This window comes from Cornus florida, unplaced genomic scaffold (genome assembly GCF_030987335.1).
Source record: "Cornus florida cultivar Cherokee Brave unplaced genomic scaffold, ASM3098733v1 CherokeeBrave_3.0.0_Hap2_Chr11, whole genome shotgun sequence".
NCBI lineage: Eukaryota > Viridiplantae > Streptophyta > Magnoliopsida > Cornales > Cornaceae > Cornus > Cornus florida.
The window spans coordinates 70,442,103-70,514,191 of NW_026775581.1; the positions used below are offsets into that span (position 1 = coordinate 70,442,103).

The following is a 72,089-nucleotide window of genomic DNA, read 5'->3' on the forward strand; positions in this document are numbered from 1 at the left end:
AATTATTGGACGTCTGTATGTCGTATAATACACAAAGTTGTATAATTACTTATTAGCATAATGTTGAATTAAATAGGAAAACTTTTGGTGGATAAAAATATTTAGGAAGGTTCCTTGTGAAAGATTGATAGAAATTTTCTTTTATTTTTGTACCAACAACTAATGATTCCGTGTAAAGTGAAAGACATAAAATAAATTTGTTGGGACGACCAAGTTCCATTTGAATGATCAATGAAACCAAACGAAACTAGGACAAGTTCATCCACCACAAGTTGAGGACTTTTTTAACATTACAACTGTCAATTTTAGACGTTTCAAAGGTTTGTGAGCAAAATATATCACTCATCTTCTAGAATTAGGCCCTCTCTTGTGCAGTCCGGTGCACTGGAGAGCACCCCGGCTACTAGAATTGGGCCTCTCCTGGGAGAGTAGAGGCTGCCTCACATGAGATGAGATGCCCTGAACCATCCAATATACAAGAGAGGATCCGAGTTCCATTTTGTAAAAGACTTGGATCACAAAGCTTTCTGTTACCACTTGAACCGGTAAGTTTTTGAGCAACTTCAATCAACTATGCTACATCAACTTTAAGTACGTCTTGCTCATTAACATCTCGGAAATATTCAGCCATAGTTAGGGCAGTCAAACCAACTTTTCATTAGTTCTCAGCTTTTACCATACCAAATACATACATACATAAATATATATATATTTACGGATTGATATATTAGATGATATGATAGGAAAGTGATATGACCATTGGTTACCACAGGTGATAATAGAAATGAATAAAGACAGATAATCCCCATTCCATAGAAATAAGGGAAGGATGATATACATATACATACATATATATACATACATATATATATATATATATATATATATTAGGAAAAGCACGTGCGATACACGTGTTGAATGTTTTGTAAATGATGTGATAGAGTTTTATAGAAAATAAAACAGCGAATTTGTGATAGATTTTATAAAAATTATTTTATTTTCTTTATTAAAAAAATTCATAATAAATAGATAAATAAGCAATATATGTTAGAATTTTATAGAAACTCTTTTAAAAATTCTTTTTATATCAATTAATAAATATTTTTTTATATTAATAATTCTTGTCTAATTAGATTTCAATAAATAAATAAATAGATAATTTGTGTTAGAGTTTTATAGAAACTCTTTTAAAATCTCTTTTTATATCAATTAATAAATAAATTTTTATATTAACAATACTTATCTAATTAGATTTTCTTTTATTAAAAAACTCAAAATAAATAGATAAATAAGTAATTTGTATTAGAGTTTTGATATAAAATCTTAAAATTTATCTTTGTATAATGTATTATAATTTTATTGAAAATAAAATAGGTAATTTGTGGTAAAGTTTTTCTAGCCTAATTAGATTTTCTTTTATTAAAAAACTTATAATAAATAAGTAATTTGTGTTAGAGTTTAATAGAAATTCTTTTAAAAACTCTTTTTATACCAATTAATAAATATTTTTAAATTTTAATAATTCTTGTCAAATTAGATTAGTTTTTTAAAATAAAAAAAAACTCATAATAAAAAGTAGTTTGTGATAGAGTTTTAGAAAATTTATTTTATTTTTTATATCAATTAAAAAATATTTTTTATATTAATAATTCTTGTCTAATTAGAATTTCTTTTACTTAAAAACTTATAATAAATAAATAAATAGGTAATTTGTGTTAGAGTTTAATATAAACTCTTTTAAAAATTCTTTTTATATCAATTAATAAATATTTTTATTTTAACAATTCTTGTCTAGTTAGAATTACTTTTATTAAAAAATTCATAATAAATAGATAAATTGGTAATTTGTGTTAGAGTTTTTTTATAGAAACTCTTTTGAACTTCTTTTTATATCAATTAATAAATAATTTTTTATATTAGTAATAGTTGTCTAATTAGATTTTTTTTTATTAAAAAACTCACAATAAATAGATAAATAGGTAATTTGTGTTAGAGTTTTACAAAAACTCTATATTACGTAAATTTTTATGTTTATATTTTTTTTTATAAATAAATAAATACTGAAACTCTTTACATATCTAATAATAGTATAGATAAAAACTCTTTTTAATAAATACAGAACTTCTGTATTTTATCCTGTAATTATAGATTTCTAGATTTCTCAATTTCTGTACCCCTTCCTCCATGCCTCTATTTATAGGTTTCTTGGATTAATAGGATTATGATATGTATCCTTTTCTGATAATGACAAAATCATAAGAGGGTTAGTTCTATTGTGATCATTATCCATAGAAAATAACTATTCTTTTTATATTGAACTAAAAATAAGAGTTTTATATAAAATGTGATTGATATTATTAGGTAATTTTGCAATTAATAAATATTTTTTATTTTAATAATTCTTGTCTAATTAGATTTATTTTTAATAAAAAAAAACTTATAATATATAGGTAATTTGTGTTAGAGTTTTATAGAAACTCTTTTAAAACCTCTTTTTATATCAATTAATAAATAATTTTTAATATTAATAATAGTGGTCTAATTAGATTTTTTTTATTAAAAAACTCATAATAAATAGATAAATAGATAATTTGTGTTAGAATTTTATAAAAACTATTTAAATATATCTTTGTCTAGTGTGATAGAGTTTTATTGAAAATAAAATAGGTAATTTATAATAGAGTTTATAAAAATTATTTTATTTTCTTTAAACATATCCTTGTCTAATTAGATTTAATTTTATTAAGAAACTCATAATAAAAGCTAATTTTTGGTAAAGTTTTAGAAAAATTATTTTGTTTTATGTATCAATTAATAAATATTTTTTATATTAATAATTATTGTCTAATTAGATTTTCTTTAATTAAAAAATTCATAATAATAAATAGATAAATAGGTTAGTTTAAATTTTATTACTTAGATTTTAGTTTTTTTTAAATATTTTTTTTATATAAACAAATAAATACTTCAATACTGAAAATCTTTGCACATCTAATAATAGTATAGATAAAAACTCTTTTTATATCAATTAATAAATATTTTTTTATATAAATAAATAAATATTAAAACTCTTTTGCAAAGTTTATTTTACTCTAGAATTTTGGATTTCTATGCCCCTTCCTCCTTTCTCCTTCCTCCATGCCTCTATTTATAGGCTTCTTGGATTAGTAGGATGATGACATGTGTCCTTTTCTGATAATTACATAATTATAACTGGGCCGGGCCGGTTATATTGTGATAATTATCCATAAAAAATAACTATTCTTTTTATATTGAACTAAAAATAAGAGTTTTATATAGAATGTGATTGATTTTATTAGGTAATTTTTAGAGTTTTATAGAAACTATTTTTATATTAATTAATAAATATTATTTTATATAAATAAATAAATACTAAAATACTAAAACACGTTGCATTATTTTCTTAGGTAATTTTTAATTAATAAATATTTTTTATTTTAATAATTCTTATGGCTCGGGCCCCCCCGGAAGGAGGCCTTCTTCGCCCTCCACCTAAGCTGCGCAGGAAAGGCCCAAAGCTAATCCCAGGGAACAGTAAAGCTTCATAGGGTCTTTCTGTCCAGGTGCAGGTAGTCCGCATCTTCACAGACATGTCTATTTCACCGAGCCTCTCTCTGAGACAGTGCCCAGATCGTTACGCCTTTCGTGCGAGTCGGAACTTACTCGACAAGGAATTTCGCTACCTTAGGACCGTTATAGTTACGGCCGCCATTCACCGGGGCTTCACTATATATGAATATGATGGAACCCCCTTTTCAATTATAAATATTAAAGGGCGCTTTCTCCTATGTTGTGTCAAATTCACATCGAAAAAAAAAAAGAAATATTTGTTCTCTCCTATGATTTTTTTGTAAAATCTCGTCTAATAACTAATAAGTTTAGTTTCTATTCCAACACGGAATGAAAAGGACAATATACAGGATGTGTAGAAAGAGTTGTGATACTTACTTTTATTAAAAAAAAACTCATAATAAATAGATAAATAAGTAGTTTGTGTCAGAGTTTTATAGAAACTCTTTTAAAACCTTTTTTTTATATCAATTAATAAATAATTTTTTATATTAATAATTCTAGTCTAATTAGATTTCCTTTATTAAAAAACTCATAATAAATAGATAAATAAGTAATTAGTGTTAGAGTTTTATATAAACTCTTTAAATATATCATTGTCTAGTGTGATAGAGATTTATTGAAAATAAAATAGGTAATTTGTGATACGATTTTATAGAAATTATTTTATTTTCTTTAAATATATCCTTGCCTAATTTGATTTAATTTTATTAAGAAACTCATACTAAAAGCTAATTTGTGGTTGAGTTTTAGAAAAAATATTTTGTTTTATATATCAATTAATAAATATTTTTTATAGTAGTAATTCTTGTCTAATTAGATTTTCTTTTATTAAAAAATTTATAATAATAAATAGATAAATAGGTTAATTTAAATTTTATTATGTAAATTTTAGTGTTTTAAATATTTTTTTATATAAATAAATAAATACTTAAATACTCAAACTCTTTGCACATCTAATAATAATATAGATAAAAACTCTTTTTTTTATATTAATAATACTAGTCTAATTAGATCTCCTTTATTAAAAAACTCATAATAAATAGATAAATAAGTAATTAGTGTTAGAGTTTTATATAAACTCTTTAAATATATCATTGTCTAGTGTGATAGAGATTTATTGAAAATAAAATAGGTAATTTGTGATACGATTTTATAGAAATTATTTTATTTTCTTTAAATATATCCTTGTCTAATTTGATTTAATTTTATTAAGAAACTCATACTAAAAGCTAATTTGTGGTTGAGTTTTAGAAAAAATATTTTGTTTTATATATCAATTAATAAATATTTTTATATTAATAATTCTTGTCTAATTAGATTTTATATTATGATAATTATCCATAAAAAATAACTATTCTTTTTATATTGAACTAAAAATTCAAGTTTTATATAGAATGTGATTGATTTTATCAGGTAATTTTTAGAGTATTATAGAAACTATTTTTACAAAAACTATTTTTATATCAATTAATAATTTTTTTATATATAAATAAATAAATACTGAAATACAAAAACACTTTGCATGATTTTATTAAGTAATTTTCAATTAATAAATATTTTTTTTTTAATAATTGTTGTCTAATTAGATTTACTTTTATTATAAAAAAAAAAAACTCATAATAAATAGATAAATAGGTAATTTGAACTTAAATACTGAAACTCTTTGCACATCTAATAATATTATTATATCAATTAATAAATATTTTTTTATATAAATAAATAAATACTGAAACTCTTTGACAGAATTTTTGTATTTTACTCTGGAATTCTAGATTTCTAGAATTCTCAATTTCTATACCACTTCCTCCTTCTTCCATGCCTCTATTTATAGGCTTCTTGGATTAATAGGATGATGACATGTGTCCTTTTCTGATAATTATATAATCATAACTAGGCCGGTCCGGTTATATTGTGATAATTATCCATAAAAAATAATTATTCTTTTTATACTGAACTAAAAATTAGAGTTTTATATTGAATGTGCTTGATTTTATTAATTAATTTTTAGAGTTTTATGGAAACTATTTTTATATCAATTAATAATTTTTTTATATAAATAAATAAATAAATACTGAAACACTTTGCATGATTTTATTAGGTAATTTTCAATTAATAAATATTTTTGATTTTAATAATTCTTGTCTAATTAAATTTAATTTTATTAAAAAAAACTAATAATAAATAGATAAATAGGTAATTTGTGTTAGAGTTTTATAGAAACTCTTTAAATATATCTTTGTCTGGTGTGATATAGTTTTATTGAAAATAAAATAGGTAATTTGTGATAGAAAATTATAAAAATTATTTTATTTCTTTAAATATATCATTGTCTAATTAAATTTAATTTTACTAAGAAATCATAATAAAAGGTAATTTATGGTAGAGTTTTAAAAAAATTATTTTTTTTATATCAATTAATAAATATTTTTATATTAATAATTCTTCTCTAATTAGATTTTCTTTTATTAAAAAATTTATAATAATAAATAGATAAATAGGTTAATTTATGGACCATTTGGTCAAGCACACAATTGATTATAGATTGAATTTTAATTTTATTAGGCAATTTTGAGTTTTATAGAATTTATATCGTGGGATATAATAATTAATGAGAGCTCTGTGAATTAAACTCTTTTTATATTTTGTTAATTTGAATTTTATTAGGTAATTTTGAGTTTTATAGAATTTATATCAATTAATAAATAAATACTGAAACTCTTTGTACAAAGGCCAAGAAAGTAGTACTACACTTGATATTAGCCAAAAGACCAAAAAAAGTTAGCCAAAAGGCCGACCAAAAAAAAATTAGTACTACACTTGATCTTAGCCAAAAGGTCGAGAAGGTGTGATTATTATTTCTTTAATTCTATAATTTTATAAGAGACTTTCGTGTAATCATTTTTACTTAAAACCAATGTGAAACTTTGTAATTTGAATTAATTTTTTTTTTTTCATATTTTATTATTTTGAATTAATTTTAATTTTATTAAGTAATTTTGAGTGTTATAAAATTTATATTAATTAATAAATAAATAATGAAATACTGAAACACTTTGCACATTTAAGTAACTTAGGTAAGATTCATCTTTCAACCGTGTCAAAATAATCAGGATTCACAAATATCTATCATTGCCATTAGAAGTGTATCTATCTTAAGATATCATCATAAATGTGCCAGCAACCATTCCATTTCAATAGCATCATAAAAGTTATTCTTTAGCAGGCAACAATTAATACACCATGGTGACCTTTGAGCATAAAACCATGAACCCACTAATACAAATATATTAAAATTATATATATATATATATATATATATATATATATATATCTGAATCACTCATCCTAAGTAACAGTTTGTGCTCCAACTTACCGCTTAATTCAGGATCCAAACTGGGGCATTTAAAGCAAACACATGATGAATTTCACTCAGGCAACCCCTATTCTCTTTTATCCATCCATCCATCTCTCAAACACACTTCGGTGATGAATTTCCCGTAGCTAATGCATTCTTTCTGAGTTCAATCAAGTAACATAAACCACCTCAGATTTAGGACATCAAAGGGATTGATGGACGATCTGTCTCCTCATCGGAGACACAATCTAAGAATTCACTTGACCAGGGGATTAAACTCATGCACCATTTAGATAAGAGATGCACCAGAAATGTTCTGGCATCATCGGGTACAGTGACGGTACCTCTCTCTTGTCCAATATGACCCTTTGGTCTTTAGATTGTGACAGTTATATTATTGGTTTCTTCTACCGTATATTATTCTGTTTTTATCATGCAGATTTTATGCTTTTTGCTTCTAAGCATTTCTTCACCAATAGAACCATCTCACCAGCAAACAAACTGCTATGTGGAATATCTTCTTTGATATCTCTCATTATTTTATCTGAAACTACCATATATCAATATAAATTTAGCACTAAACCGATGTAGTCTTACTTGTATATACAACTAACTTGTCTCTCCACGAACTCCAATCCTTGGTTCACTATACATATCATTAATAAGACTCGTAAGTTTTTAAAAAGATTGTTTTCTTTATAAAGCCCAGAATATTACATTACTAAATACACCATCATATGCCTTCTCTAAGTCTCTAAGAACCATGTATGGATAGATCATTTTGTTTACACTCTTCTTTTAATTGTCTGTCTTACTAGGTAGATGGCCGCCACAGTCGATCTACTTGACATAAATGCAAACTAATTATCTTTAGTTTCTTTTCTTAATTTTTGTTCAATTATCATTTTTCATGAGTTCATTGCATGATTCATAAATTTAATTCCTATATAATTTCCACAATTTTGTATATCTCCGTTATTTTTATAAATTGGTACTATGGTACTACTCCACTCACTGGGCATTGTTTCTTCTCCAAAAATTTTGTTAACTAACTTTGTTAACCATTCAATTATACTTCCTAGAATTTTCCATACCTCTAGAAGTGCGTTATTAGGTTCTACTGCTTTATTGTTAAGTACCCTTGTTAAGTGTCTTATTCATGCCACTCTTGATCGTATTAAATGCTCCTCTTTTTTAAAAACTATATTTGCTATCACTAGATCGTAAGCTTTTGCAAATTCTAAGAGTCTCCCCTTCTTCTGTACTTTCTCCAAAACCATATCCTCCATGAATATTTGTATACCCTATTCATTGACTCCTACATGACCACTAAAATCACCTCCTACAGATATACTTTCATGGCTAGGTATATTGTGCCCGTGCTTTATGTCATCTATGATCTGTTTGGTAGGAATGAAGGAAGATGGGTGGATGGAAGATAGGAATGAGGAAACATATTTCCCTTGTTTGGTAGAGAGGAGACAAAGAGAGAAGAGGATGGATGAGTCGTCCTTCTTCCTCTACAAATTTTCATCCCTCCAAATATGGAGGGAAGACACAAAAGGGAGAAAGACAAGGCTATTATAAATGCTTTTAAATTACAAAACTGTCCTTATAATTAGCGCTTTATCTTTTCTTCTCTCCTAACAAACAAAATAAGGTATTGTCTTATTATCTTCTCTTCTATCTAACCAAACAAAAAGAAGGAAGGGCACGATCTCTTCCCTAGAAATGTTTCATTTATCTCTTTTTCTCTCCCTTCCATCCAACCAAACGGAGCACTAGTGACTCCCCAAAATATTCGTTTTGTGCTTTCATCTAATACTAATTGTGAAGTGTAGCCACTTATGATGTTTAGCACCGTCTTGTAACTTCTACATCTTTATTTTTCATATGTAACTGTTTACCACTATATCCACCCCATTTCTATGATTATCTTTACCACCTGAGTAAAGAAGTTTGTATCCTCCTCCAATCTCTCTAAACTTTTCTCCTTTCTATTTAGTTTGTTGTAGACAAACTATATTGATTTTCCTCTTGTTTAATGTGCTCATAATAAGCTCTAGTGTATGTTCTATGTTACTAGTCTAATTTTCATATCTTATTATTTTCAGTTTATGTAAATTCACCATAAAGATTTTACATAATTTTGTAGCTGGATGTCTACCGGACACCATCTCAACTTTACAGTCAGAAAATCAAATACTTACTTTATGATTTATTTCTCCTTTGCTCTTGACCTAACAATTAGTATAACTAAGCCTACATACAAATAGATACCTACCAATACACCCGAACTAACTTATAAGAAAGCAACAATTAAACTACAAGTCAAATATTGTTTACTAATTTTTATAGTATGCAATGTACTTGGAAAAAGTAATATATGCTCTAACAATAGCTAAGAAACAGTTGTTAATAAAAATTCAGCAAGCAAATAAAGCTAAGAAAATACCAAAATTAATTATATTTATGACATTAAATTCAAATACTCACTACATATTAATGCAAAAAGGAAGTGTGCAAAAAACCATACTGTTATATCTCTTTGGTTTAAAACCAGATATTATGCAACCCAGGTTTAAAACCAGATATTATGCAACCCAATAAAAGACAAAAATAAAAGTCTTCAATAAGAACAAAAACTTTTGGTTGTCCAAAAAAGATGGGAAAAGAAGCACAGCATGAAAAACATCACTCCCTACTTCATTTCCTACCATGGATCCTACTGGCCTGCCTGTTCCTCTTCTTGACACCGGACTTGGTAACCTTAAGGCTCCTGTTCACCACGCTCAACCTTGCAAGGGCTGCCTTCTTCAGATCTGGCCTGTAATAATTATCTGCCACCTGCAATAAATAAAAATAGCAAAGTGATGTTGACTATAGTTTTTCTCCCCCATGACATATTTCAAGGAAAAATAAAATGAGTAAAGCGCATAAAAAATGACAATATCAGAGCACTATATTGAAAGACAAAAATCAAATAAGCAACTGAAGGATAAGTAAATTAAAATAAACAATAAAACAACACAAAGTACTCCTATGGGAAAGCAAAAATATCTGAAGGACAAAATATAAACGAATGGCATCGGAAAAATATTAAAACATACAAGGATAGCAAGTCACCTTTCTAGGAATAGATATGCAATAGAACGACAATCTAAACTAAGCTAAACTATATCATACTACTATAAATTTAAACTATTACCACCAAGCAATAGACAAGATGTATACTAAAGCACTGATATGAGAATTACTCAGAAGAAAGAGTTGACAAGTCACTTTCAATGAAGAACGCATGAAATGGAGTTCTTCCAATAAGTTAACTGCTTACTATTGCTGAAAAACTCTGATTTAGTGTCAAAAGACATGTGAAATTAAGCTGAAAGAATGCTGCAGTCAACTCTACTTTTTAACAAATCCTTACCAAGTGCCAGTTTCCAGCAAAATATCCATACATGTGGATTGGGCAGCACTTGTATATTATTGAAGATATTCAGTCAGCTGGACTGCATCAGTATGACGTTCCACCATAATGTGTCCAGAACAGGATTCAAAATCTATTGAATCTAATAACTTCTTTAAATGTGAGGTAACAGGATGAATAGGATAAAACCATAGCAGCAGCTACTCCCCTATCTTAATGGAAATTCTTTTCTTAAACTGAAGAATAACTTAATAGTCCATTAATGCTTCAATATTTCGGACACCTATATTTGTATGCACACCTAATCAACTTAATTTGGCATTGAAAAAGACATTTCTTTTTTGGTAAAGTACAAGTGTACAACTCATCTCAAATTTTTACATTAAGTTCGCAGGTCTAACAGTTGCAGCTAACAAGATTAATATAAGCCCCTTATTTCAGGCAAATCATTATAAACCTAATAACCTATGGCTCAGATGTTGCTATACTAATGAGTAATTACCATCATTGCTCAGGATGTACTCATAAGAGAGCAACAATGCATCCACAAAACAATCAAATCATGCAAATTCCTTCAGAAAGTAATATTCAGTAATTGAAATCTAAAGTCATGCAATTTAACATAAGCTTCTTATGAATTTAGTACCTGGTTGGAAACTGCCTTAGCCATGCGATTGAACTCCTTCTTCATGACACACTTGTGAAGCAAAGCCGCAGGTTTGCTTTGTTTCTTGGTCTTGGTAGTCGCAAGCACCACAGATTGATCTTTGCCTCCTGGTTGGATGGATACAGTTTTCTTGTTTGCTAATCCTACAAAATCAAAACATTAACATAAAAACCAAGGTTGTTAGAATCGGGATTCTACATAGGATCGGAATCGTAGAATCGGATCGAGAATTGTAAGATTCTACCAAACTAGTAGAAAAATAATTCAAACTAACTTCTTAAACAGTAATATCTTTAAAATATAGCAAGAATAAGACCAAAACAAACCAAAAAAAAAATGTATAGAAGTATCATTCCAAATATAGTTACAAACATCTTGGATAGACATATATATTAGAGAGAATGTAGCTCAAAAGGTAGAGCTCACATGACAACTATGCAACATCAATTCAATTTGAATCGTGAGAGACAATACTAACTTGCAATAGATGCTAGGTAGTAGGTCCAAGAGGAATTGACCATGGTTCGTTAAAAAGTACATCCAAAATAATAATAATAATAATAACAATAAACAAGTAACTAACATTTTTTATATAAAAATTGGGTTAAAGACACCCCTGTTTTTGTCTATAAAAAATATCTGCATTGTATTAAAGGAATGAATGAACAATTTTTCATTATACGAACATTAAACATGAAGTACTAGTAAACAGTCTAATACCAAGTAACAATTTATTAAGTCAAAACTAAAGAAAAGTAAAACCAAGAAGTCAAGAACCAAAAGTTAGAAACAGAACAAGAAGCCCAGAAAACTCATCCACCTATATTCACTGAAAAACCACAATCAATGATGAAAAAAAAAAAAAAAAAAAAAAACTGAATCTACCAACGATTCTACCTTCAATTCTACCAGAGATACAATTTATGTGCGATTCAGATCGATTTGGGGTGCTAGGATCGTAGAATCGTGTGATAACTATAAACACTACAAATCTTACTGCTCTATTTGGCTGCCAAGAAAACATAAAATTGGAAGGCAAATCAAAATAAACCTCCTATTACCACCAGCCAATTCTCCTCCCTCAAAAGGGAGGTGAGCAGTTTGAACCCCACATGGGGTAATGAGGTGTGCATATGTGTGTGTTGCTTACATACCAAAAAAGAAAAACAAAAAACCAAACTACTTTATTTTGTACATTTTCTTATAAACTAAAGAACAATATATTTTTTTTTTTTGTCCTTTTCCTCATTTTGGTTAAGGCTTATTTTCCATTTTATTACAAACTAGAGAACGATTTATTAATTTATTTTGGCTAAATAATGTTTTTTTCTTGCATTTTCTTACAAACTAAACAGCGATTGGCCCCTGATTGGCTGCCGAGAAAGCTGGAAAAAAAGATAAAAAAGCGTGAGAAACTCAACTCCATCCAGCCAAATAGTTTTAACAAGTTCAGAGTGGGTATTTAAGCTCAAATCCCTCAACAATAAATCAAAAATTAAGAGAAAACAACAATTATTTTTCCTAATTTTTCTAAGAACCAAGCATGTCAGAGATCTAAATTTATCACAAAAATAAAACAAGGAAAATAGTAAAATGTAATATCACTGAATATACCAGAGTGCTTGTAGGAGTTTAGATTGTAGAGATTGTTGCTCTCTCTGCTGAACTGCACACTCGCAGTTCCATTACCGAACTCCTTCACAAGAAACGAACTGTTCTTCTTCACTATCTCCCATATCAGCTGCCCTGGAACTGCCGCCATTTCACGCCTCTACACTGCATCCACAAAGCAATAGATATATATATATATATATACACATCAATATAAACATATACAAGAGAGAGTTTAAGAGAGAGTTTTAGAGGAATACCGAGAGATCCCAAGGGTTTACTTCTTCGGCCCCGTAAACGGAATTCAGATAGCTATAACCTTTAATTGCGATATATATACCGGTATTGAAAGTGAAACCCTAGATGCTGAGCGCAGCCTGGCTAAAACGAAAATGATTTATAATTAAAAGGGTAAATTACAGGACAACCCTTCTACACTATTTTTTTTTAATTTTTTTTATACATATAAACCTCTTTTATTTTTCATAAGAAAAATTGCAATGCCCTTTACCATCGTTAAAAAATTAAAGGATTCTAAATCTAAAATTACAAAAATGCCCTTTTTATCTATATATTAATTCGTTGTGAATTTCTATAGAAAATGGATTATTGGTTTGATTTATGTACAAACTAAACAATATATATACATATATACACATATATCCGAAGTCGAGCACACGGAGCTTTTCTTGAGATGAAGAAATCAGAGTTCACATGTTGGACGATGAATTTTAATTTTACTTAACTAAAATTCACATTCAAATATTAAATTTAGCTCTTCGGTAACTTTGTCCTACCATCGGAGCTCTCTCAGCCATCCCACAGATTCTTTTATTTTCTCGATTTTTGGTGACATTTAAGCAATTTCTTTAAAAACAATAGATGCACCGAGAATTTTTGAACCCGTAAAATATTCAGGTAAACAAAGGGGTTAAAAAACCTAAGGCATATTTGTTCATACAAAAGGGTAAAAACGTAAACTAATATTGTCTGTTTGTGACACTTGGTAATGCATTCCATCTCTTGTTAATGGTCAATGTGACCACTAGGGGGTATTTGGTAAAAATATTATGTTTACAGGACTTTGTCCTAATTCCTAAAGATTGATAAATGACCAAATATATATTCCAATGGATTCTCTTAATACACTATTTATAGCTTAATCCATGTTTCATGATTCCTTTAAAAAATCTTTAATACAAAATCTATTTCATGAGCTTCACTGACCATTAATAGAAGACATAAAACCCAATTCATATTTTAACTTGCAACATGCAAGAAATCAATTTCCAAGAAATCAATCAACATGAAAGCCCGAAATTGTATTTGAAAGTAAAAAATAATTAAAATAAAAAAACTAAGAGCTTCCACCCAACAGTACCATGGAAGATTGGGATGTTTAAGTTATTAAGCGTCCGAACAACTAAGTTCAGGAACTAAAACTTGACATCAGATCATCCAGATCCAATATCAGATCACCATCTTTACAACTCAACTAATGTTACACTATGTACACGGCAAGATCTGCCTACCTTGATCGTCTCCTCTCCCTACCACTTCCAACAGAACATGAAATGGCATGACATTGTTATACAATGGGGAATTCTTCTACCTTTAGGCAGAATGTACAGTGCTGAAAACTGAGCCCGATTATACCAAGAATGTCGAAACTAGGCCTGTCTAATCGAATCAAAATCCCTACCAGACCAGAAGGGGGAAATTTCCAGCTACAGCAACTATGTTTGGAGGGACAAATTTCATGAATTGCTTGATGTCACAACACGGTGGTAAGCTGGTCGTATCGAACGGTTCAGTGCTGCATTTATCCTACTGAACACTACTTTCAAGGGAACACAAGCAAGAGCAGGGCCCTTGAGCTTCTCTATCACCGGTTTCTTCTCTTCTTTGCTTTGTTTGTCAGAACCAGTTAGTGAAGATAGTTTCCGGATCTTCTTATTAGATAAGAGCCCGTTTTTCCTTGTCTTGGATGATTTACTCGGTGAAACACGTGGCTGCAATTTCTGATGCTTGGTAGGAGTCTTTCCACTTCCCAGCTTTGGCTTCAATTCAATGCCCATATCAACACCTTCCAAAGTAGACATATTTTCTTCCATATCGTCATCAAACTCACAGCTGCTACTGGTCAGGTAGCCTTCTGGACCGCTAATTAGAAGATCACAAAAGCCATCATCTAAAAGCTCAATTGTAATTGGATGACCTGTGATTGGTCGACCATTCAATTTGCTCATTAGAGAAATATATGGAACATGCTGAGGTCGATAGCTGGATTGCACCTCCAGATTAACTTCATACAAGGAGGAAACAGCACCATAATTTCTGACAGAAAAATCTGACGAATTATATTTTGGGTTAACTGTAAAACGGGACTGACGATAGGGCAGTGACCTCTGGGGGGTCGGCGACCAATCAGACAAAAGATTTATCTCAGCCATTGGCCCCCTCTGAGGTTCCTTGTGAGGCATATGCCTGCTCCAACCCTGGAACTCGTTAACCTGGGTCTCTGTAACAGGTCTGGGCTTTGCTCTATAAGCACAACTATCTGAAGCGAGGGACCCACCAACTGGAGTGCAATCAACCTCCCAACCAGAACCAATACCTGCCAAATAAGCATTGGATTCATCATCCAGATCAACAGATCTTCTTGAATCATGTTTTCTATTTTTCGTTGTATGTCTTGAGTTCCTCTTTCCTTTCAACTGCCACCTTGAAGTACTTTTATCTATCCCCTGGCTAGCATTGTTAACATCAGCAGCACCTGAACTGGTTGAACCAGACTCATTAAACTCCTCATTTCCCAAATATACAGTTTCAACTTGACTGCTTTGACTAGATTGCGCTCCAGCAGCAAACTGAGGCTTTTGAGATGAACTAACAAAGCCTGGTGAATAAATTAAATATCAGCATATGGTTAAAAATCAACAGAACCAATGGAAAGCCTCATATCAGATAGAAGGGCATGGAAGAAAAGGTTGATTATATAAATAATGCAACTGAAAGGTAGGCATGCAAACATGACAGACAACTAAGAATTAACATTATTGTTACATAAGAACAGCTAGACTAACAAGGACACTGAGCCTCTCTTATTCTTACCCTTGTTTCTCCCAAAAGTGCTTTCGTTTGTGCACCTTATACAGTTCCTACACTATAGTTCTGTTATATACTAAAAGTAGCAGTTGAATTCTATCTACTTTTAATCTTGATAGAAGTTCTTTATATTTTAACTTTGCAGTGTTTGTGCTTTGAGACTTGTCAATCATAGTGCAGAAATTACCACCTTTTGTCGATACTCCACATTTTCCCTTGGTTTTGGTTTTACTCTATTCTAGGATAATCTTTCCACATTGCTTTGACTTTGTCATAATTGCTGCAATTTGTATTATATTATGATAAGACAACATTTCCATTTGATGATGCGAGTAACGTGCAATTCTTTTTAAGATGATTCATCGTGTAATGGGGATGTCTGTCAATCATCATTCATGCATAATTATCAAAATGACATATGTAATGCTTTCTGTTTTTCTGCACAAGTACATCAATGCTGCCAATAAAAGTGATTGTGAGTACCATTGTAACAAAATAACAGTTAAATACAAGGGCTCCTACAGGGAAAGTGCTCAGTGGTCAGAACCCATCTTAAACAATTATTATAAAGTTATCACCAAAGCCTTTCAAATGGGTAAATCACAAAGGCACTCACTCAAGCACGTTTATAGTGTCACAAAATCACATACAGAAGCCTCATCGTAACAATTCCCGTGAAGTAAAACAAAATCACAAAGAGAAGCCTCATCATAACAATTCCTGTAAAGTAAGTGTATTCTTTTGGGAGCGCTCCCCTCTTGAGGGCCTTTTAATGAAATCTTACTTAAAAAAAATAAAAAATAAAAAATCCTGTAAAGTAAAATATAGAACCTCACGACAGCTATAGTCCAAGTGGCATCTCCTCCTCCTTCCAAATAGAAGGTTGAGGGTTTGAGTCCCCTATGGGATAAATGGGTGCGCATGTGTGACTAACTAATTAAAATAAAAAGGGAACTTCATATTCCTTATATCCTATGTAAATGAAGCTACGTTATTCAGGAAAAATAAATTAATTAATAAAGCTACGTTAGAAGCTGTTCTCTAATTCAAACCACCAAGGCCTGTGGTTATGGCCTAGTGGTGTTCTCCTCTCCTTCAAAGTGAAAGTTAGAGGATTCAAGTCTTGCCAAGAGCATTGTGGGAGTCCTTTGATAGGACCAAAAATATATATATATTCAGAAGATTAAAAGAAGACTATAATTCATATATATGTTTCAACCATGAGCCGCGATCACATTTTACAGGATGTGAGAATTTTGGCAACAAAAAAACTGAAAACTATTTAATAAAAAAATAAATAAAATAAGAAACAAGAAATATTGAAAACCTAGGAAGCATGGACACCGACACGGGACACAGGTACAATACGACACGGGACACGGGTACAATACAACACGGACACGTCGATACGGCAAATTTAAAAAAAAAATAGGACACGGACACGGCAATAAAATAATATTATATATAAAAAATTTAATTTTTACTCAAATTATAATTTATATTCATAAACATAACTAATTTAATTTAGGCCCACTCAAAAGCCCAACTTCTTTTGCAAAATATAGAAGTGAAGTAGCCCAAATTCTATTATATACTGAATATCTATATGTCAAAAAACAGTGGTGGTAAAAAAATAATAATAATTAATCTTAAAAGATAAGACTTTGATCCCTCTATCGCTCACTCTCTTTCTTATCATCTGTAGTCTGTGCCTCTTACTCTCTCTCTTTCAGATGGTGTCTCCCTTCTTCATTATCTCTTTCAGATGGCGTCTCCCTGTCTCTTTCAATTTCTTTCTCTTTCAGACGGCGTCTCCCTACTTCGTTATCTCTCTCAATTAGCCCTCTCTGAGATTTATTTCTTTCACATATTTAATTATTTTTTATGTTATACCTCATACATATATATATATATATATATAACATCGATCTGTATCTTTGGCAGGGTAAAAAAACACCTCCAAACAGTTGGCGTGTCCAGCCGCCGTATCCCCAGCGTGTCGGATGCCGTATCCAACGTAAAAATAAAGAAAAATAAGCGGACACTTCTAGCCGTGTGTCGAACACATGTCCGACACTGGTACGCCAGCACTATTGCGCGTGTCGGTGCCTCCCAGTTGAAAACTAACACATCTCCAAATGCTAACTCATTAATGAACAAAGACAACATGCTTGCACAAACAAGTAGACTCTACAAACAATGCAATATGACATTCAAATAGAGTGTAAAAGTAATGCAAGCCTGCAAACTATTAGATAAGTTAATGCCCCTCGATATATGGATACAGAAAGAAACAAGTGAATTGCATAGCTGTTCTAGCACAGTGGCAAAATATGCTGGTATAGCATCTAGAAAGGAAGTATGGTGTTACGGGTTCAAATATCATTCTCTATAAGAAAGGGGGAAAAAGAAAAGGAAAGTCAATTACTGGACGCAGGAGCGTACATGACAAATAAATAAATAAATAAAATCTAAGTCGAGCATTGAGCTCTTAAGATGCGCTTAATTAACAGTCAAATCTTCTTATGAATTCTGCTACTACAGCTTTCGTATGCATAGCACAAAGGGTCGCACCTTACTAGAGGCAAGCTATGTATGTCAACCTTGGGTTGTAAATAGGCAAACTGACAATCTAGCTTTAGGGGTTAAAAAGTAGTTTGATTATTTATCAGCCTTAGAATCTGCAGTTTGAACAAGATAAAAAGCTATGTTTCATTATGAATAATTTGCCTCTTGGTCATGATCCTAACAAGCCAAGCTTTCAGGTAATTCAGGCTTGGCTCTTTACAGAAAACAGAGCAAAAATTCTAGGCTCTAGTTTGGCTAACATTTTTTTTTTTTTTTTTCCTGATATGTAAAAAATCATTGCAAGAACAAAAGGGGAGCGCGCCCAAAGAACAACTGTACAAAGGCCCCAAAGTGGGCCAACTATACTTTCAATCTATCCACAAAATCCCCCAAAGATTTACAATTTCACCTATTAACCCAAAAAATAAAGAACTCAAAATGGAATGTTTTAAGCAGACAAATAGTGTCTCCTCCCCACAAAAGAATCTCGTATTTCTCTCTTGCCACAAACCCCACTACAAACAAAGCCCTCCATGCATTCTGCTAATTGGCAATACTCCAACGCGTTAAAGAAGATAATTGGTTGATCTAAACGACTTGGGTTTGCCCCTTCTTGGGATACTATCAAGAAGTTTCTTGCTAGTGTGAGCGCTCTCATCTAAACAAATTATGTTGGCATTGAAGCAGGCTTAACAAGATCCAACTGTGTGTGCTCTGTTAACGAGAATGCTCTACCACCTACATTTCAATAAGTTCACATTTTCACCAGTTGCCTATGACAATGACACATATTCACGAAATTAGATTCGAGAAAATAACCTCCAAATTCTAAAACTATTTCTCAAACATTTTTTAGTATCTATCTCACAAAATTAGATTTAGAAACTGCTTCATAAATTACTACTTAGCAATGCCAAATATTTCCACTCTTGCATTCCCTCTGCTGTCCCAGGCCTATCATCTCACAACTTCATCATACGATATATATAAAATCCATCTGTATTGTGGTCAGGGTAAATGGAGAGTGCCTGTCAATGGGGCTTCCACAGAAACAAGAATATAATCCAGATATCAGGTTAATTGTTACTCAAAATTAAAATTGCTAACTTAACCTTGTATATCATTGAAAGTTGTGTTTTTCCTAATGTTATTATAAAAAAGAAAAGTTGAGTTTATTCCACTAGTATGCCAAAAACAGACAATATCATCACAAAAACAAGAAATATATATATATATGAGAGAGCAAAGAAAATGTAGAAAGAGAAAAAATGGATTTAGTTCACATTTATATCAAGCATACCTGCAATGTGTTTTTCCTCCCCAACAAATGGCACATCAAATAACATGTCAGAAAAATCATTCTCAGGTAGGCCCAACATGCTGGAAATTTCGTTCTCCTTCTGTTTAATAAGGGAAGCATCGAAAGCATGATCAGAAGCACTTAGTGAGGTTCCATTCTCACATGAAACTCCAGTACTATCCGAGTTATTATTAATTACCACTGAAAAACTTCTCTTTGATTCATTAGATTCTAATCCAGAAACCTTGCTGTCAGATACTCCCGTGAGAGGTGATCCACTTGGACTGGCAAGTTGTTCACACATAACTGGAACAGACACCATAGCTGTACTTTCTAAAACCTTAGTCAGTGGACGACGGCGATTTTTTCTTTTCAAGAACTCTTGAACCTTGGCCACTTGAGATCTCTTCCTTTTCAATGATGACACTACACCTATTCCCAGGTCCTCAAGTCCTCTCATACGCTTTATTCCTTCCATTCCATCATCCTCTGAATCATTTGGGGTTCTGCGTTTTCTTCCCTGCACAGAATGCTCCATAGAAGCATTGATCTGATTAGTTTCTTCAAATGATACGCCAGATTGAGACAATTCCTGCCCTGAATTTGAATTATCTTCAAAACTACTCAGTTCCTCAGCAACATGCTCATCTTGTTTGCCAGGATGAAATAAGATCGGCGACGCAAGATTAAGCTGTTCACCACCTGATTTATCCATTCTTGAGCAAAGGTCAGGTTGATCTTTAGATAGGCGAGCACTTTCGAGCTCAAGAGCATGAATAATGGCATCTTCCCTCCGAGCATATTTCACTGCTTTCTTAGAAGAATTAGCTTCAGAAGCCTTAGCTTTTGCAATGCACTCATCAAACTCCCCACAATGAAATGGCTTCACCCGTTTAGATTTTTCAAGATTATACCAGTCTCTGAATAAATAATAAAAAGAAATTTTCAAAAAAATCAGACAAACATATCAATAGGAAGAGAAAAACATCAAACCTAAGCGAAAAGAACTTGATATTTAAATGTTACAGAAAAGACCAATACCACAAAAAAAATTTATAGTAAATAAAAAATAATAAGTAAAAACACCATGAATCAATAAAGCACCAATTACAAATGGTGCCTAACAGCGTCAAGAAATATTTAAATGGTTTATTATGAATTTTTATTAGAAAGAAGTTGGTCCCTTAAATTTCTGATGTGCGACACAAAGCAGGCCCAGTGTTTTTAAATGCATAGTTAAGTTGCAATGAGTAGAAAGAATTTGAATTTGGTCAGGGATACTCCAAAGTCAGCAGCTGTTTTCCATAATTGAAGAAATTCAGAATACAGAACCAAATCTATTTTCCTTCTGTTTGGCAATTATGACAAGAAGAATATTCAGTTTCATTCCAATAAATTGCGCAGACTATATACATATTCAGAACCAAACTGTATGCTTTAGCATCTCAGACAAATTCAATAGGAAGATAATACTCACCTACATTGTTCATAACTAAAGCTTGTGCATGTGCATAAAACAACAATTGGAATAAAACTACTATGTTCTTTCATATTTAGAATTATACTATTATGTGGAAATCATAATCTAACTTCCAGTTCACATGCTTTCTTCCTTCTTAAAAGAAAAAAAGGAAATTATGGAACTCATAGCAAATGAGGCTCCAAATCCTTTAGAACATCAGTAATTGCTATTCTTCGCTTCATCTTCTTCTTCTCAAATATTTCAAATCAATTAAAAAATCAAACTATGGCAAACATCTCATACACAAAGTGTATTTCGAGGATGAGAAGTAAACCCCACGAATACCTCAAAATCTGAGGTTCTAATGGATCACTTATTACATGATAACCAAATTTCATGCACTGACTCCTGTCTCTGATTACCTCATGCACAGGTCCAGTAATTTCGCGTTAACGATTGACAATAACCATATTTCATACACTGATTCCTGTCTCTCATTACCTCATGCACGGGTCCAGTAATTTTGCGTTGACAATTGACAAACAACCAAGTAACATATGCAGCTTAGAAAAATATGTGATCAAATAACAGGTAATACTAAAACATGTATTTTCATTTTAAAAATAAAGCAATGAATTCAAACATTAAATGAATTATATAGAGCAGAACTTTTGGGAACAGAAGATGACAAGGGGTGTACAACGGATTATGAAGCAACAAATCAACATATAAAATAGCTCCGTGCAACCCAAGAGAAGGTACTTTTAAGACACAACATTTTAAGACAGCTCTTGCTAATATCATCATTTATAGATATTGTAGAAACCCATTAAGCCAACTATTCAGGTGGTCAATACATTTTTTCATTACTGCAACTTTTGTTACTTTTGGAATATTATCTCTTATTTTCAGAACTAAAAATATGTCCTACACCGGGTGGGAAAAATCTATTATTGCAAAAAGAGAACCCCACTTTAGTTACATTAACAAAACAGGACAAATTCAATCGAGTATTACAAATGATAGCAACAGTTTAATTATCTCATCACAATTTCTTGTTAGTAAGTATTATACTAGGTAAATACAAATGGTACACTTGCGGCACAATGGAATTATGCCAAAAAAAGATGTAAGGCAGTAGAAAGAAAATGAGGGTGCACCACTTGGCCATGTTTATCTGCTATTCCTTGAGTTCACATAACACACATATTAGCAAACACATGGGCTAGGTTTAGCATAAACAATGGCTTTTTGGAACATCTTATGTGGAAGCTTCAAAACCCATACGGAGACGAGGGGAGGAAAAAAAGAACAGACAGGGAAAAAAGGGATGGTTGAAGATCACGACGAAAGGCTTAAAAAAAACCTCCCTTATTTTTTACTTTTTGTTTATCTTTTCTTCTTAAGAATCTTAAGCAAAAAAAAGCTATTATTTAACCATCTCAAGCACAAGTGCAGTTTGAAGTCCCTCCAGCACCTTCTATTCACCAGGATCATTACTTGGTAATTGCCTTTGGACCCAGTATTTGTCCTGTCAAGCAGATTGCTGCAATGGGTGGATTTGGTACAGACCCAAGAACTAACATTATTTGTACAAAGTAGACGTCCTGATAGTCAAACTTACATCCTCATGCTCATTAGCACATGTTCACACACAAACGCACGCAAATAATAAATAAATAAACAAAAGAGTCAAACTACTCAATAAGTCACTATATCCAAGTTGTGAACTAAACAGGATTGGTTGCAATGATTCCTTCTCTGCCATTAAGATTTACAAGGATATTGTTCACATCAATCAAAACAACCACATCAAATTCAAGAACTTAGGAAATGAAAGACGTCACAAATTTTTTAATGATCTCTCATATGAAAGTGAAAATGCCAAAGTTCACATTAACGACTATGGTCATTAGCATTGACCAGTAAATAAATTTAGTGGTAAGAATTAAGAGAAATTTGACTTCTTTCTCCTGACCATTTCACAGAGTATAACTGATTAGAATGTTCACCAAAAATCCCTGTCCCTCACACAAACTACCTCTGAGATATGACACACAGATTTATTAGAGCAAAGCAAAGACAAGTAACCATTAAATGAGATCCCTTCAAGACTGTGAGGAGCAAAATAAGATGATAGCGGGATCGACAAGGGCAACAATGCATTGTCACTAGATCTATCTAACTCTAAAAGCAAAATAGAGAAGAAGAAAACTGGAAAGGATTGAGCATCCCAAATGAGCATTCTACAATCGCAGCCTACACAGTGTTTACTTCTTTCTAATAACTAACTTAATGAAAGAAAAAGAAGAAAAACAACCATGAATACTGGATACATAATACAAAACTATACTCTAAGGTAATTATCTAGTGTAGTCCTTGTTAACCAAGGGTGCTGGGATGAGCAGTACAAGTCCAAAATCACAAAAGGTCAACATAAGTATCTATAAGAACTGAAAATTGCTCCATGGTCCAAAAAACCAAGGAACTTGATCACTATCTCAAATAGAAAGTTCGAGTACGAGTTGGTAGCTTTGGGAATGTAACGTAGTGATCTCTCATATTCTGTACAGTACAAGTGGAAATATCATTAAAGACCCAAAATCTCATTTCTAGCCTTGTTAAATACATTTCCATTGCCAATTTGCCACCTTTATGTTGATTGCATACAATCAAATAGATTTACCATTCTGGGTCAAACAATAATGGCAAGTGCACAGGCTTACTAAACTCATCCAGTCAGAAACCTAAATAATGTGAAAAAGCATGTGCCTACATAACCTCAGAATGTTCTTTAAAAAAGACTAGACAACCACTCTGAAAAATGAAAGCCAGAAGAATGGCATTGATCACATCAAACACCTTGATATCAGCAGTGCAATCTTCAAAATCTTATTTCTCTTCATTCCAAGATACACCATACAGATGCAAGGTAGTAACTCAAGTAAAAATGACCAGAATCAAAGTACTTTTGAAGCATACCCATACATGCTGTCATACTGTCACAAGCATAGACACGAATGACACAGGCTAGTCATAAATAAATAAAAAAAAGAAAAAAAGTATCACACCATAAGAACCTGTTCTGAACACAAAAAACTCAAAAATGGGTAAAGGATATGTGTCCGGCGTGTCTGATTGGATAGGAAGCTAACAAGCATAGCATATCTAATATTGAAAATTTATGATATATCACTTTAGAAATTAAAAGAAGAATATTAAACAATATGAATGTTTACTTGTGCCCTTGTTTATGAGGATCTGGTAAATCAGACACTAACACGCATATTTGCACTTGACACACATAAAACCCGAACCCCATGTGACATAGATTATGGGTACACTAATGTAACCTTTGGCAAATTCATCATCACAAAATCAAGTTCATGCTTTATAAAGCCATAAATCTGATTCAAATCACCAACACATTTAGAATGATAATGTGTATGTAAAACTTAAATGATAACTTTGATCACGCATAACTAGGTCAATTACTATCTTTTGACATTTGTTTTTTGTTTCTCCATATTTTGATTTACTTTTAATAATACTTAGTAATTTCATTTTTCTTTTATTCACTGAGCAGGTTGACATGGGGGTTTAGACTAACCATTACTATTACATGAGCAAGGTTCTAGTAAGGTCTTTCAATCAAACAATTAAAGGGTCCAGAATGGGATTGCATTTTTTATCATCAACATATACCAATGGCCAGCTTCACATTGGACATGCAACTAAACTCCCCATAGCTATTACCAACGCTCAAAAAATTCCATATACTTCTCCAGTATCACAATCGCTAGACTTGTTATCCCTGACTTTAGCTAAAAAAAAAAAAAACTAGCCTGTATCTACAAAGCTTTCATGCTACTAAGATCTTTAGGCATGGAGACCCTCTCAAAAGCAAAAACCATCTGGCATCAGATAAAAGAAGAATTGGCATCCCTAACAAGATCCTCTAATGAAATATACTATCATATAACCATATGATATAAGCACATGCACACAAACATAAAGAAAAAAATTCTCATCTTCGTCAACTAAGATAGGAGTTGAGAGTTGAAAAAAAGACTGAGTTCTTGACGACTTCAACTTGGCCATGTTAAGTGGTCAGTCATTTCAGCAAAAGCAGTCATCCAATATGCATCTCACCTAAAACTAAAAGCTAAAAGGAAATTACAGTAGAAGCATGAAGAATATCTCATAGGAATTTTGAGGATAAAACAAAAAGTGGATTGGAAACCATTCAAGTAACAAGTGTGCGAAAGTGATTATCTCAAGTATTTTTAACCAAACTAAGATAATTGAACAGAATGCAGCCTAAACAATGACAAAAAATAATCAATATTTCTTTATCCCAAACTTCTAAAGGAAGTATCCAGGATGTTGTCCAAGTACTCTAATTTCCATGAGCATGATGCAATTAAACTAAACACGTGATTATCCCAACCTTGACATGTGTGTGTATATGAGAGAGAGAGAGGGAACAGAACATTCGTAAACCAACAATGAAGGTTCCAAGTCTCTATTATAAAGAGTGAAGGCAGTAGTGGATTCTACTAAAGAGCAAGCAAATTGACATAAAACACAAGCTGTGCATTTCATGGTGAAAACCAACGATGCTGCACAACTAGGCATCCATTTTCAGCTATGCACCAATATACAATATGGAACGACTATAAGACTAAGACGATATATAACAGTTTTGATTGATATGACAAACCACAATGTATTTCATCAAGAAGCATTTTATACATCCATGTCCTCATGTTAACCTAAAACAATTTCAGTTTTCCCTCATCAAAAATGTTATTCTAAGGTCAACATCCACCAGAGACGAATAACCACTGAATAATTAAACAAAATATAAAGATGTTCAAGCACTACTCTTTCCAAAACCACATATGCATTTATCAGAGCATTGCATACAATAAAAATCCACAACCCAACCATATAAAACCTTCTAAAACAACAAAGAGACCATTCAAAGTTAATGAAAACTGTAACATAGGATTAAGTTTAATATCTTCAATTACTTTCTGTATACTGCCACATCGCAAACATACACAAATAGTCAGAAACTTTTTGTGACGCCAAGCAACTGAACAAAAAAATTAAAAATAAATAAATTATGTTAGTATTAGCACAGACACACACATACAAATGGTGAGAAACTTACACGCTTGCATCCTCTCTCCCTAGAAGCTTCACCGGAGTACCCGACCTTGGTGACACCAAGCAACTTTCCGGCAATTCATCAGCACCCAATATACGACCCGGCCACCACGACCCGTTTCGACGCCGGACCCAAACCAACCCGCCAACAGACGGATCGATAGCCTTCGTGTTCAGCTCACCAGAACTCTCCATCTCTCACCACACAACAACAAGACCAATGATCGATCTCAAATACCCATCTAAAAACCCTCCAATCCTAAACACATTGGAGTTCCATATCCCTGAACCATGCCAGCATAATTCAAATACCTTTTGACCCTAAAACCACGGAGAAAAAAAACACAAAAAAAATCAGAAAAATTCCAAAACCTCATGCAACACAAAATCCACAAATGTCACTACAGATAAATTAAGAAATTACACCGACATGTCCAAATAAAAAATCTGACTAAACACAGAGAGAGGATAGAAAAACCCAGATTAGAGGGTTTATAGCACAGAGAGATCTGGTAGAGACAGAAACGAGAAAAAAAAATATAGGATTTTTTTCTAGAGAGAGAAAGACCATGTACTTCTTAGATTTTCTTACTGAAACTGTAGTGCGTGGTTTCACAGAGAGAGAAAGAGAGGTGGTGATGAACGATGAAGTTGTGTGCTTCTGTTAGAAATACATCGGACGTACCTTTTGGTATCTTTTTGCCAAGACAAAGCCCTTCACACACAACACACACGGGAGAGAGAGTATACTTTTTTGGTTTTGGAGGAGGGTGAGAGGGAGAGTTTTGGTGGATTTTTATTTTTAATACTGAAGTGGAGGAGAGAGAGAGAGAGAGAGAGAGAGAGAGAGAGTGTTTTGATTACCCACGATAGGTTCTATATTAACATGACTGCGCCACAATTTTAACTTATCTATATATATATATATATACACCTAAAAAGCACATAGACGAATACAAGTACGAGCACAAATACCATATAATATGGACATGAAAATATTTAGTTAATCAACTTGTACCATACAATGCTCAAAGCATTCTCGACTCTAATGCAACAAATTAACTGTTGCAAAAAATGATACTAGTAGGAAAGACAAACATCTGAGCACGATATGTTCCGTTATCGATTGCATTGATTTGACTGTTGCTAAAAAATTTGGCCAACTGAACCCTCAAGCATGATAGATTGATTAACTTATCTAACTTATTTAATATAAGATTCTCACTTGTTGAAGGTGAAGTTTTGAAATAGAACAATTCCTTTTGTCATGTATCCTCGATTAATGCAGCCTCAGATGCTATGCTTCAATTGTCAATTATAGTATTGAGCGCAAGGTTACACCTAGAGGTTCTGTATTACAAGTTAATCCTCCTCCATTGGTATCAATAGGCGGCATAGGGGAAGAAGCACTACACCTAGGAATCAATAACACAAAAAACTTTGTTATAAATGACCCATTTCCTTATTGGGCTTGGGACTAACAAAAAATGGTTGGGATAACAAACATCCAGCTCGTTCGTACTTTGGATACCTGTATAACCAAACTGCTAAAAATTAAGAGTTACACTAATTTAAAGTAAGTATAAGGTATTGATTTGTGTGGTTGTGGATTGGATACAATCCCATCGAGTATGGCGAGATATTACAAATATATATTTTTAAAAATTTATTAAGTAATTAGGGATGCATATTTTGTATATCGTGTAGCCCATTTGGAAAATAAGGCCTGATACATATATATATATATACATTTTATTATCAAATTCCTATAATACAGTGAATTTAAATAAAATTATTAAATTAACCGGCCAGTGACCTACTTGTATCAGGCCTTATTTTCCAAATGGGCTACACAATATACAAAATATGCATCCCTAATTACTTAATATATTTTAAAATTATGAATACTCAGGACACCTCAAGTATCCTAGAAGTACCAGTATTCCACACGATACAAGTAATAGTGCTTCCTAGTTTGTAACCAACCGATGGCTGTGATTTCCCTTGGACTTAAATCCGTGATGGTGTGTCATACTCATATTTTAAGTTCCCTGCGAGTAAAAACATAAAACACAAAAAGGACAAACAGAGAGCTCGTAGGTTTTCTATACAGCTTGCAGGGAGTGTCTGAACTTCGTCTCAAGAAATACCACTCTCGAGAAGAAGACAGAAGAGGCGAATCAAAGCAAAAGCAGAGCACAACCATGACAGGTACTGGTTCAGAATATTGTTTGTCATTCCATTTTGTAATATAAAATTGCATGATGATTATCTCTTTTGGTGAGGATTTGATATTGTTGTTTTTGTGATAGTAATGCAATTTTTGAATGCTTGTCTTCTATTGATGATCCGATGATTAAAGTGTTGGTGATATTTTGGGTTTTTTCTTGGTGTAAGGTGATTATTTTTGGGAAATTAGAGATACCTAGAAGGTGAAATGGCAAATTTGTTTTGTGAATTCAAATTGAGGTTGTTTCTTTCATCATTTGAGGATGTTTAGGGGCAGTGGTGGATCAAGGAATTATGCCCGGGGTCCAGAGTTCATGCATCATTAAAACTGTCAAGATAGTTCTAACTGCTATTTTTACTAGTCAGGGGATAAATAATTAATACTAAATCAGTTTCTACAAACGTGAAAATCAAGAAGTTGTCATTAGAATGATAAAGAAATCAATAAATCTAGTCAATGTTAACATTGTTGTTGGTCGATGCACTAGTGGATTTGGGGCTTCTGGCTTTTTGCCTTTTAAATTCTATGCGATTACTTACTATAAATAAATAAAAAAATTGGTATTTGGAAAACTAGTGTATTTAAAAGAAAATGAAAATATAGAAGAAAGTAAAATCGTCTTGATATTCAAAATAATGCTTTTGAATAGTTGTCTCATAGTTCAAATGGATCCAAATGGAACATCAAATGGTTCTTTAATTCATCAGAACACTATTATAATAGAAATTGCCCTCTTTTCTAGGTTTTTCCAAGCCTAAATGTGGTTCAAGGACATAATTGTCAATTTTTTGAATAATAGCATTATCTGCTGCTTGAATCGTAGAAGCCTAAAGCAGAGGTATTTCTCAAATTAATTTTAAAAGAAAAAAGCAGTTCTATGTTCTATTAATTGTCTTAGGCATCTGCCATATAATTTTCAGGTGAACACTGGTTTGACCACCACCAAATTGGCTTTGCCTAATTAAGTGGTATCTCCTCCTGCTTTCAAATGAAAGGTTGAGGCTTCAAGTCCCCATGAAACATGAATGTGTGTCTGTGTATGAGTTATCTACCAAAGAAAAAAAAAAAAAAAAAAAAAAAAAAAAAAACTGGTTTTACAAAGTAATCTTAAAAAATACAAGTCAGAAAAATGGAGTGTGATCGAACATTGTACTGTCTGGAAACTGTCCAAGTTCATACTCAGTTATTGCAAAAGCAACTAAAACGGTGTTATGGCTCTCAAAATCATCTACTTGTCTAGGAACGTCAGATAGTCCAACACTCGAACCTCGATTCAATTTTAATAGAAGGGGAAAAAAAAACCTTGAATTTTAATAAATTCTTAATTGTTTACGAATTGAGACCTACATATAATATGCATATATATGTGTGTGTGTGTGTGTGTGTGTATGGGATATATCATCTGTTCTCTTGCTTTCTTTTCAGTAATTGTCTTGCTCTAAGCCTCAAATTCTATCTTTTTGAACATGTTCTCTTTTGTTAATGACGATAAAATTACAAACTATATTATAGAACCCTTTACTCAACATAGATAGAAGGGAGGGGCTGTCATCCCCTTATATCCGCTGGTGTTTAGGGGTATGGCTCTGGTAGTTAAGGCTAACGTTTTAGAAAACATGGAAATATTGAGCATCGCGAAAAATGATTCTATTGGTATTTATTTCTTTTTTCATGTGACTGCCACGGGATTATTGTTTTGGTGCAATTTTAAAATCTTGGGTTGTCAAGTATGAGGATGCGAGTTCAAGTAAGCAAACAGCCACTTTGTGTAAAATAATACTAAAGTTCTTGGTTTCTTCCCCGTCTACCCTCCCAACACTCTGCATAGGCGAGAAAATATTATATTCAATACTTTGCCTGCATCAGCGAACTCCAAGTTTGCATGCACAAAGAAGTGTAAAAATCTGTATTTAAGAAACAAATAATATTCTATTATCGAGGTTTATTTTGGCGCTTGAAGAGTGCTTTCATGGTTTGTTTGTTGCTTGTGTTAGTTTCTTGCTTTATTTATTTCATCCGTATTAAATCTTCTTGACAGACTATGTGCAGGAGCAAGAGATGGAAATTGAAGCCCTAGAAGCTATACTTATGGATGATTTTAAAGGTTTATACTACCTATCCTTTAAAAATATGTTTAGAAATACCTAAAAACTACTATTTTCTTTTCGAAAATCTTGCCTTGTAACGATGACTGTTTTCTCTTTGGTGTATCTTGCCAGAAACTCACCCTAGTGAAAGTGGGCTAAACACTTCTAATAGGTGCTTCCAAATTACACTATCTCCACAGGTACAAAATTAGTGCCATTCTTTATATATTTTAATTAGCACGCTGTATGGTAGCCTAAAATCTATGCACAATAAGTTCGGATATTTTTCTATGATATATGTGGAAGGTTGCACAGATTCTAAAATTTCAATTATCAAAAGGAACAAATGACCCGGTTTAACTCGCACTTGGTTATTTATCAATTAAATATAGTCCTGTGTGTGTGTGTGTGTAAAAATTGTGTAAGTGTGTTGTATGTACCCATGAATAACAAACACAGTTCATTCACCACAACATCCAAAATCCACAGGCAGAACCCCTTAGAATAGGTATTGCATGTCAAGACTGGCAATCCGACAATCCCTATCTAACTCCAAGAAGATTAAGTTTTACAGGATTTTGGCTAACAAATGATAAGATAAAAGAGAATATAGATGTGGATATAGAGAGCTTTAGTTGAAGGATAGCCAAGTTTGAAAATTTCAAATGGGAGGGGGATTTTGCATTTGCTTAGAAGGCAAGATTGTATTTCAGCACTTCTTGCGAAATCCTTTTGATGATGAAATTTTGTTCACTTCACCGTGTATTTCTTAAAGGCCCACCTAGCCCCAAAAAATGCTCCAGTTTGTTAAGACTTGGTCAAAGCACCTCAATGTACTCAAAGGAAGTGCCTTAAGTTAGGGGCACATAAAATCTTCATGCAATCACTCTTTTAGTAGGTTCAGTGTGCCTTTATATTTAAAATCATTTATCATATCCTTTTGTTTTCTTTTTCTTAGTGACTGTTAATTGATATGCTCTAAGTCATATCCTGGTCATATTCGATAGTCCGTGTTGTCTAATCTTATTGGATATTATGTTTTCAAAATTCACGAGCTTGTGGTTGACTAATTGCATTAATTTATCTACAACTTAATTCTGAAATTAATAATAATATAATAGATTCTTAAAATCTTTATGATTGTAGCCTTTTATTATCGCACAATTGCAGCCTTGCACATGCAACAGTTATTATGGAGCATTCTCCTCCTACTCCCCAAATTGTTAGTAGTGATCGCTTCCCAAACTGCTGTACTGGTAAAATAGAACACCTTGAAGGCACATCAACATGGCAAATGCTAATCCAAGGAAAATTTGCCTCTCCATTGCTATTTAACAACTTATACTAGGGCTGCAAGTTGGGCTGGCCCAACCCAGCCCAGTCCCAACCCAACCTCAACCCGAATCGGGTTGGGTTGGGCTAGCCCGAATTATACCCAACATGGGTTATGATCATAGCCCAGCCCGAATATTTTCGGGTGGGTTGGATCGGGTTGACGGGTTGATTTTTTTCCCCCAACCCCCCCCCCCCCCCCGAAAATTTATATATATTATATATACTTGATTATATTATTATTAAAAAACAAATTATATATATATATATATATTATATTTGATTATTTTTAGGGCAAATCATTTTAGCCTCCCCAATCGCCTCCATCACTATTCTCTCTGAACTTGCCCCCCTCTCTCTCTCTCTGTGCAACTGCAAACTACAAAATCTACAAGAATCAGAAGTTCAAAACCCATATATTTCAATTTTATATTTCTGTCTGCAAGAATCAAAAGTTCAAAACCCATATCGGCATATCATTTCAGATTGTTCAAAAAATCAAAACCCAGATCTTTCAGTTTCCATCGTCCGTTGTTCTAGTTCGGGTTCGCCGTTCGCAAGCTTCAGCTGTTGTCTCTCAACTCTCAAGCTTGCCCCCCTCTCTCTCTGCAATTGCTGACTTGTAAGTATGGGGACGGCGGCAGAGAGAGAGAGAGAAAGGAGAGAGAGAGAGAGAGAGAGAGAAAGAAGAGAGAGGAGAAAGAAAGGAGAAAAAAAAAATGGGTTGGGTTCGGGTTGAGCCCGAGCCCAACCCGAATATGTCTAGGTTTTGACAAAACCCAACCCGGACATGAGCCCGATTTGTGAACTTAAAGCCCAAATTTCAAAATTTCGGGTTGGGTTGGGTTAGCCTGCCCAAGTTGCAGCCATAACTTATACTATGAACTTACCCTGAATTCTCCAAACTTGTCCTCTTGCCAACGCAAGGCTTCTCCTTTGTTGTGGCAGTGACAAATCCATAGGTAGTTCAAGAAAATCCCACAATCTCCAACTCCCAATCCTGGAAGTTTTCAATAAATCTAGGCTGCAACACCAGTCCGGGCCACTCGAAAGTATCCTAGGACATAAAAGGTCATTCATGCTTGGGATTTAGAATAATGGGTGATGGCTGACGCTGAAATGGGGATATTGAGGTGAATATATGGCAAGAGAAGAAAGATGAAATGAAAATCAATTTCATAGAATTTAGTAGCGAAAATTAGGAACACTATGAGGAAAGGTTGAGATAATGTGGCCAGTGGCCAAAAAGGTAAAATAGAATAGCCACAAATGACACATTTAACCAACCTTATTTAATCAAGATCGACTTATGTTTTTCCATTTCCTTACCCTTTTTTGGGCAATAGGAGAAGTCTTTACTGAGTAAAGGGCTGTCACATTTATCTTGTATTGTTTAATATTGATAGGAGAAAGAATCCCTCTGGAATGTAAATTATTTATTCACCCATAGGGTAAGTTATTTATTTATTTATTAAAAAAAAATTAAGTCAAACGCAAACATCCACAATTGCCACCCTTTATGGGGACTTGAACACTTGGAAAGTTCAAGTTAGTATACTCAATTATGCTTTTGGAATTCTTTACCACTGAATGCCCCATAATGTGAGACAAATGGAATGGATCGTACTTATGGACAACGATTTATACCGTGGAAATCACATTTAATGAATGCTGGATGACAGTGATCGTTTAGAACCCACTTCTGTCAAAATATTTCTCTTCATTCTTCCTTTTTTCTTACATGTTCAAAAACATGTTCCATTTGGAAAAGACTTTTCAATAATAAATTCTAAAATGGAATATTCAAGAACCTCGCAAGACTGGAGAAGCAGAAATACATGACAATATTAAGCATCTTCCTAGGAAATCTTCCTCATAATTACCCTTTTGTCCATTGCAATTGAACTAATACCTGCTGCCAAATCTCTCTCAATTTAGAGTGTTCATGAACCAATTTATGGAGTCCTGTTGGACCCAGTAATCAGTTATGTCAAGTTCAATCTTTTGGCATATCCAGATTTCTAACTTCTTCAAGGATGGGTAAACCAATATATGTTAGGACTATATTTATACATAGTTGGCAGACAAGAACTAGGTTGCTGAATTAAAAATTCCTAAAATTATGTTCCTACCTGATTTATATCTCATTGAATTATTGATTCATGTATATAGAAAATATAATAATAAAAGAAAAGAATACAGTTACCAAGTTCTCAGAACCAACTTGTTAAGCAGTCTGGGTGAGATTGGGAAGTAAGATAAAGTACATAAACAATGTCAGGATTTACCTATTCCTTTTGGAATTTATGAAACTGGTTACATTTACAAGCTTGCATGGTTCAGAGTTACAACTTAAGTCATCTGGTTGTTTGCATTTTCACTTTTCTGTAATCTGTCTCACTAGAAGATGGCTTGTCTAAATGAATTCATAAGTTTCCATCATCAGATCACAAGTTATGTGATTTACTTACCCCCACAAATCTCTCTCTCTCTCTCTCTCTCTCTCGCTTGGTAGTGTTTAATTAATTTGCTTTAACCCCCTTAGTTTTTTGCTAAAAATTGGTTATGTTTGGATAATTATTATGAACAACCACTGCCATAAGCCTAATAACAAATATAAATACAACATTGTGTTAGTGGGAATTTCTACATTGGAAAGAATGTCGTGTGTATCATTTGAACAAAAAAAAAAAAAAAAAACAGAAAGAGTCCATATTTTGATCCTTACAATGTTGGTTTTTCTATGGTTTTAGTACCTAAAAAGCACTGACCTTGCTCTACATTTAACAGGATGACGAGGCAGATGAATCAACAACCATTCCAGGTTCTTCATTTTATGTAATTACAATATTTTGGAACATATTTATCTCTGTTCTACTTCTCTGCCCACAGTATCAAATAAACTTAAATTGTTTACTTTTGAGTGGTCGAGTTAATGCATCGGATTTTGATCCAAATCTGATCCAATAATCCTGATTTTGGTAAAGGAAGTCTGATCTGATAAACCGATAATGGTCCAAATGCAATAGGTTTTTTAACTAATGTATTCAACATGGATTAGATCCAGTCTGAAAACAATCTGAGCTAATAAGATTACTACTACTACTATCTGTTGTAGTGCAACTGTTAGTATGTCATATTTAAGAGGCAAGTTATAGTTTCCCTTGTTTTAGTATTCAATCTTGAGTAGCCATTTCTTTTCTCTTCGATCTCAGCAAGCTTGTTACTGCCAACCATGTAAAATCAAGCGTAAACACTTGGCCTCCCTGTATTTGATTTCTCATTTTCTCACTGCTCTCTTGCTCTATCCTTCTCTCAGGCTTGTTTCCTTCTTTCACATTCCAACTTTTTTCTCTCTCTACAACTCTCTCATCTCCCATATTTTATCCCTTCTTGTTCTTTTACTCTTTCCCCTTTTTCAGGCTTGCTTCCCTCCTTAGTATTCTTTCATCTTTTTCTCTCCTTGAAGCTATAACTAAAAACATTTCTATGTTTTTTAAAAAAATTCTATGTTCTTAAGAATCTTAACACTAATTTCCTCTATTGGAAGCTGAAAAAATGGTTCCCCTATTTTAGATTTGTTGAAAAGCTGTCTAGTATGACTTGAATTATTTGGTTGAAGCATTGATGATGAAATTATGTATATGTATGTATATATTGTCTTCTATTCTTTTTTTCTTTTTCTTTTTTTTTCTTCCTACGTTTCTCATATACTGCTTTCTTAGATTTGACCAGATTAGTGAATGAGACATTCGTTAGTTATAAATTTGGATTTCAGATCAGATCTGATCGGATTAATGTTTTCCTTTATGGATCAGATTAGAATAAAACATATATATTCCGATTCAATCTGTAAACAGGCCTATTTTGGGACTTTTCTTTGTTGGGTTTCCAAATTTTGGACAATGAATACCCTGTCAACATAAGCTTTTGCCAAACTTTTATTGCAGTTCGGTTGGCTTTAATTTTCTCACATACGGAAAAATATCCAGATGAACCACCGCTTCTGAATGTGAAAAGGTAAGTGAATACATCTTTCTCGTGCACACCCTTACTCAAATGTGGCATTTTTCCTATTATCGTAAAATTTCTCTCTTTCTGTTGGTAGAGAAGATACCAACAGATATGCTCAACTTCTATACTACAACTTTTCAAACACTTAATTAGTACTATACTAATAACAAAAACAGAATAGCATTTTTGACATTGCCAAAATGTTATGAGTCCCCAATTTCAATGGATCCCGGCTTGCATCTTAATGCCTCTTCTGATGTTTACGAGCTGTATCCTCAATTTTGTATCAACCAAGTATAAAGCACCCATCATAGATATTTTAAATAAATTATTATTAAAATAAAACGCTATTTCCCCATATAAATAATGATGTTTTATTAAATTAAATGCTGGTAGGTCCGGCATGTCAAGCAGGACGAAGAATCGATCGATCTCATCTGTTTTATTGTCCTATATAGCTTGGGATTTGTGGGCCATCCTGTTTTCCTTTGTGGGTGTTACTTGGTGTTGGCTAGATCAAATTCTGATGTATTCTTAGGGTCGTGAATTAAGTTGAATTTGACAGAGGAACAACTGTTTGAAGAAATTTGTTGTACCAAAACATTTCCCTTAGTTTAAATTTGTGTTTTTAAGGAAATTTGTTGCATTTATAGAAGAAAAATAAGAAGGTGATAATGAAGATGTTATAGCGAGTAGCTAAGGATATTTATCAAAAGCAAAGGTAAAGGCCACTGATGTGCAGATTTTTGAGGCAGTGTTCTTCCTTCTCTTCTTTTCTCTTCGCCCAACTCCCTCTCTCTCTGGGTGCCAGCAAATTAGGACCACTGATCTAAGTTACAGATTTGAATACCTCACTCCTTTCAATTCAATTTTACCCTTAAATTTATTGATGGTACATAGTTATAAACAGCCAGCACCCTTTCTATTTGTTTGTGAATTTCTATTTGGTTTTTAGGTGCAAAATAGAAATTTTAAATATTTATTTAAATCTAGGATGCTTTTTATGATATTGTCTTATTTGACTAGAGCATTGATAAGTGATAGTTATGTCTACGAGATATAATTTGAAATGTTTTTTGCTATGTAACCCTCATTGTGGTACTTTCCAGTTTAAAAGGAATTCAAGGTACAGATCTTAAGATTTTGAAAGAAAAGCTCGAGCAAGAGGTAATTTTTAAGTATGTTTTGCTTTAACTTACAGTTTACTTTTTCATCATATTTGAAGTTTTCAAAAATCTCCAGTTATCCACATTATTTGCAATGAAACAATTAATTATATAAGTTACTAGCAAGTAGTTCACTTTATTATTATTATTTTTTTTGATAACTAAAAGTGTATTAGAAAGCATTCAAAAGGGGAACGCATCCCAAGAGCTATACAAATACCGAACCCAAAAAAGGAGTCCTATGGACCCAAAGAACCCAAAAAGTCCACGATTTCATCTAAAGATATACAATTTTTCCCCATCACCCAACTAAAAAGAGAACTAATAATAGAAAACTTCAACGCCCCAATGTAGGATTCCTCCCCATCAAAAGATCTTCTATTCCGCTCTTTCCAAAGACTCCACCAAACACAGAGGGGGTCGCCCTCCAACAGTCACGAGCATAAACCCCCACCTTGTGACCCCTTCAAACTTCAATCAAATCCCTTGAAGTCCGGGGTATAACCCATTGGACGCCAAACAGATCAAAAATAAGACTCCAACAGTCATGAGCCACGGGGCAATGTAAAAGAAGGTGATCCACAGACTCTCCATCATTCTTACACAAACAACACTAGTTGACTGTGATTTGTCTTTTCTTTTTTAAACTGTACAGAGTCAAAATCTTGCCCCAAGCTGCAATCCAAAAAAAAAAGCCACCTTGAGAGGGGCCTTCGAATGCCAAACCATTTTCCACGGGAAACTGGAATCGTGAAACCCGAACAGACAGAGAAAAAAGAAACGAACCTAAAAGTACCCTGCGGAGAAGGCACCCAAATCAAGGAATCTGAACCAGTACCATCCACCACCTGTCTATACAAAAGGTCCAGCAAACTAGTCACGTCGTCCAACTCCCAATCCTGAAAGGATCGCTGGAATCGCACATCCAAAGTAAATCTACCGCTATCGAGTCGATAATAGTCAGCTACCAGAGCATGTCTATTAACAGCAATCCTAAACAACCTTGGGAACAAACAATACAATGGGCGATTCTCGCACCAAGTATCCTCCCAAAACCGAACTCTGGATCTAATATGCTTTGAGAACTCATCCCATTCCTTCCGAATGAATTTCCACACCCCTACGCCAACAGCAGATCTGACCAACCTAGATGACCATCCCCCTCTCTCCTCCCCAAAGCAACACGAAATAACCCTCCTCCATAACCTATGCCTTTCGCTATCAAATCTCTATAACCACTTGCCTAGGAGCGCTCTGTTGAAAGGAGCCAACCTCCTAATCCCAATACCGCCCAACTGAAAAGGCTGGCAAACCTACTCCCACTGGACAAGATGAAACTTAAACTCCTCCCCCTGGCCCAGAAAAAGTTCCGTTGAAGCATCTCGAGTCTTCCAACAATAGAGGAAGGGATCTGGAAAAGAAAAAGATAATAAGTTGACAATGTACTCTTCACCAAATTAACTTTCCCGCCCTTTAAAAGATATTGCTTTTTCTACACAGCCAACCTTCTCTCGAAACGTTGTATCACCGGGTCCCAACTTCCCACCATCCTTGACGAATCACCCAACGGCAAGCCCAAATAAGAAATAGGGAAGGAGTTCGTCCCACACCCGAAAACCGCCGCCAGAGAAACCACCTCCTGAACCTCCCCACAGGAACAAGCACACTCTTACCCACGTTAACTTTCAAACCTGAAACTACCATCTCAAATATCTCAGTTGGGACACATCTACCTCACAAAAAACCAGAGTGTCTTCCGCGAAAAGCAAGTGAGAGACCTCCATCTGCTAAACTGAATCTGAACCCATCTTGAAACCCCTGATAAATTCCAAATCCGCAGCCCTGCTCATCAACCTACAAAGAGCCTCCATAACAATAATGAACAGGAAGGGGGAAAGGGGATCCCCTTGCCTCAAACCACGAGAACTGCCTAAAAACCCGGATGGAGACCCATTCACCAACACAGAAAATCTGGCAAAGGAAACACACACCTCGATTTCATTAAAGGTACTCAAGAGGGGAGTGCTCCCAGAAGAATATATATTATGGGACATCATGGAGGTCCAAAGAATAAAAGTGGCTGGTGGTAGGGTGGTGGAACTTAAAAAGAAGAAATCAGTGATTTAATAAAATGCTTTACAAAATTAAAACTACATATGGGACTTTAAACTCTTAGAAATCTCAAGAACTGAAAGACATTTGGAAATGCGATTGATATGGGAGGGGGGTGTATTGTTTGGGGAAGAGTAAGAACAACCTGCTGTCCAGTTTTCTTTCACCTTGAGCCTAAGTGGGTTTCTTAAATACTGAAATGTGGTACCTCTTTACAGATTTTAAGAGCAATGAGAACATTAGTTTAGTTGGTAAACATCTCCGATGTTTGTACAATAAAATTGTTATCCAACTTAAATAATAATGTGAAGTTGAGTCATGCAGTTTTATATAAATACTTGTATCTTCAGGCATCTGAGAATCTTGGTATGGCTATGGTCTACACTCTAGTTACGTCAGCTAAGGAGTGGCTATCTGAAAGATTTGCAGAAGATGCTGGTGATGAGAACACCGAAGAAGCAGTGGCAACAAAAGATGATGTATGGCTGCTCCTCCCATCTATGACATTCACTCACTGCTTATTAATAATATACTCTCTTTTTTTCTTTTCTTTTTTCCTGTTACTTGGCAATATGCTCTGAATTCAAAATAGATATTTGTTGCCTTTGATCATACCCCACACTACCCTGTGCTTCCAAGACCCCTGAAATTTTGGTTACTCTGATATGTGTGAGATCTGTTATTATAATATGGTTCATGTATATAATTTTTCCATACTAATAAGAGTTATTTGTGGGATGTTAGATGTTGCCAATCTTCTCATGCACCTTTTCTAGCCAGCTGGCTTTTAGCTGTTTTAGTTAATTATATGAAATAAATGTAGGGGCCCGTTAGGTAGGGAGAGAGTGGGACGAAAAGGAGAGATGTGGACAGAATTTCAGTCGTTTGGAAGGAGGAAGGGGAAAGAAAAGGAAGCAGGGGAATGTTCCCTCTGGACCCACCAAATCCTTTTCACACAGCCGCACACACCTACACACACAGACACATACACCACAAGAGAGTGAGAGTGAGAGAGTAAGAGTAACCTTCCCCTTCTAGTTGACGGTATAGTTGTAAAATCAAGCAACTCTTTCTTTCCTTCCTCTTTTCTGCCCTGCTCAATCAAAAAGGAGGAGGATAAGATAGCTTCCTTTCCTTATGGATACACCTTTTCATCCTTCATAGTATCCCTTAGTAATCTTTCATCCCTCATGCCTTAGGGAGCATAAAACATGTTTTGTTATATCATAGTAACAAAACAGCTGTTCTGTTCAAAAAGATGAACTTTGTGCCATTTAGTTGCAAACAATACCCATACAGGCAAACATATGTGCACTCTCACATGCGTACATGTAAGCATTTATTAGGCCAGAATGCTTTATGGTACAGAATAGTCTAGAAATGACATGTTTATATATGGAGAAGATGAATATAAATGTTGAGATGATGAGTGATGAATGATGAATGATGAGACAGGGAATTCCAATGTATGTATTTATGAGAAGTTGAGGATTGAGAAAATAGAAAACAAGATGAGAAAATTGGCAAGATTGTTTGGATTATGCTCAACAAGAAAGGAAACATTTAAGGAGCTTAATCAGGAATGCTTAGCTACATAACAGGATGAACTTTGATGTAGGAAATGAATGAAATCGTGGAGACTGGAAATTGAAGACACAACGAGATTTTAGATGGGTTGGTCGTGCACAACAAATACCAATGTTTACATCAATAAGTAGGATTGATATGGTCTGGTTAATTTACAATGTTGGTTGCTAGGAAGCCCGGACCCGCCTAAAAGGGCAGAGAATCCGTGTTGGATGCTTGTCGGACACACTAAAAAATTTGTATGATTTTTTTAATTTTTTTTTTTTGTAAATATCTGGAGACAGCACAGATACACCATGAATGCCTGTCCGACATCCGTGTCCCATTTTTGGGTTTTTATTTTATTTTATATGCAATGCATTCTTGGGGGTTTCTTAGAAAATTTTAGAAAGAAAGTTGGGTTGAAGCGTAAATATGAGGAGTGGTTTAGTAACTTTTAGTAATATGATGGTCATTACATAATTACTTAAAAGTTATAATTTTATAAAACAATCATATATTTTTGCTTATATTATTTTAGTTTAAAGGTTCAAAATCTTGCACGATCATCTTTGACAATATCTTGTTCTCCCGCGGACCAAGCTTCGCTGCCGGTGGATGGTCTCTCTCTCTCTCTCCTCTTTTCTCTCTCTTCTTCTTAGTCCTCCTCTTTTCTTCCTCCTCCTCTACAAACCCTAGATAATTCTTTTTTCCTTGCACAACAAAATTCTTTTGTCTCTTTTTCCTTTTTCCTCTTGTTTCCGTGAACTATTTCTCTTCTATGGATTCTAACCTTTATTTTTAACTAAGCCATAATTTTTTTGTAACAAAACCCTAATCCTTCCTTGTTTTTTTTTTTTTTTTTTTTCCTTTCTTAACCATCTTGCCGTCATTCAGAAAATCTTGTCGAACATCATCAAAGCCATCGTGGGAAGTGGCTGAACTTTTATAGGCTTGTGATAGTTATCAATTCATATTTATGAAAAAAAAAGATAGTTATCAATTCATTAGTATTTTCTCTTGGTCTTCGTGCACATACTCTTTCTAATGCATCGAGATATGTATTTTTCTTTCACAAACTTGCATCTCTTTTAGCTTTTCATTTAAATCGGGCCACCTATTTTATTTTATTTTTTATAATTATATATATGATGCAAGGTGTGTATATTACTCCTTCAATCCCAAACATGCATTTTACGTAATTTTTGGACTAAGTTCGTCTGATATTGTCCAATGGTTGCTTCTAATTGACTCAAAATACTTTCCTTAGTGATTAAAGATTCTGTTGGACGAGAGATGTATGTTTGAGGAATCATTAACATGTTTCTATTCCTTTTTAGATCAAAAGAAAATAGAAAACTACCAATTTGCAGTTATATTGTTCCACCAACCCATAATTTTCTGCCACAACTTTCGATTCTATGTTCGTGAGATGATAAAAAAAAGGTATATACATTTGAGAGCTGCTAAATGCAATTGTTTCAACCTAACTGATTGGTTTCTCTTATTAATTGGAATTTTCTTCTACTTTCTAGACATATCTATTTATTTTCTTTTTTAGTTTTATAGAGTAATCTTGCTTTAGGGGCTAATTCTTTTTCTTGAATAGTTTGTAAGCATTCTTTTTAGTTAATGTGATCTTGTTTTTGCTTGAGTAGTTTACTCTCTTCCTTGAGATGAGTTGTATTTTGCCAATTTTTAGCTTTATGATATCAGAGTTTTAAAAGTTTATTATTATTCTTTGGATAGAGAGTTGATTCATTGAACTGTGCAAGTGTGCAGCGAAATTAATACATTTATATTCCTATGTTTTTTCCCCCTTGACAACTTAATTTCCAAGTGATGTGGTTGCGGTTTCAGTCAATTGAAATTGTCATTGCAGAATTAATAAATTCACATTAACAATCCTTTTAACCAATTTGGGTTGTTTTATTTGAATTTTTTCTTTTTTTTATCTTGTGAGTAATTTAGAAGATATTATGGATGAGAAGATCCAAATGTGTCTAGCATGTTTAAAAAAACAATTAATAACTCGTGCGCATATCTTTTTCCTGAAATTTTAGTGGTTCAGTGATGGTCTTGCTCCTTGTCTCAGCTGATCTTTGGCTACAGCAAGTTGTAGCTTGTAGTATCATTACATTTCTAGTAAAGGGTGTTGAAGTGTTACATTTTGCCTTCATCCAATTCCTCTATTTCCTGGGATTCGGACTGAACTTAATAATGAGTATCACTTTGACATCCCCCGACCAGTTTTTCTCTTTCTTTCACTTTTATGGCTAACTATCATTGCACCTCAATGATTTCACATATTTACCTTTTATTCTTCTTGTTCTTATTGGGCGATGGTTCATATTTTGATTTTAGATAATCATACCCCATGGAGAACCAGTTACTCTTGATACATTTCTTGCTTGGAGAGAGAGGTTTGAAGCAGAGTTAGCACTGGAAAGAGCCAAGTAAGTTTCATAAATAGCAAGTTTTTCTTTTTGTTTCTTTTCTTTTCTCTTCTTTTTTAAGCTGAGGTTGATTTTCCTAATCAGCAGGCAATTTTGTCTCAGCAAAGCATATAAAATTTAACTGATGATTAGTGTTATCAAATAGAAGCACATGACAGCTAATTGGAATGACAGTCAAATTCCATTTGAAGTGAAAGCAGTTTATTATGAAAAAAAGTCCTCCCTTATACAGGCAGAAATTTAGGAAACTTTTGCTCCTCAAAGCAAGAAAGTACCTCCATGATGCTAACCAATTAAATGACCATGTATTTATGAGCCTCACATCTGTGGACTGTGTCCTAAAATGCAGTGTGTCGGAAGGTTAGTAGGCGGATGTGAGCGCCCGCACACACAGAAAACTCAGAGAGAGAGAGAGAGAGATCATAGAGGATTTCACTGCATCAGTTCATGATGGATTGTCAGGAACCTCTTGTGGCACCTCAATGAGAACAGAGAGTTGTGGAAGTGCATACCAAGATCCACTCCTCTGAAATGCAATACTTTTATTATCTTTCTTAATGAAAGCAAAAACGTCTCTCTCTCTCTCTCACACACACACACACACACGCGCGCGCGCGCGCACAGTGCTTGTCATGTCCCTCTTCCTGTTCATTGTTTTAAGTACTTGCCATGCCTGAACTGTTAATAATGACCTTTCCATATATGGAAGTGTATTCATGGTCGAAAAGTGCTAAAATGGATGTTCCTATTTTTCCTTGCTATGAAGTGCTAAAATGGAATGTTCCATTTTTACGCATTTTATGGTGGTTCAATTATTCTGGATAGTTTACATGATTAAAGGTATTTATTCAGCGAGGAAAGCAGGAAAAAGGAAAAGATCAATATTCAACCTCAACCTTGATTCTTCAACATTCTATTCTTTCAATTGATGTCTTGAGCGTACTTGATAGTAAGAAAGCAAGCTACCTTTTATTTATTTGCTTTCATGACGAGTGACCATGATTAACTTTCAGGCTAATGCCCGAATCAGCACTTGCAGTGCCCAAGGAAAAGAAGCTCACAGGCAGACAGTGGTTTGAAAGCGGAAGAGCTGCTGCGGTACTTCATTCTTCTGAACTGTTGCTACTTGATATATTGTGGTTGTATGAAATGTATAGATCCTGTCACATGTTCTAGATTTTGCAAAAAATTGACCATGGCACAATGCATGCAAGCAATGAAGTGCTCAAATATGAACATGGAAAGAGCGATGTATACTTAATTCGTTGATGAAGAGAATTTAATTCCTGAAAAGAAAGGAGAGAGAGAGAGAGACTCTATGCGTGCGCCCGCATGTGTGTGAGAGAGTATTTTAAATTCTAGTAAAGAATGCTAAATTAAAAAGTGTCGTCTCTCTCCTGCAGAAAGGTGCAGTATCGATCAACAAAGGATCCGATGAGGAAGACGAGGAAGACATCGACTTTGATGATGATGACTTCGAAGGTAATTCTCACGATGAGCCCACTGATTTGTTGTGTGTGTGGTGTGGGTGGTTTGAATCTGAAAAAAAAACTAATTTCTTTTCTATGCAATGACACAGATGATGAAGAAGAAGATATGCTCGAGCATTATTTGGCTGAGAAATCGGACACATCCTCTCATTCTTCAAAGAGAGCAAATTAAAGGAAATTTCATGTTGTAATTTGAAAATGTTGAGATTTTCTTAGGTGCAACACATGGGATGAGAAATATGTCATCATTTTAGTGCCCTTGTCACTAGTATTTTTTTAGCCTGCATTATGTTTTGAGAGGGAAAACACAGATTTTGAGAGAAGCAATGAGAGCAATTGGTTTTATGGGTTGATAATTTCAGTGTATTATTTTTCTGTTCTCAATATATATAGGAGTTATTTGCAGAGAATAGAACCAGACATTGCAAGTACTTTTTATGAATCTGGTTCCCAATCTTATGACAAACTATCCAGCTTGAGTTTGGATCATTTATTTTTGAAGTAGTCTTGATTGCCCTTTTACTTGTTTACTTGCTTAAGTTCTGTTTTTGGGTAAATACAGAAGGTTTTTATTTTATTTTATTTTATTTATATTATTATATATTTTACTTGTTCAACTTAACCTTATGTAGGATTCCTTTTCTACTTTTCTTCCATTCAGTTGATTTAAACTCCTCCCAATATTTCTCATCAAGCAAAAAATGAAGTTGTACAGAGTTCTAGGGCTATCCGATAGAATCACACTCATCGGTCTGATAATCATTTTTCTGAATGTGTGTGTGTGGGTGTATATATATTTGTCAACGATGGTGGTATCAGGCCTCTTAAAACATGTAATAATTTAGTACCAGACATATGCAATATTACTAGACACATGCAGTCTCCGTGTCCTACATGCATAGGAAAATTCCTTAAAAGTGCTTCCAGAAGATTCGAACTCTTAACTTATCAGTGAGATGAGAAAATTCCTTGAAGGTGCCTCCAGAGGATTCGAACTCCTGACTTTTTCAAGCAGTAAGGTGAGAATCTTTATCGAGAGGTCTTTTAAATAGAAATGAATAGATAAAAAGAGAATTCATCAGTTGATTCAATTTCTATATAATTAAGACAAGAATGGTGTCGATTATGATGATGTTGTGGTGTCTTCGGTATACTGCTGGTAACATGGAATCATAATTAAGCATTATAATGTCTAAGGAATGAAAGCAATAATCACTACTAGCAGTGATGAGGTCAATGGCCCAAGTTGAGTGATATACTGGTCCATATGCTCCCCATCCTATATGTGGGCCACAATACTGGTCCATGTGCTCCCCATCCTCGATGTGGGCCACAAAAAGCCCACCTTGATTATTACCTATTTTGCAATTGGATGGTAATAATACTGTTGGATAACAAATAACATACCACTGAGCTAGGAAGCATACTATACATATGGCAAATTTTTTAAAAAAATAAGATATGCGTAGAACGGGATACTACTGAACAACTCGAACTCAGCTCATTACAAATTCATCCATGTTCGATTTGATTAGGTGTAGCATTTTTATGCCCGTTTATTATATTAGTCGAAATTTTGACTTGTTAAGATCCATAAACAAGATTTTTCAACAAATTTTGACAAATTCGTAAAAAGTGATAATTACTCCTTACATTGAGGAGTCAAAATGAGTAGGGCTCAAACATTTATTTCTAGACTCATTTACAACACCACCCACTAACCAATGGGATGGTCAAACCTTCTCCATTGCACATCACATCACTTGCCAGTTTCAGCTCATAAACTTTTAAATCACTGCTCAAGTCTCCCCCTGTTTGGATGCCAAGAAAATTAGTGGCAAACCCAATTTAGCCCAGTAGTAGTTGCGTGGAGGACCACTGGTTTACGCTACTATTGCAATGTATTACAATACAACTTCTCTTCGTTGATAAAGACCACATTAATTAGATGAGAAAGAAAGTCACTACTCACTAGTGACTTTCAAATTTCCGTTTTTCAAAAAAGTAATGCTATCAGAGAGAAATTTTAGGACCGCAAACTCTACAACTCTAGTCTTTCTAAGATAAATATACAAAGGGACACAGAGTGTATTAATGTCGTCAAATGTCTTAAGGTGAGAATAATATGTATCCCATACAAATACATTATGGGGTTAAATGCTTCAGTTGTTTAGTTCGAAAATATTTTAAATGGTTTATTAATCTCGGTCAATGATCATTGACACACGCAAATAATTATTAAAAATATATAAATTTTTATTTCCAGCACAATTACTTTCGCATCTAAGAGCAACTGGTATGGATAGCTTTTTGCTAGCAAATGAGTCAGTATTGCTAGCCTTTGAATTGGTATAATGCTAGCAATTTGTGAAACCCAGGAGGAGGATAGCAAAGTACATCGCAACTGCTAACAATAGCATTGTGAGCCAAACACTGCAGAACGGCTCTAATTTATTTTATATATTTTTTTGGCCCACGACTGCTCGGCTATTTTTTTTGGTTTTTTTCTTTACTATTTCTTTTTATATGTAATTTATTTTTATTGTAAAAAATATATTAATTTAAATGTATTAAAAGAAGTATTCTATTCAAATATATAATAAAAAAATTTTCAAGTGGTTGAAAAAGTAACCGTTTTAAAAAATACAAACAAAAATAATAAAATAAGAAATATCAATTAATCCATACCGTGACTAAAAGATAGCAATATATAATAAAAAAAAAAATTCAAGTGGTTGAAAAAGTAACCGTTTTAAAAAATACAAGCAAACAAAAAAATAAATACGTTTTTAATTTTTTTTACTCAAAAAATATTAAATGTATTAAAAAAGTACAATAAAAAATAATAAAATAATAAATATTAACTAACCCATAACAATATATAATTACTAACCACGTTAACACAATTGCTGATGTGACTAACAACTTAACAAAACTTTGCTAACATGTATTACTAGCACTATACACTTGCCCTTAAAATGATTCGCCCAAAACTAATGATAGGGTTTCTCGTCAAAATAAATAAATAAAAATTTAAAATTTGTTCGGCAAACGAGAGGAATGCCAATATGACCGACAGAAAGACTCAGTTTTGCCATAGATGGGCAATGCTACACAGTGCATCAATTCATCGGTCACCATCCAATTTAACCCGCCAATTGACTCTCCCAAATGTGGGGTCCACAATGACCTTCAGAACACACAACCCCATGTGGGCCCAATATCTTGCATTTGGGCATCAGTGGACTAAGCAGCCCCACACATGTGGTTGGTTGAGATGGAAATTGTAGAGTGTACAGAGTTGTCCTTTTAAATGCACAACATGTTGTATGGGTGGCCCGTGAAATGAGAGGGGTAGAGAGGGCAATTGATGATTCAACTCATCCAGCTGAGACTTTTCACATCAATTGAATGAAAACAGATTTAATTTAGCAAAACCAACCACTACTTCAATTTAGCTACTATTGCTGTTCAACATTTGAATGGTGAGTATAAATTGAAAACCACCACTCGCTCAATGGCCTTCAAAATTAACATAATTTTCTCCTACCATTCCCTTCCTTAGCAGTGTCACTAAAACATTTTTGTCTTCAAGTCCCTAATTTCACTATAATTCAAGACTAAATTCATGCTTTTACTAGGTCGGAAATCAAACAGAGAAATAGAGAGAAGAGAGGAAATGAACTGTCTAGCCCTTGAAAGGCAATATAGGAAGAACAAAATTGGACCATCTTAACTTAGGGAGCGAATTCTCTGACGTCACTTTGCCTGCTGTTTCATACGGTGCATAATATTACCTATATTTGGCCACGTTCTTATTTGTTCAAGTGTCAGACCGCGTTTGGATGCGATAATTACACAAAATAGCTTATTTTCTCACCACAATTTTCATCTTCAAAACAATGTATTCACATAGTACCGACTAACTAATATCACACATAAATCTAGTCCAAAAAATCAAAAATACCGTTCGACGCCACCAGACATCAACTGAAAGTCCCCAACCTGTCGACATGTAGTCACCTCACATCAACTGAATCCTATATATATGATGAAAAAAAAACCACCAACCACCTTTACCATCAAAAGAAAGTAGTCACATAATGCTAAATAATTAATGCTACACATAAATCTAGTCCAAAAATTAGAGATACCAGTTAACACTTAAGGACCAAATGTCAATTGAAAACCCCCCAACTAGTTGACAAGTAACCATTTCACGTCGACCTAATACATGAAATTAAAAAAAAAAAAAAAAAATACTATGACAATTTTCATTATTTTGCTAAACATTTAGTATTTTGTAAACATACAATAATCTATATGTAGCAAAATAATGAAAAGAGTCTTAACTTTTTTTTTTTTCCAAGTATTAATAAATAATACATTTAGTTATTCTCTCAAGTGAACCATGTAGTTCCTTTATAAAGTTCTTATTACTTTCGTACCAAAGTGTAATAAAAAAAACCTGCCAAAGTTTGGGGATTAATTATTATTTGCCCACCCACTATCTTCACCCTCAAAAAATACCTAATAACTAATAACTAATGTTAGGTATCAATGAAACTCAATTCACTTTTGCAAATTACCGCATCCAATCAAATGCAGTCTCAAATCCTGTTAATCAATGAAATGAATAACGTGACCAAATATATGCCAAGTAAAACAAACCTCAACAAACTGTAGGGGAAGCTCATTGCAGAGGATTCATGCTCCTTAACTTGTAGATTTTAACAGCTTTCCCCCTTTTATCCAAAATTGTCTTAGCTTCATAAAGATAAATATATATAAACTTTATACAAAAAGTTATATTGACATGGTAAAGCTATCATATGAATTCCAACAAAGACATCCTTGCAAATGCACATAAACTTCCAATATTGTCCTCAGCAGCATGTTAAAACATTTACCCATTTTTTTTTTTTTTTTGAGAAGAGACTTGTACTATCTAAACTAATGATCATTCTTGTGCCGAAGGAGAAAGAAAAACAAAAAACTAATGATCATCGGTAAATAGACTTAGCCTTGTGTTAAGAGCCAGACATACATTATGTATCAATATAAACCAATAAACATAAAGAAATAGCCATTATAATAAGAAAATCAAATCTCTGTACAGTCCCAAAAAAAAAAAGACAACATCTTGGTAACAATCATTTTTTTTTTTTTTTCCCAGAACACATACAAACAAACACCAAACAAAATAAAACTCAACAAAACCTAATGTTTAGCAGCCTTTGTGAGGGGATGTCACCTTCTTGTTATCAGAAAGTACTAAAATACGCCTGAAAGTATTCATGCACACATCTCTCTGCACCACCATAGACCATAGTCTCAACTATATGATAATAAGATTTCTCTCAATCAGCACCATTACTCCAACAAAGATAATATCCAAATTATCTCTCTTTATATATATATATATATATATATATATAATGAATGATAGAACGTCCAAAAGTCGAACAACACCCTGTGTAGTCCGAAAGTGGGACAACTCCGAATGGGGATGATGGACTATAAATGGTTTTCATATATATATATATATATACTATAAAGTTTTCGTTTTTGTTACTGAAAGCTAGAACCTGGTGTGTAAATGGCAAGGTCAGGCCACCCATTGTCACCACCCCAACAGCTGGAATCTCCACCACTCTGAACACCCAAAAAACCCTCCGCATTGTGAGCACTCTGCAGTTCCATTGACAGGTCCGGCATCAAACTCGACCCCGAACTCGAATTCGGGTTCTCTGCAAAATCACCCAGCTTCAACCCATTCGGATTCAAACCCTCCATCAAATTCCCATTCGACGCCAGAAGCGAGCTGAAACTCCCCGCCACGTCGAACATTGGACGGTCCTGATTCGGCACCACCACCAAAGACTCCGATTTTGGAACACCGTGGGACGTTATTGAAGATGATGACACCGATGATGAGGACGACGACGAAGAGCGCTTCGGGTTCGAAGACCGCTTCGTGTTCTTCCGACTAGCACCGCCGACGGGGATGTTCCGGAGAGAGCCTCCTTTGGTCCAGTACCTCTTGCAGTTCTTGCAGAAATGGCGGGGCTGAGAGAGGTTGTAGTTGTTATAGTAACAGAACTTGGTGTTTGGTGAGCCACAGCGCGGGCATTTCAAGTGCTCTTCTTCAGGAAATTGCGGTGGTTTGATCTGTTGATACGTTGATGGGTCTTGCATTGTTTTGGCTTCTTTTGGTGATTTGTTGAGTTTATTAGGAGATCTGAAATCAAAAAAATATGTCAGAACTTGGAGGTTTGGCAGATGAAAAAATCAGAGTTTGTGGTTTGTATAGATGATTTGATGAACTGGGTTTGTTTTAATTGAGAGATTGATTGAGTTTATGAACAGCAAAAAATTGAAGTTAGGAATATATGAAATGGGTATTGCACTTTTTGAACCAAAATGACCAGAACTTCAAGGATTTGAAGTAAAAAAATGAAGGACTAGCTTTGGAATCAAATTTGATGAATTGGGTTTGTTTTAAAAAGAGATTGATTGAGTTTATGATAGAAATCGATCGAACTTTTAGAGATCTGAAATGGGCTTTGAGGGATTTGGTTAGACGATGGCCATTGAAGCTGTGAAAGTGAAGGAAAAGCCAAAGAGAGAGAGAAAAGAGGAGACAGAGGTAAGAAAACTGGGTTTGAGCACAGTAGAGTGTTTGTCTTGTGGAGGAAAATGTCCAAATTTCAAAGCTTTGAACTTGAATTCTGGGCGTTGGAACAAAACAGAGAAGTCAAAAACTACTACTATATGTCAGATGAGTTTGTCCATGATGAAACATCAAGAAAAAGTGAGAGAAGATAGGTTTGAAATCCTTGACGTGGATGTTCTATCATCAATTGTTGCCCGCCAAGGAGTGAGGACACACTTCATATGAGAGAGAGAGTTGTGTCTGAATACTCTCAGTTTCTCCACCTAAAAACCTTGGGTTGCCAAAGCTTATACACTATATATACAACAACGCGTTTGGATCATCTGCTTATACAATATATATATATATATATCAACGCGTTTTTGCTCCTATAGAAGTGCAGATGGTCCGGGTTCAGTTCCACCCATTTCAGTTTGAAATAGGAAGAACCCGAAGATAGTATAGTCACTATATTGATTATTGAAGTATAAGAAGTGACAAGTGACAACACATCGGGCAAGGCCAACAATTCTACCACGAAATAAATTATTTCGGACCATTGTCTATTGACTTGCTTATTGGGCCTGTAGTTGGGTTTGACCCGAAAGAAATAAACATTACTTCATACTTTACGTTCTTTATTAGTAATTTATTTTTCTTTTTTTACATATTTTAAATTAATTATTCTCTTTAAAAAATTAAAAATATCTTTTTTTTATATTTTCATTATTGTTCTTTATCTTTTAAAAAAAAATTCAAACTTTGTAACTATATTTAAATTAAAAAGGACAATTTGATAATTTTAAAAAGAGACAATGCATTAATTGTATTTCCCCTTAAAAATTAAAAAACTAAAAATGAACAATTAATAAGGGATAAAGGTTCTCAATTGAACTAACCCGCCATACTCACTATACATTTAATATTGTAAAAAATCAGTATGTATTTTTTTTAATATTATTATTTCAAAACGAGGTATTTCGTATTCGTATTGAATATCTTATAGAAAAGGATATGGGATTCAAACTTTAACCAATGACATTGATGTTTAAGTATTAAACAGTTGATGTGAGTCCGACAACAGCCCTCAAATTTGAATACGAGCTTGATTTTAAGTAGGTTACGTAACAAGTGAGCTATTGCTCATTTGGTGCATGTTCCTTCATTTTCTCAATCTTTAAAATCTTCTCAGAAAAAAGAAAAAAAAAAAAAAAAAAAAAATCTTTGAATCTTGGATTCAACAACTACTTGAAAACCAGGTACACCGAGAGAGGATGGTAGTCCTCCTAGGTGTACTTGCTGGATGATTGTAGAGACAACCAAGGATTATGTTACGTGGGGTTAGGCGTTTGATTGACGTCCAATCCATTCAACATTTTCAACTCACCACTACAAAACTGGTGATGGTGATGATGGTTTGGTTGTCTTCATGTGGGGAATTGGGCCCATTAAAACTGATGGGCCCACCTGAAATTGATCGGTCGTGTCACACCGCGTGCGACGCGGCAATGTTTGCGTGCCCCTTCCTCCTTTCCACTTCCGGATTGACTGAAAACTTCCCTCCCCTTTTCCCCGGATGGTTAGCATTGGGCTCGCAATTTTGAGAGAGATTTTCGAATCCCTTTGTCTCCTCTTTTTTGTCTCCAAACATGAGAGAGAGAAAACGTTATAGACTCATTCCATTCTCTATTTCATTAGACAAGCAACCAATGAAGCTGTGAACATTCATTTCTAGTGCACTTCCAGATGGTGAGAGACCCCACAATGGGGAGAATTGTCACTTGTGGGAACAATCTACTCTATACAACTTAAAAAGCATGCTTCTTTACATAAATCGTTTTCCTTTATAATCCCACGCTGTTCGACCAAATGATCCATAAACTCTAAAAAGCATCAGTCATGACTTGAATGATTGGCTCTTTTTTTTATCCTTGTAAGTTGCATATAAAAATAGAAATCATGTCACCATATTAACTGAACATTTCCGAGTCAGGCATTCGGTGGTAGACAACGCAAACACAGCGCATGGGTAACTCATCATTTCAGATCTAAAAAATCATGTTAGCTTTCTATTGGAGCTCTTACCAAACTTGCAAGGCATTAAACCGGATAGCTCAGTATCATTTTAGCAATGGTTATGCAGAAAACACAAATCAGTCAGCCACTGCCATTGAACTGCTTTTACAAAAAAAATACTTTAGTAAACTATAACAATACAAAAAAATATTTTTAAAAAAATTAAACTACAATAAAGCCAGTCTAAAGTCATCCTAAAAAAAAAGAAGAATAAAAATAACTTTCGACGGTACCATAGAAAATAAGCTTCATGTACTTCACGTTAGCAGCAGCTTCTTCCCAGCAAGATTTGTATACAACTACATTTACCTTGAAACTATTGGGCAATAATTGACATTGGTTTTGGTTGTAGGAGAGCTACAATCACATTCTACCCTGACTTCAACCCAACATGGTAAGGACAACAGAATTGCATATTTTCCTTTGAGAAGAAATGGTAAAAAAATATATATATAGTAATAAAAGAAAATGAGGGTGAATATCGAGCAGAGGGGCAGGAAGAAGAGCAAGTGTCCCACCCAAGAACGAAGAAGACGATTTGCTTCCACGTGGATTCTGTGACAACCAATCCTGAACCTTGAGATAATAAAATCGCATGCTATGGGTCTCTGAGGCACTTGAAATTTAAGAGAGATTAATTATGCCTGAACTTGCTGGCTGTTGAGAAAAGGAAACAAGCCTTCTTCAACAGCATCCCAAAAAAGTTTCTTCCTGCACCATCTTTATGCATAATACATGTACAGGCTGTTTGCAGCAGCACAGGCAATTGAGTTTTCAGTAGGGTGCCAAGCTAGATGGAGCAACTTTGTAGTGAAATCAAAAGAATTTCCATTTGCATCGACTGTTGGACTTTCTGATCCTATTAAGGACATCCCAACATGAAAAACAGATCAAAATAAAAAAGAAATCTAGAAGGCATATCAAAGTTTCACAATCACGAAGTGTTATAAAATGAATGAAGTGATAAACATAAAGGAAGAGAAAAAGAAATTACTTACCTCGTCTGACAACACGTGTTATACTGCTCAGGGATCTGGCAGGCCTCGAAGGGGTCGGAACTTGTCTCCTAATTGAGCATAACAAAATTTAACAAATATTCTATCATGAAATCAATTGTCTCATAATCAATATCTTTTAGGTAATTATACCTCATTGGATTTTTGCTTGCTTCCAAAGTAGTTGCTTCAGTACTGCCCACATCACAACCAAACACCCGGAATAGATTGCTAGAATCACAATAATTGCACATTTAGATTCATTTATGAAGCATAACATCAATAACAATAAATTGGTAAAATAATATATGTGTGTGCGTGCGTGTACAAACCTGTAAGAACCTGTTGCTATTCGCAGACCATCACCACTCAAGCAACATTCAAATTTGTCAAAGATGGAATCATTTTCATATAAATCACATAGCTGTAAACAATAGAGTACAGTATAATCAACTTTCTTATTCATCAGACCAGAGTTTAACTCAAGGGTTTGTCTGCAGATGCAAAATTCACCTTAGGTCTTAAGTACTCGTGAACCTGGAAGGTTGCAACTGGACCTGAATCCATATTAATGTCCCATAACTGAAATGAAGTAGAAGAGATTTAAGATTTAAGACTTAAGAGAGCAATCAAAAGCTAATATAGGTATTACCAGCAACAGAGTTTTTATATTCTAGAGTAATCTTCTTGGTGAAAAATACGAGTGAGCATAAAACCTCATGATATTGGGTGCTCCACATGTGACACCCTAAAAGAATTTTCTATATCATTCCAAGGGGAGTTATGTGAGGACATACGCAAAATATGTACTCAAACAAACATATATACATATATAATATGGCAAAATCGTAACTAGCCAGCATCCTAATAGTTTTTGGCCAATAACAGGATTCTACTAACAGGAATTTTTAAAACTGAGCCACGTCTCTAGGTGTTATTTTCTGAGAATAAATGCACCCGACCCTTGTATGCCCCCATATTTGACATGTGAATCTAAGTTCATATAACAGTATACCAAATCCGACAAGAGAACATTAAAGAATTCATCAATGACAGAGAGGTATAATTAAAAAAAAATACTTTCATTTATTTTATGACTGAATATAATAATATCCTAGGAAGGGGAAAAAAAAAGCTCCAGTAGGAGTGCATACGTTCTATATCAAAACTACAAAGACATGTTCTGCCAGGAGGCCGAAGTGCCAAACATAAAACAAGATTTCACCCTAGATATGCCTACATCCCATCCAGAGTTGACATCCCTTTTCCTCTATGCCCTCAATTCTGCCAGCATCATAGATAATTGAAAAACATTAATGCTATGTTAGAGAGCACCGAATCAGTGCCTTGGATTTGGAATTGGAGGAAATTTAGTTCAAAATTTGTACTAAATTTTCTCCAATCCAAAATCCAAGGCGCCGATTCGGTGCCACCAAACATAATTTAAATATCCCTTCCTCTATATTATACTGGATTAGACCTGCATTGATAGGGAATACTGCTATATGAACTTGAAATTGCCAATAAAAATTTGGGGCTTGTAATTCCCTATATACGCAATTTAGTCCTAAACTACTGATCCCACCAAGATAGAACTTAGGCCCCCATTACACCTCAACAGGGCAGGACAGCTAAGTGATTCAACTATAAAAAAAAACAAGGAAAACCAAAGTTAAAAGAACCAAGGCCCATATGTGGTCTAGTTGGTTGAGATGTCTACCAACGCACATTCTTGTTATCTCCAGAAGTTCCAAAATACACTTTCAAGTCTCCAATAATTCCATCTTTTAAAATTATATAGCATTTCCAAGTTAAGAAACTTGTCAGAGACGTCAAGCTTGAGCAAGAGCACCTGCTCTGACAAGTCAAAATAACATTGCACCACACATCAATTATAACAGCAGTGACATGGAGTGCATCACAAAATCCAAACTCCTTTCAAAATAAAAAAAGGCTAAACTCATTCCAAACTTAGATCCCTTTAGAGCGTGGACAGTTTATGTTCTACAGTTACACCTTTTTAATACAATCTTACTTATAAAAATAAAATAAAAAAATAGTATGTTCTACAGCCATAATGGTTACCCCATCCACAGATTTCTATAGAACATGAATTTTGAAAGGACTATTACCAGAGAAAAACTTGGGAAAGAATACGAAGACGAATTTCAACAAAATGTCAACTCGTAGTTTTTTCATTTCTTGTATGCTACATATCATATGCATATTCATTATACTATTTCAGGCTTTTCACCATCTTACAGTACAGGCAAGCCCAGAAATGGAGCCTGCATATCGTTGTTATCATGGCATAAGAGCCAAGAATACCACATCACATGCAGCAGTCTGGACTCCAGAGTTCACATATCTAGCAGTAATCAAATACCAAATACAAAGCTGAAGTTGATAGCAAATATAAAATCCAAACCTTAAGATTCATGTAATCACGACTAAGTATATATCTTCCCTCCTTTCCAAATTTAATATCTGAAATTGAGGCTATTATCTCAGTAAAAAACGACCTTGAAGCAGGTGCCTCTGGTTCCTCAAACCTGTATGCAAAGGACATCATTGTCTGATTAAGCATTTGAAAGTAATCTAGTGTACATAACGAGAACTCAATATAACAACGCTTCTTTATTTTTGGGTGGGGCAGGCAGGTGTTATCTCATTTCTTATGAGGCGGATACAGTACAGGAATAACTAAAGCAGGACAAAAGCCAAAAGAGCACTCACAATTTAGAATGTGTATCACACAAAGCAGATTGCCGCAAATCAATAAGACGGATTGACCCTTTCGAACTACTATATGCTAACGTGTTACAATGAGTAGGATGAAACTCTGCTGATGTTATCACCTCTGCAATGATAAATAAATTAATGTTTCAAGGCTCAAACATGTAGTCCAGTCAAACAAATAGGTCTACATCTAAAAACCCATGAATAACAAGTAAGACAAGCTTGTAAATCATATATTGAGGGGAAGTTCTGGAAACCCACAAGTAGAAAAACTGGTTGACATGATTTTTGAAGTTTCTAAGACAGCCCCTAACTGTCCTTGTATGAAAAGGAGAAAAACGTTTGATAGATATATTTACACACACACACACACACACACACACGGAAGTTTATGCTCCCATGAACAACCACAAGTAGATGCTTATCCGCTAAATGCTTCCATTATTAATAAAAGCAACCCAACATAAACGGAAAGAAGAAATAAATAAGAAAGATCATCAATCATTTGAAGTCCTAACCAAAATGCCAACTGTACCAGTTAGGTCCTCCATGTTTGCAGGCTTCACATCAACAATATTGAAACTTTGATTGCTAATTTCCAAGTTCCAAAGATTTATTCGCAGATCATCAGCCGATATAAAGGTTTCACCATCACTAAAAAATGAGAGATAGAGAGAGTCAGAAAAATTCAGCAAAAACCATATTACATATGAGAGACAGGCTAGATATCATTACTGCAGGCATGAAAAAGACCATGATGTTGGGGATAAAAGGGCTAGAATCACAAAGCAATCTTGGGAAAGAAGCGGAGAGAGAGGAACACGTAAAATTGTTTATTCAACCTGAGAAATAAATCGCTTGAGAAAAATGGTTTGAATGCATGGATTTATATAAGCCTCAGAAGCATGTATATAATCATATACATTATTTCCTTGCCAAGCTACATGAAATAGATTTTCGGAATTCCAAAGAAAAATTATTTCTAATTGCCCGAAGTGAGAAGCAAAAATATTCTCATAAAGACACTTCAAACCAAACCAAACAAAATACGACAGTAGTGGGGTCCTTAGCAAAGCCTTGGCTAGTTTGGAAGGTCCTTGATCTATTTACTGCAAGAGGACTATCCTAATCTCAAGGAATTACGGGAGTGGAGTTGATTGGCTGGACTTCTTGTTTGCAATGATGGAATGGAATAAGGGGACTTTGACGTGAGTTCCAAAGGTGTCCCATCTTGTCTTTAAGAGTGTGTATTCTCATTTTTGTGAAAAAGAAAATCCCTTAATATTGACAAAGTCTCTGTATTCTATTAAAGATGCGTCTTGGTTCAATCCTCCTCCCTTATTTTTCCTCTTTCGTAGAAGTTGACAATAAACTATGAATAGCAGTAGCCTAAGTAACAGAATCAATTAGAGCACAATTCCCTCAAGTGTGACTGACTCACCCAACGCCATAGCTAATATCACAGCTCCAATCATAGCACCCACTGCTACTGTTCGAGTCTTTGGCTTAAGCTGCAACAGATCAATCAAATACCTAAGGTTCGGTAAACCTGTCTATTTATTACTTGGTCGTCTATTTCGGAATGGACACATTGAAAACCTTTCTACCTCATCGGGCACTCAACAGCTTCCTAAAGTGCACATGCTCATCAGTCGAAATACTAATGCACTACTCCATCAATGAATGAGGTCCTGGAGAGCAGCCCGCCCAAGTCCACTTACTCTCATAACCTCTGTTCCATTTAAGGCTGCAACTGAGCCAAGTCAAGTCGAGTAGTGGGCTGTTTGAGCTCGGCACGATCTGCAGCAGGAGTGTTCGAGCTCGGCTCGAACTCGAATCAAGCCTCGGCTTCATTGTTTGAACTCGGCTCAACTGTGTTCGCCAAAAACTCGAGCTTGGCTCGAAATTGGTTTATATAATATATATATATATATGAAACGCACAAAACACACATACAAGAACACATCAAGAAGAACCCTAGACATCAAAATCTGAGATCCCAAAAAGTCTCTTATAAAATCTGAGATCCCAAAAGAGAGTAAGAACAAGAAAATTGGGGGTTCGGTAAGGAGTCGAAGGAGAGAAAGGCAAGAGCCCTAGACATCAGCACTGCACTTCGCATCGATCTTCTCTCAACAATACTCCACTTTCGTCTGTAAGAGATATATATATCGTGTGTGTGTGTGTGTGTGTGTGTGTGTGTGTGTGTGTAAGGAGAGAGGAGGGTTGAGTGGTGATGGACGAAGGCGGTGAAGCCACCGGTGGTAGATGGAAGGGATGCCGGAGGTAGAAGAGAGGGTAGATGAGGGAGTGAGATCCCGGCGACCGTTCTTCGTTGATGGTTGGGGATCGTTGCCTCGTTGGTGGTCACTGGTCAATGATGTGAGAGAGAGAACAGATTGAGATGGAGGCTGAGATATCGTTGCCCCGTTGGTGGTCACTGGTCAATGATGAGAGAGAGAACAGATTGAGATGGAGGCGTATTCTATCAACCCTAAACATAACATAAAAGGGTTTATATACAAAGACAAGAAAGGTGTATTTGCATAATAACCACAAACTCTATATAAAATTACAATATGGCCCCAACATAAATATATATCTACATATAAATGTGTTACATACAATTACAATCTGACCCCAACTTTTGTATATATTATAATTGGGTATGTGTGTGTGTGTATATATATATATATATATATATTATAATCGAGTATGTTCGTGAAAGCATTATCGAGCTCAGTTCGTGAACGGTTCATGAACAAACGAGTCGAGCATACTGATATTCAGGCTCGGCTCGTTTATGAATCGAGCCTCATAATTCGGCTCGAGCTCGGTTCATTTATAAATGAATCGAGCTCGAGCCGAGTAATTCACGAGCCGAGCCCGAGCAGTTTGCGAATAATGAACCGAGCTCGAGCCGAATAATTCACGAGCCGAGCCCGAGCAGTTCGCGAACGGCTCGGCTCGTTTGCAGCCCTAGTTCCATTCTCTGAAACCTACATTCCAAGCTGAGGCCCCTCCAGCCTATTATTCCTTGCATCATGGGTTAGACAACTCCGTTGGTTCACAGAAATAGATGGGACTTGCCGCCCTCTCCAACCCCTGCTTTTGGAAGTAAACCAAAAAAACTGAACTCGCGAAAAGAAGGGATGGCAAACAAGCAACTAAGCTAATTTAATCGAATAACTCCCCTCAAGATGACTTTTGAACGTCTACATTCATTTCCCAATAAACCAATCATTTATACATTGCATTCATACTGTTTCAGGTGATGGCACTATGCATAAATAATCCATAGAAAGTACCCACTAGAATAAATTTCTACTCACACATGCTGAATTGAAAGAGTATTCCAGTGGTTTTTGCCTGAAATCTGGTGCTGCTGCTGATCAGGCTTATTAACCAGCAGGATCTATCAAGACACACTGGACTTAAAAAATTGCTAACTATGACTAACCAGCAGCCAGCAGGATCTAGAAACATTAGAATACATGCAATTTAAACTGTTGATCACATTTACACTTTTGATGTGCAAGTTAGTCATGAATTTTGAATTATTAAGGAAGAAAAAAGAATGAGAGAATAACGACACGCAAATGAAATATGAAAACACAACTTCAAGTTAAGAGACAACCAAATATAAAACAAACATAACACAACATGAAGAACATATGAAAGAACAAATAATTCAAATGGAAAGCAAAAGCATACTTCAACCAGAAATATGAATTCCAACCTGTTATTTGAAATTGAATTAATATGGTAATCATGTGCATGAGCATATACCCTTCTACACCTGGCCACAAGGCTTGTTTCTTGACTGAGTACCTGCAGGTAGTACATTTTAAGTGCTACATGGAATCATATGGAGTGATCGAAACAATGAACAAAACAGAAGTTAATGGATATTCTTTTCACAGATAATTAGATATACAGATAAAAATGTAAACATAATAATTATTTTTTTTGAAAATAAAGTTATAATACAAGTACATATACAAGAGCCAAACACGACAATGTACATGTGATCACTTAAACTCAAAAAAGATGATATATAATGCTGAAACAAAGGTTGCAGGTTTTCTATAATGCAACCTGCATAAAAAGTTTTGCCTTTCTTTCGTCAAATAGAGGCAACACAAGCACACCTTGCCATAACATAGTGATTTATATATCATTTTTTTTCCTACTTTTTTTCATATTAATTTTTGTTTCTTTTCCCTTCTCTCACAACTTGGCCAGGTTGATTTGGGCAAAATTGAAATTGTGTCATCTATAAATGTTAATATCTAAACATTATTTACTAGAAAACACGGTTACTGTTTGAAAATAAATAAGGGTTGAGTACAACTACCATAGGTAAACGTAGAGATGGAATGCCCCCTGCTGGGAATGAAAAATCATTGCTCAAATAATTGTAAGATCTGTCAGGGTATCCTCCATTTGCAACACATTGTTTAGGACTGGAAGAAACACTTGAACTAGCTACACCACCATTCCCAACAGCTTTGGAAGGGTCTACATTCATGTCAGAAATTTTCTTCACCTTCTTTTCTTGGACCTGTTTAACTTGCAAAGAAAAATAGCATATAAGTCAGCAAGTGTAGGACATTTTTTTTTTTAATAAGTAAAATGTATTAAAAGCGTTCAAAAGGGGAACACGTCCTAAACTATACAAAGACAAAACAGAACCTATGAACTCAAAGAGCCCATGAAGTCAACAATCTCCTCGAGAAGAATAGTCTCTCCCCTGACCCCAACAAAAAAGAGTACAAATAATAGAAAATTTCAGCACCAAAATAGAGGACTCCTTCCCATCAAAAGATCTACTATTCCGCTATTTCCAAAGGCTCCACCGAATGCAAAACGGGATCACCCTCCAGAAAACTCGCACCTAGGCCCCCACCCATTGGCTCCTCCAAATATCCAATAACTCCCGGGCGGTTTGAGGCATGACCCAATGAATACCAAACAAGCCAAAAATCAAACTCCAACAATCATAGGTCACAGGACAATGCAACAAAAGATGATCCTAACTCCCCATTAATCTTGCAAAAGCAACACCGATTAACAATTATATGCCTTCGCTTCCTTAAGTTGTCCAAAGTCAAAATCTTACTCCAAGCTGCAGTCCACACAAAAAAAGCCACCCTAAGAGGCGCTTTAGACGTCCACACTGTCTTCCATGGGAATGTGGTACCATGAAAACCAGAGAGGCACACAAAAAATGACCGAACCTGGAACATCCCTTGAGAAGAAGGCACCCAAATCAAGGAATCTGCACTAGAACCCTCCACCTCCTGTCTATAAAGGAGAGCCAAAAACCCAGTGACATCATCCAACTCCCAATCCTGAAAAGCTCGCTAGAAGCGCACATCCCAAGACAGCCTTCCGCTATCAAGGTAATAGCAGTCAGCAACCATAGCATGTTCGTCAACAGCGATCCTGAAAAGCCTGGCGAATAAAAGAGCCAATGGCCTATCCTCGCACCATGAACCTCCCAAAACCGGACATTACTTCCATCTCGAACTCTGAATCTAATATGTTTGGAAAAGACATCCCACCCCTTTCCAATGGCCCTCCACACCCCCACTCCACTAGCAAGCCTGATTGGTCTAACTGACCATCCTCCTCTCTCCTCCCCAAAGCGACACGAAATAACCCTTCTCCATAATCTATGTCTTTCACTGCCAAATCTCCAAAGCCACTTGCCAAGCAGAGCACTATTGAAAGGGGCCAATCTCCTAATACCAAGCCCTCCCAACTGCATAGGGCTGCAAACTTGCTCCCATTTGACAAGATGATACTTGAATTCCTCTCCGCGGCCCCCCCACAGGAAATTCCGTTGGAGCCTCTCAATTCTTCCAACAATAGAGGCTGGAATCCGAAAAAGCGAAAGAAAGTACGTTGGGAGGCTTGACAGAGTACTCTTCACTAACGTAACTTTACCACCCTTTAATAAATATTGCTTTTTCCAACCAGCTAATCATCTCTCGACCCGCTCAATCACCGGGTTCCAACTTCCCACCCTCCTGGCCGAGTCCCCCAGCGGCAAACCCAAATACGAGATAGGAAAGCGTTGCGTCCCATACCCTAAAACAGCAGCCAGAGAATCCACCTCTTGAACCTCCCCCACAGGAACAAGCACGCTCTTACCCACGTTAACTTTCAAGCCAGAAATAGCCTGAAAGCAAACCAAAACACATCTCAGATACCTTAACTGGGACACCTCTGCCTCACAAAAAACGATCGTGTCATCCGCAAAAAGTAAATGAGAGATCTCCATCTGCTGAGCTGAGTCAAGGCCAATCTTGAAACCCCTAATAAAACCCATATCCACCACCCTTCTCATCAACCTACTAAGAGCCTCCATAACAATAATAAAAAGAAATGGGGAAAGAGGGTCCCCCCGCCTCAACCCACGAGAACTGCCAAAGAAACCCGAAGGAGACCCATTCACCAACACCGAAAACCTGACGGTGGAAACACATGAAACAATCCATTTCCTCCATCTCTCACCAAAGCCCATCCTCTCCAACAAATAGAACAGAAAATTCCAGCAGACATGATCATAGGCTTTCTCGATATCCAGCTTGCAAAGAACACCAGGAGTCCCACTACAGAGTCTAGAATCCACACATTCACTAGCAATAAGGGTGGAGTCCAGGATCTGTTTACCCCCAATGAAAGCATTCTGAGACTCAGAAATAACTCCATCAAAAACCTCCCTCAATCTAAAGGCAAGGACTTTTGCGATGAGCTTGTAAATGCACCCAATTAGACTACCAGGTCTAAAATCCTTGATATTAGAAGCACCACCCTTCTTAGGAATAAGGGCAATAAAAGATGCATTAAGCGATTTCTCGAACCGCCCCGTGGAATGAAACTCATGAAAGGTACCCATAATCTCATACCGAACCACCTCCCAGCTTTCCAACAAAAATCTCATCGTGAATCCATCAGGGCCTGGAGACTTATCACCATTGCAACTCTTTAACGCCTTCAGCACCTCCTCCTCCGAAAAAGGACTTTCCAACCCATCTCTTTCCAAGGCAGAAATAGAGTCAAAGTGTAGACCATCAAGCAGTGGCCTCCAATGAAGAGGCTCAAAATACAGAGATATTTTCAATTCAAATCAACACAATAAGTTAGCATTTAGCAAAGCGTCAAAAGCAACTGCTTGGGTCAACACACTTGAGGCTCCCACGAGTCCCACAGCATACTCATAGTAGGGACATCCCAACACAAAAAAAATCAGGATTTGTGCTCAAAGTGGGCTTGTAGTAATTCTCTATTGATGTTAATGGGTGTTTAGTTCTGTTACCCCTCGGTTTGTTGAGGGGGTTTATGTGCAAAAAACAAAAAAAAAAATTGAAGGGGGATTAATTGCCAATGCCTACAAATCAATGGGGGGATTTATGCAATTGGCCCTTTAATCAATCAATCCAAAATTGACTTTACAAACATAATCTCCAACCTATCCCTCTCCATGTAAAATCGAGTCTTGGTAATGAAACTGTTGGCTTTTTTGTACTCTTTGACCCTCAATCTTCACTATATACTCGCATGTATTTCTAGCTTTACTAAAGTTACATTACATGTTCTCTATTTTTCTTAAACCATTTTAATTCTTAATATTTTCACCCAACCCTAGATAAACACTTGCCTCTGCTTTAATTTTATCAATAAAAATAGGTTATGGAGGAAGGTTGTTTCTTGTCGGTTTGGGGAGGAGAGGGGGGGATGGTCAGCTAGACTGGTCAGGTATGCTGTCGGTTTGGGAGGATGATGGAGAGTCTGTGGATCGTCTTCTCTTGCACTGTCCCGTGGCTCACGACTGCTGGAGCCTTTTGTTGTGTCTTTTTGGTGTTCGTGTCTCTTTTCTTCTTTATCTTTTTGTCGTTTTTGTACAGCTCTTGGGACGCGTTCCCCTTTTGAACGCTTTCTAATACTTTTTTACTTATCAAAAAAATAATAATAATATCATAATCAACCTTTGCTTTAATTTCATTAATTAAAAATATAAAATAAGCCAATAGCATATATCATAAAACTTTGATTTGAATGTCTTTCGTCAATTCATTTATAATTAAAGCAAAAAAATAAGTACTTAGTGTTGATCTTGGATATAAACCTACAATATTTGAAAATTCACTTGTTTCTCCTGCAGTTCTTTTTTAAAACAATCACAATTCACAACTCAATCACACATTTCATTTCTCCTTCAGTTGTTTTTCTAAAACCTACCATTTTATATTTCTATGAACCTTCAAGTAGAGTTTCCCTATATATGTAAAAACCATACAGAAATCTTTCTCCTCTCTAAACCTTTCCATTGGCCTCCTCAAATAAGTAAATAACTTCTATTCGTGATGTCTTTAGCATAAATCTAACTTGATTTTCCAATACAATTTTTTCATCTTAATCACTACTCAATTATTCTCTATCGAAATCCATAGTGTGCTCAATAACAAAAATGCTTGCAACTCCCTCGCCTATTTTCTGAAACAGCATAGCCGGTAGAACACATTCCCAAAGGCATGTCCTAATATTTGCTTGGATATTTTCAAAATTCATGTTTATAGGACTAATAAAGGTTTATGAGGACTAGCAACCGCTTCTTTTCTTCAAACTTTAAGCCGAGTATGTGAGGAAAAAATATTAGGCTAAGACGCACAATGAATCATACAATAATGAGTAACTACAACAGTTTAATAGTTCTCGAATGTCATCACCCAGTCTTGCTCTTACCTACACAGGTTGTTAACAGGGGTAGACTGGAGACTAACCATGGAATCTATAATTCAAATATGAAAAATCTTCAAAAGGCTATAAAACAAACTAAATTTCCCACCTTCCAAAACTTTATGGTTTTATCATTGGTAGACAGAAGAAATAGGGCACCATTAGCTGTTTGGCACCATCTGATCTTGTTGATTTTCTCCTCAATCTCCAAGCTCTTGAGATAATCAAACTGAACACAAAAAGATGCAACTGCAGAATCAATTCAAACAATCCAGATCTAGTAAGCAAAAAGGAATGGCAGAAATGAATACCTCAGGTTCATGACTCTGAAACTCGGTCTTATAACGGAACTCTGGATGTCTACTTATGGGATAATCCATCCTCTCCAGATCTCGTTGACTTCCACCATGCTACACATTAAAATGTTGAAAAATATTACAATTTAGGTAGTCATCTGGACAGCAAACAAGAAACAGTAACACAAAATATGATGACCAGATTTAATAAATATAACTCCCCAAGAGTACTCACATTCTTTGTATCAGTCCTTTCAAATAATACTACCCTGCCCCCACGGTCACCAGTTGCAAGATGGTCACCTGTTCTATCAAATTCAATTGCAGATATGATATCAACTGCAAAATCAAACAACAATCAAGTTGAACAGATTAGGAATCCAGCTTAATCCCTGACTAGATACACTTATCAATATGATTTGTAGTTTATGTCCCCAAATTGGTTTTTGTAGCCAAGTACACAGTGCATTACAGTGAGTAAAAAATAGGAATGCAATATGATAAAACGCTTCATTGTTTTATAGATGGTTATCAAGTTCATCTTCCAATATATATGATGATTCCATGCAATCAGCCCCTCCAATATAAAATTAGCAGTCATCTTGCTTTTCTTTTATATGATTATTCATTCTACTTTAACCGGTATAAATGAATAAGTATATGACTGCAGCCCTTTTCCCAGCTTTTAACCCACCATAAAAAATAAAATAAAGGGAAATTTTAACTACCATTGGATCTCTAGCAAAGATCCAAACTGATGGATCAACAGTAAATATTTCTTAATGTGAATCATGGCTAGTACTGCACCAACTTTACTACGGAATGTCAGCTTGAACCCTTGGATGACGCAATAACAGAGAAGATTTCAACTCTCTGTTTAATCTCAGTCCTGATAGATGATCATATCGACCAACCAAATTATATATTTTCTGCATCCAGAAGTCTAATAGAAAAAATGTGCCTAGTGGCAACCAATGCTCACTCAACCTGTTTCCACAGAATATTATGTTTTCACCCATGAAAACCTGATCAAAGGATAGGGCGATCAATTTGGGGTTATACCACAAAGATTTATCCAACGGATTATAAAATGAGTTATTCCACTGAAATTTTGGGTACCTCTAGATCGGAAGGAATGTTCAGTTCCAACAACATTCCATTCCATTCTGTGTTATCCACTATAAAAGGCCATTACTCAGAATATCTCCTGCTTGCATAGGGTGCTAGGAGGGAATTCCGGTGACACACCTAACTTTTGGCATTATCCAATGTGCAAATCTTAAAGCCCATAAGAATAATGTAACCCATTTAGAGTCACAAAGCTAAAATTTCTGAATTTAATGCCCACAAAGGCACAAACCTAAATGCCCTTCTACCAACCAGCAAATACAACCAAGTGCTTCCCCATGTTCTTCAAGAACCAAAGTTTTAAGATATTACACTCTTTTTTATATACTAATCACACTCAGCACAACAACAATAAGACTTTTGAGATCATTAAATGTGATCCTACCACCAACATTAACTTGGTGCATGTCAACCACCAATAATCACAAAACAGGGTCAAAGCCGTATTTGGAATATTATATTCCACTATCAAGAACCAAACAAAAAATATAATATGAAAATGAGTCGTAGAAACTTCTAGAAACAAAAAACAGTAAGAAATGCACTCCATCGGTATTGGGTAGGACGTAAATAATACATTATAATAAGGGCTGTCTCAAAAGCCCAAATGTCTGCCTGCCAAATGTAAAATATAGCTACACACCCTTTTTTCTTGGAAGCGTACATATTATCTAGCCAATGAACTTAAAAGCACAAAGCACAAGTTGGTATACATGTCTTCAAGGGCGCAGGCAAGAAAAACTTATCTTAGGAAGGTCCATTGGTACAAACCAATTGGAAGAATCTGAACATTGAAATAGACCTTCAAAGAAAAGTGGCCTCTGATGTAATGCCAAAAACAAAAAATAAAGATAACATACAATACTACACATAACCAGGGTCATAGATGTTAAAGGAGCGCCTAAGCCCAAAAAATCCCAGAGAAGGCTCAATCGAACCACCCCAACTTACTATACACAAGACTCCTTTGGTCAAAAACACAAAACATCCTCGGACACACAATTCTTTACTTTTTATATCATTCAATTATTCAATGATATATTTTTTATTTACTTTTATTTAATTCCATTAAAAGATATGCCCCGTATTATACCATGATCATATTCGATAGATCGTACTTTTATAATCTTTGACAGAATTTATGGTTATTGTTAAGAACTTAATTCTTACTATATAAGGAAGTATAATAAAAAGACTACTACCAAGTGTCAATCTACCTACTCCTAATTGATGTACCAAAAGATTTTATTTCATGAGAAAATCTTGACTAGCTTTCGGCCACAAAAGATTTTATTTCTTGAGAAAATCTTGACTAGCTTTCAGCCACATATTTACAATAATTTCAATTTTTGGGAGGACTTTTGGTGTGGAGAATACCGCTCGTTCCTTTCCCAGACTCTTTAGGATTGACGCCAACAGACACGCCCGACTGTTATTGTCTAGATAATGAGAGGTTTACTTGGGATGTGCGATTTTAGCGACACTTTCAGGACTGGGAAGTGAATGATGTTTCTGCTTTTTTGGCGCTCTTATATAGGCAGGAACTGGATGGTGGAGGGTCGGACTCTCTCATTTGGGTTCCCTCTTCCCAGGGTAGTTTTGATGTTGGATCTCTTTTTTATTGCCTATCAAGTTTTTCAGGGACTGACTTCCCCTGGAAGGCAGTGTGGCGTTCGAAGGCTCCTCTCAAAGTGGCCTTTTTTGTTTGGACAGCAGTTTGGGGTAAGATCTTGATGCTTGATAGTCTGGAAAAAGAAGACAGGTTACTATGAATTGGTGTTTTTTGTGCAAGCAGGATGGGGAGTCAGTTGATCACCTGTTATTGCATTGCCCCGTGGCTCACCGCTCACAACTGTTGGAGTCTCATTCTTGGCTTGATTGGTGTCGAGTGGGTCATGCCTAAGTCTACGAGAGGATTGATTGATGCTTGGAGAGGTTGCCACGTGGGCCCTCACGCCCGAGCTTTCCAGAGAGTGGCTCCCTCTTGCGTGTGGTGGTGCATTTGGAAGGAATGGAGAGGAATCTCCTTTTCGGGTTTTCAAGTTCTCCATTGTTTGCTCCCTTTTTTGTTGGGTCATGGGGAGAAATTGTAAATCTATACAGGAAATAGTTGATTTTTTGGGATCTTTTAGTTCTTAGGGCCCTTTGGCTTTTGTCGCCTTGTATTTCCATGGTATGCGTTCCCCTTTTGAGCACTTTTCAATTCATTATTACTTATCAAAAAACAATAATAATTTCAATTGTAAATTGTTTTAATTGAATCCCCAAGCAAGCTGAAAGGACATATGTACAATGATTGTCTAAACCACTGACTCAATATGCTAAAAACATTTCATTTTGACATTGACTGGTTTGTCCTGTATATTTAATAGTTCTATAATACTATAATTCATAACCATTTCTATGATACACATGCCTTACATTGTTCTCTGCATTTAAGCTAGGTGCGGCAAATCATGTTAACGGGTCGTGCTCATGTTAGTATTTTGTTATATGTGTGAACCTGAACATGACCCATTTATTATTCGTGTCGGAAATCCTCGACACTTGAATATGACCCGATTATTACATAGGTAACACGACAAAACCATATAACTTGTTTAATATTAAATTAGACGTATGACCCGTGACATAATACAACCAATTTAATAACACATTTTATATTTTTCTTTATTTTCTGAAAAAAAAAAAAAAAAAAATCCTTATTATAAATTGCAAATATAACAAAACAATTATACATCAAATGAAAACTAAAGAAATGACTAAATTTTCCATTTCATCTTAATAAATTACTCAATTAACTAACTTAATTTTATAATAAACCATAAATTGACCAAAAAAAATAACCATATTGATTTAAATATGTTGGGTTAAACAAGTTGACTTGATATGTTTAGTTAAACAGATCAAATCGGGTTGAAACAAGTTGACACGACACAGTTAACTAAAGCGGTCAAATCATATTAAATAAGATGAGTCTCCAAACCTGAACACGATTAATTAAACAAGTTAATCGAGTCGACATGATTATGACACAAACATGACTCCAGTCAATCAAGACTCACTAATTCCGTTTTGGGTTCGAGTTGTGTTGACAAGTTGTTTCCAATTTTTTTTTCCAATTTAAGCACTATTTGATATGAATGGTGAAGAAGTAGATTGAAGGAAAGGTAGGATAGATGGAAGAGGTATACCTAGGAAAAGGAAAGAACATTTCCATCGTGTGTGTTTGGTGAACATGGAAGGATATGAGGAAGAAATGGAAGTGGTATTGAGTGATTTGACCATATACCCTTCGAGAATTAAAATTCATGTATTTGTGCATAGGTAAATATATATATGCATAAATAATTATATCATTTTATAAATATGCATATTTATATACTAAAATGCAATTGCAAACATTACATGTGACATACTCCCTTTCTGTCTCCCTTCTCTAAATTTTTGGGCAAATACAAAGTATAAGAGATGTTTTATCCCTCCCCCCTTACAAATTCCCCTTCCTTCCTCCTAACAAAATAGGCTTAGCTTCCAAGAGACCATGATGACTCAACGCACCTTAAGCTTTTGATAACTATGATTATGGTTTTCATACTCGTAAGAACCCAAATGTAGAATTAACGGCACTCCAAATTTGAAGTTTGTTCAAGCTTCCGTTGTCATCATTTACAGTAAATCTTCCATAGGATGACCTTGAAAGCAAATGTCTAGGTCCTAGGATGCAAAAGTACATGCCCCCAACTAAGAAATCTAAATTGTAGGAATATAGGGCTTGACCAATGACCATTATACCATGAATTATGATATTCCCCATCTATAAAACAATACTGCTGAAAAAAGCTACCTCATTTATCTATTACACTTGATAGCCAAATTGTCTATTCTAACAATTACTTTTTCTCACATCATGAAACCAATCATCCTGCCTCTCCCCTCTAATCTCCCCTTTTAAATATATACCCTTCCATATTATGCATTGCAAAATGGTGTGAATAAGACAAATAGGCAGGCAGCCTGGTACTCATGTCTATTATATAGTGGAGCCATTAATCCCTAAACCACTAATTTTTTGAATGACCCTAAGTTTCAATTCTTAACAAAATTAACTAGGTAAAATAAAGGTCTAACATATCATCTGTTGAAGGTGCTAGCCAGTTTAGCCAATAAGTTTTTAGGTAGTCTAATGATATACCTGGAATTGAATTGCCTTGATCGAGGTTGTGGGAGTTTACAGGTATGAGGGAGGTTACACTCCTTTTTTGTCGCCCAACTATTAGGTAAAAAAACATGTGATATGGATTGCCACAAACATAAATATAAAGTTTATCAGAACCCTCCCACACAGATACACAAATACACATATGTATACTAATCCTTGCAAGCCTGTTTTGTTTTGGAGTCAATTTGTACTTCAACCCAAAATGGTACGAGGTCTAGTATCTTACTTGGTGAAGAAACACATATATGCATGAATTGCACCATATTGCACCCAATAAACCTGTTATGTACTTTCAGGAAAGCAACACTAAATTAACGATCTTTGTTGTGATTAAACTCAAAATAACTTTACAATTCCCTCGAAATTCTAAAACCAGTGCATTTCAGCAACAAGTCCTACCACACCATCCAATAAAAAGATAAACAATTATAGAGATTTAAACGACAGTGTATTATATCAAACATTTAAACATAAAATACTACTTCAAGTACATGCAATTGAAGTACAACG

General features: G+C 34.7%; 5 protein-coding genes across 8 annotated transcripts in view; 1 reads left to right on the top strand and 4 right to left on the bottom strand.

Moving 5' to 3' along the window:
* Positions 1 to 9,401: 9,401 nt before the first annotated feature.
* On the bottom strand, positions 9,402 to 13,041 carry LOC132284754 (large ribosomal subunit protein eL28y-like). Its single transcript, XM_059786883.1, has 4 exons — positions 12,915 to 13,041; positions 12,658 to 12,819; positions 11,023 to 11,186; positions 9,402 to 9,796 (listed from the first exon to the last, which is right to left on the bottom strand). The coding sequence occupies exons 2-4, from the start codon at positions 12,803 to 12,805 to the stop codon at positions 9,656 to 9,658; spliced, it is 453 nt and encodes a 150-aa protein (XP_059642866.1). The 5' UTR covers positions 12,806 to 12,819; positions 12,915 to 13,041; the 3' UTR covers positions 9,402 to 9,655.
* Positions 13,042 to 13,883: 842 nt separating this feature from the next.
* Positions 13,884 to 27,067, bottom strand: LOC132282423 (uncharacterized protein At1g51745-like). Of its 3 annotated transcripts, none has more exons than XM_059784097.1 (4): positions 26,953 to 27,067; positions 26,272 to 26,588; positions 19,631 to 20,550; positions 13,884 to 15,553 (listed from the first exon to the last, which is right to left on the bottom strand). In XM_059784097.1, the coding sequence occupies exons 2-4, from the start codon at positions 26,460 to 26,462 to the stop codon at positions 14,412 to 14,414; spliced, it is 2,253 nt and encodes a 750-aa protein (XP_059640080.1). In that variant the 5' UTR covers positions 26,463 to 26,588; positions 26,953 to 27,067; the 3' UTR covers positions 13,884 to 14,411. The 3 variants fall into 3 exon arrangements, with proteins under 3 accessions (XP_059640080.1, XP_059640081.1, XP_059640082.1); XM_059784098.1 differs by having other exon boundaries at positions 26,860 to 27,067; XM_059784099.1 differs by lacking the exon at positions 26,953 to 27,067 and adding an exon at positions 26,843 to 26,946.
* Positions 27,068 to 28,317: 1,250 nt separating this feature from the next.
* LOC132282740 (uncharacterized) lies at positions 28,318 to 45,236 on the top strand. Its single transcript, XM_059784510.1, has 11 exons — positions 28,318 to 28,478; positions 30,536 to 30,601; positions 30,717 to 30,784; positions 34,707 to 34,740; positions 35,867 to 35,936; positions 37,040 to 37,097; positions 39,559 to 39,687; positions 43,139 to 43,230; positions 44,244 to 44,328; positions 44,634 to 44,712; positions 44,810 to 45,236. The coding sequence occupies exons 1-11, from the start codon at positions 28,472 to 28,474 to the stop codon at positions 44,890 to 44,892; spliced, it is 771 nt and encodes a 256-aa protein (XP_059640493.1). The 5' UTR covers positions 28,318 to 28,471; the 3' UTR covers positions 44,893 to 45,236.
* Positions 45,237 to 49,781: 4,545 nt separating this feature from the next.
* Positions 49,782 to 51,773, bottom strand: LOC132285078 (dof zinc finger protein DOF3.1-like). Its single transcript, XM_059787244.1, has one exon. The coding sequence runs from the start codon at positions 50,916 to 50,918 to the stop codon at positions 50,292 to 50,294; it is 627 nt and encodes a 208-aa protein (XP_059643227.1). The 5' UTR covers positions 50,919 to 51,773; the 3' UTR covers positions 49,782 to 50,291.
* A 1,737-nt stretch (positions 51,774 to 53,510) lies between these two features.
* The window catches only part of LOC132287092 (serine/threonine protein phosphatase 2A 55 kDa regulatory subunit B beta isoform), a 19,333-nt gene continuing 754 nt past the window's right edge, over positions 53,511 to 72,089 (bottom strand). The window contains exons 2-14 of one of the 2 annotated variants that reach the window (XM_059789594.1): positions 66,465 to 66,568; positions 66,245 to 66,343; positions 66,043 to 66,162; positions 61,543 to 61,749; positions 60,925 to 61,016; positions 57,721 to 57,839; positions 57,183 to 57,306; positions 56,875 to 56,998; positions 54,960 to 55,028; positions 54,779 to 54,870; positions 54,600 to 54,677; positions 54,450 to 54,517; positions 53,511 to 54,310 (exon numbers count right to left, since the gene is read on the bottom strand). In XM_059789594.1, coding sequence (XP_059645577.1) covers positions 54,174 to 54,310; positions 54,450 to 54,517; positions 54,600 to 54,677; positions 54,779 to 54,870; positions 54,960 to 55,028; positions 56,875 to 56,998; positions 57,183 to 57,306; positions 57,721 to 57,839; positions 60,925 to 61,016; positions 61,543 to 61,749; positions 66,043 to 66,162; positions 66,245 to 66,343; positions 66,465 to 66,568 — 1,433 coding nt within the window. In that variant the 3' untranslated portion in view covers positions 53,511 to 54,173. Of the gene's footprint in view, positions 54,311 to 54,449; positions 54,518 to 54,599; positions 54,678 to 54,778; positions 54,871 to 54,959; positions 55,029 to 56,874; positions 56,999 to 57,182; positions 57,307 to 57,720; positions 57,840 to 60,924; positions 61,017 to 61,539; positions 61,750 to 66,042; positions 66,163 to 66,244; positions 66,344 to 66,464; positions 66,569 to 72,089 lie in introns of both variants that reach the window. The other variant, XM_059789593.1, reaches the window with a different exon arrangement.

Excerpts from the sequence above, each read along its gene's own strand:
- LOC132284754 (XM_059786883.1), bottom strand. The coding sequence starts at position 12,805 with ATGGCGGCAGTTCCAGGGCAGCTGATATGGGAGATAGTGAAGAAGAAC. Across the intron at positions 11,187-12,657 it reads AAACTCCTACAAGCACTCTG|GATTAGCAAACAAGAAAACT; the intron begins GTATATTCAGTG and ends TTGATTTTGTAG. Across the intron at positions 9,797-11,022 it reads CTAAGGCAGTTTCCAACCAG|GTGGCAGATAATTATTACAG; the intron begins GTACTAAATTCA and ends TATTTATTGCAG.
- LOC132282423 (XM_059784097.1), bottom strand. The coding sequence starts at position 26,462 with ATGGAGAGTTCTGGTGAGCTGAACACGAAGGCTATCGATCCGTCTGTT. Across the intron at positions 20,551-26,271 it reads GGGAGAGAGGATGCAAGCGT|AGACTGGTATAATCTTGAAA; the intron begins GTAAGTTTCTCA and ends TTATTTATTCAG. Across the intron at positions 15,554-19,630 it reads GGAGGAAAAACACATTGCAG|GCTTTGTTAGTTCATCTCAA; the intron begins GTATGCTTGATA and ends TTTATTCACCAG.
- LOC132282740 (XM_059784510.1), top strand. Across the intron at positions 30,602-30,716 it reads ACTTATGGATGATTTTAAAG|AAACTCACCCTAGTGAAAGT; the intron begins GTTTATACTACC and ends GTATCTTGCCAG. Across the intron at positions 43,231-44,243 it reads TTAGCACTGGAAAGAGCCAA|GCTAATGCCCGAATCAGCAC; the intron begins GTAAGTTTCATA and ends ATTAACTTTCAG.
- LOC132285078 (XM_059787244.1), bottom strand. The coding sequence starts at position 50,918 with ATGCAAGACCCATCAACGTATCAACAGATCAAACCACCGCAATTTCCT.